Source organism: Cryptomeria japonica, chromosome 6 (genome assembly GCF_030272615.1).
Source record: "Cryptomeria japonica chromosome 6, Sugi_1.0, whole genome shotgun sequence".
Classification (NCBI taxonomy): domain Eukaryota; kingdom Viridiplantae; phylum Streptophyta; class Pinopsida; order Cupressales; family Cupressaceae; genus Cryptomeria; species Cryptomeria japonica.
The window spans coordinates 402,526,874-402,598,962 of NC_081410.1; positions in this window are offsets into that span (position 1 = coordinate 402,526,874).

The following is a 72,089-nucleotide window of genomic DNA, read 5'->3' on the forward strand; positions in this document are numbered from 1 at the left end:
TATTTAACACGAGTACTTGAGTATCCAGTTATGATTGTATCCTTCAAGATTTGTTTAAGATCACTTGATGCTTAAAGTTGGTCGACATCAAGTTGAGGAGGTTTGGAGCAGATGGTTAGTTGGATACCGGCTGCTCACGCGTGTGGGCATTTATTGAAAACGCAGAAGCAGGATCTCGTATTCTCGAGTTCGACTCCTTTCTATTTAATAAAGGAATAACCTTGCTTTCCACCACAATTTGCTTTCCTCTTGGCATCTCAGAATGGAGACTCCAATCCTCCTCGAAGCTACTTGTCGACAAATGGGTTTCCTGGGCGAAATCACAGACAAGCGTCTTCAAGAGGTCCTTTTCTCTCATCCTCTCATTCTCCACAGTGTAAAGGGGATCCTAGGAAAGGAATTTCTTATGGCTTACCACAGGTACAGAGCCAATGCTGATATTCCAGCCTTTTTTCTTGCAATGTTAATCTACATGGGGACTAGAAAGCAGCAAGCAAAATTACTAACCCAGATGATGTTTAAGCACCGCCTGTTGGGAGAAATAGTTGTTGTATTGGACAATATTGATGCCAATCTCATAATTATGCTTCCCCAAAACTACTACATGTCATTTAGCAACAGAGCGGAGGTAAAAAAAGCTCGTGATTATTAATTCTCTGGATTTTGCATCCTTCCAAGCAACTTGGCCCGTCATCTCCAGGAACATTGAGTTCCTTTTGAAAGCAGCTAGCATACAAAGCGGTTTCATGTCGAATCGGAGGGCAATTTTTCTCTGTGGTGAAGATTTAGTGGTGACTAATGACCTCGGGATCCTTGAGAACGGTCATCTGGTGGATGGAAACGACTAGGGATTTGGCGTGGGTGAAGAGTGGTATCCAAATGACTACCGACTCCCTATAGAGAAGGTAGAATCGACAGCTCATTTGAATTGTGGCCTTGAATATCCCATTGTCTTAGATGCGGCCAATGCGCTCGTGGAAGATGCTTCTGATGATTCTTTGTGACTTCAATTGACCCTAAGACCTCCGGTCTCTCTGCCTTTTGAGATTGTTTGTTTTTGTCTTATGACCTCTGCATCTTCAAGAGGCCTTTAAGATGACGACATTTTGTTGCCCTCATCTAGTCCTGTGTCAACTTCTCTTTTTCATGGATTAGGGCTATGGTAGGGGGTTTTCTTCTTGATTGTTTCCTCCTACCGCTCTTATTGAATCAGGCCTTGTATTCTCTTTCTTTTTTAATACAAGGGTGTCGCCCCTCTGCAGCTATTTACTTATTGTAAAAAAAAAATTAATAATAATATAAAATAGTATACTAATAACAATGCAATTTTAATTATTACAATAGAAAATTGTTTATTATATTATCTTCGGTGTTCCTAAGATTTAAATTGGGATTATAGGGTTAGGGTTTAATTAGTATTAAGGTTATGGTTAATATTATGATTAGAGTTAATGCAGCTAAGATGTAATTACATATTTTCTTGATCAACAAAACCTTCACATACCATAATTAAAATATAATTATTAATGTGTTATTCACAAAATATTTTATAATTATACATTTAAGACAACACAATTATAGAAAGATAAATAATATAAAACAAAATAAACTAAATTAAACAATATATTAGTTACAATTAATAAATTACTATTTCAACTACAAATTAACAAGAAAGATAAATAATCTAAAATAAATTAAATTAAATTAAATTAAACAATATATTAATTAAAATTAATAAATTACTATTTCAACTACAAATTAACAAGGCAAGTACTGGCCACTATGTGGCACCTATTATAATGGTATATATACTAATTTATTTATTTTTAAATTATGACATTTATGTATACACCCTTCATGAAATCATAGATACATATTTAATCAATATGAGAACGTACTTACACAAAATAGTCTAGCACAAAGTAACAATTATTTTATTTTTATAAAAATATTAATTTTAATTTTTAAAAATATTATTCATTATTTCTATAAAAAATAGTTTTAAAATTTTAGTAAATATTATACTTGCGTATTCTTTTTTAAATCTATATTTATTATTGAAAGTTAATTAATTGATATGCATATATATTAAATATATAATATTTGACATTTTTTCTTAATATTATTATTTGTATGATTGATTTATTTTAAATAAATATTATATTAACAACACTTTAATCAAAACATATGTGAAATGGCACTATTAGATCATTGCAAAATTTGTTTGGAAATTGGAGTGAGCTCGCAAGTTTAGGGAGGTGAAAGGAAACCTCCATTAGATGTCTGGTTCAAGCTTACTTTGGTTGGTTCTGCTTCATCCTTTTGACTACCATTGATCCCTTTTGTGTTGTCTTGGTAGTTTGGGGTTTGAATGGTTTGTAAGTTTTGTGTTTATCGATTGTCACATATTGTGTTTCCCACATTTGTTTTTGTGTTGGTGCTTTGGATACCTTTTGAATTGATATTATTTGGTGTTGTGGGGTCTAGGTAGGGCAATTGATGTGCGGGCAAGGTGATGCCTCAAGGAAATAGTCCAACGTAACCTCAAGATGAGAAAGATTGGAAATGAAGGCACTGGTATTGATCAGTGCAAGACATTCAAGAAGGCAGTGGCTTGTGACAACAGGGAGTGGATTCCAACATCTTCTAAATTCAATGTTAGTGAGGAAGGCACAAAGTTGGGAGTTGGTGATGCTAGAGGTAACCAAGGTAAGTTATCCCCCTCCAACCATAATACCCTAGTTGTGGTTCTTAAAAGTGACATGCTTGAAGCTCTGAATAAAGAGGGACAAAGGTTAAAAAATGTTGCAATGTTCTTTGTTTAAAATTTCTTGATGAATGGATTATTGGAGTTTGGGGAAAGAAACTAGGGATTCATGTTGCATTCTTAAGAATAATCCAAAAATAGCTTTTTGTGATGTTTTTTAAAACCCATGCTATGCAAGAACAGGTACTTCTCAAATAATTTTGGAATGTGGGTAACTCTATCTTTAAGGTAGTCAAATGGTCACCTGATACTCTAAATGAGGAACTATTTATTATTTTTGTTCCAAGATGGATTGTTGTCAAAGATGTACTAGTTCAATTGTGGACTTTTTTGCCCCAACTTCTTGTTGCAGTGGGCAAAGATCTCTAAGTTGAAGAGACGTGTAGCATTCTACCACATATGTATGCAAGATTACTTGTTGGTTTGTCTTCTAGGATTGATATGCCAAATCAAATTGGTATTAACCTTGGGGGAAACCTTCTAACTCACAAAATACATTTAATGGGGGAATTAAACTCCTGCTTTCTTTGCAAAAAATAGTGTCACCCAAAAAAGAACTGCCCTATTTTTAAACTAAGGCCTATGAGAAACCCTATTTTTAGTCCTAAGGACAATTTGGAAAATCATATAGAAGACTATTAGATTCCTATTCAAAAGGAATTCCCTCCCATCAATATGAGCAACATTAAGAATATGGGGGATAAAAACCCTAGTTTTGATATCCAAAAAGGGGTGATTGTTGCATAGACTTCAAAAGAAATCCCAAGAATGATACACCTTCCCCTAATAATTTACCCATTACCAATACTGGACAACCTAATATTGCCCAAGCTTTGGTATTAGACAAGACTAGGGCTATGGTGAATGAACCTAGGAACAAAAATCTTCAACAACTTCTTGATCGAGTAGAATCAGAGGGGTCTAAAACTGCTTTATCAAATAAGGGATGCAAAGATAGTTCAAACATTTCCCTTAATAACTTCCCTTGCTCAAGTGAAGATGAGATTATGGGAGAGGTTGATAAGAGGCTTCCTCCATGGAGAATAGAGAAGAAAAAAATAAGATAAAACACCTCAATAGAGGTGAAAATGAACAAAAAAGAAAAAAGAAAGGTAAGAAGGATAAAATTCGCAAGTGTTTTGATAAATTTAGAAGCAATAAAGAAGGGGAAACTAACCTAAATGAAGATGATATTGCATTGCATTAGTTGGAACATCAGGAGCTTGGAATCCCTTAATAGAAAATTCATCAAAATAATGTGCAAATAGTTTGGTAACATGGATATTCTCATGCTCCATGAGGTGAAATCAATTGGTTTTAACCTAGACACTAGTTTGAACTATATTTGGAAGGATTCACTTCATTTTTATACCCATAATGAAAAAGGTAGAGGGGGTACTACTATGTTGTTAAATAAGAGATGAGCACACTCCATTAAAGATTGTGGCTCTTCACCTTGTAACATAGCCACCTGGATTATTCTGAAAAATGGTAACAATTTTTTTTGGATTTTTTTAATTTATGCCCCTAATCAATATGATGAAAGAATCTAATTATAAAAATACTTGACCAAATTCCCCAATATTTCATGGATTCTTGGGGGGATTTTAACATGGTAGAATCTAAGGGTGACAGGGTAGGTGGGATCGACATCCACTGGAAAGAGAATGAAAAGTTTTTTTCATACTAAATGAAGAACAAACATAATCTATTTGATCCATTGGAAGGTCTTAAAAGAGAAAGAAAGGTATTTGGTATACTTGGTGCAATTTTCAAAAAGGCTCTAAGAGGATTTCTTGTAAACTTGATAGGTTCTATGCTAATAGTGATTTATTCTCAGTTGATCTAGTAGATGAAAATTGTAGAGTGAAGGTTCACCCTAGTTCCTTGTCTAACTACCATTCTATGGAGGTGAAGATCCTAACAAATAATGATAAATCTGATGGACACGAGAGAAGTAATATATATGCTAAATACGTCTTTACTCAACATAGAAGACTGCAATGATGTCATTTTCACCTTAAAGGAAATTAACAAATTTACCCTAAAAGAATATTCAACTATTGAGAAATGGAATAGGAATGTAAGTGGTTAGTCTACTATGTTCCAAACCATTGGTAAAAAGAAAGCCCTCGATGGTAGGAGATTAGAGTTGATTCTTCAAAACAAACTTTTCTCCCTTGAGCAATCCATACAAGAAGAACTCTATAATTAAATGATGACTAATGAGATGGCTTCCACTAAACATAGCCTCAGAGTGCTCCAAATTGAAAAGGTTAAAGGATTGAGGATCAAATCTAGAATGAACTAGGTACCTTAAGGTGACAAAGGATCCAATTTTTTCTTTAATTATATCAAGCAAAGAAATATGAAGGAGAGAATGGAGGGGATATGGCATGATGGTAAAATGGTAAAAGAACTAAAGGAAATAGTCTAGTAGATATTTCTCCTCTATAGAGATTTGTTTTCGTTTGAGGGTAATGGATGTGATTTCATAGTGGCTAGGAATTGTTGTAGGAGATCTATTCCCAAGAAGATCTCAAGTAAGGTTGCTAATCAACTAAATCGAGACATTATAAAAAATAAATTAGGCAATCTATTTTATCTCTTAAGAATGAAAAGTCACCTAGGGTTAATGGTCTCCCGACATAATTTTATAAAAATAACTACCAATGGATAAGTGATGAACTACTACAGGTCTACAAAGAGGCAATTAATGCATGATATTTTAGGTACAACATTAATAGAGGTATTATTAGACTACTTCCAAAATATGGTGACAAAACTGATAAAAATATGGCATCCCATTACACTACTTAATGTCTCTTACAACATTTTAGCTAAGGTGCTAGATTCTAAGCTTGTTTATATCCTCTCAAACTTCATAAGCAAGACTCGTACTAATTTTATCAGGGAGAGATACCTTCTTGAAAACTCAATCACAAGCTGGGAAGCAATGGAATGGAGCTAAAGTATCTGGCCAAGATGTGAGCATGTTGTTGCTTGATTTTGAAAAGGCTATAATAGCTCGTAGAATGGTTCTTTGTGATCATGACATTGGAAGCTTTTATATTTTCCCCTATTTTTTGTCAAATGGTGAACACACTTTTCCACGATGCAATGGCTCAAGTTAATGTCAATGGTACAGTCTCTAAGACTTTCATGCTTTAGAGGTCTATCAAACAGGGATGTCATTTAGCTCTTTCTCTCTTCATTGTTGCTTCTAATGTCATCCATTACCACCTGAGCAACCCTAGTTTGGGGCCTATTGTCTGAGGTATTACCCTTCCAAATTAAGAGAACTTGGTTCATGTTCAATTTGTAGATGTTTGTTGCACTGAATGAGGAAAACTTTGATAATTTGATGAACAAACTTGACATATTGTGTAAGCCCTCGAGAGTATAAATCACTTTGGCCAAATAAATGTTGTTAGGATGGAAAGACAAACCTCCTAATTGGTTTGAGAAACTCAACTTCCAACAAGGTGGCCCAAAAAAACAAGCTAGGTATTTGGGGATTCCATTTGTTGTCAATCCATGTCTCAAAAATATGTCAAACAATATTAAAGACAAAATTGAAGCTAAAATTGCGAAGTAAAATAGGCACTACCTCTCTCTAGTTAGGAGAGTACAAGTTTGTCAAAATTTCCTCTCATTCTATAGCTTATACTACTTTGTTTGGTTGTTTTGTAGCTATCAAGTGAATGAAATCCAAAAGAAAATTAGTTTTTTTGTATAATCTAATGGTAAAGGTAAGATGAAGAGGCACTTAGCGAAATGGGGATGGTGTGAAAGGAGGGCTTGGTCTCAAACATCTAAAAACTTGTGGCTAGGTCAGAGGAGCTCTATCTAGTAATGAGCCATGGAAATTCTTAATTAGGAACATCATAAACAAGATAGAAACTATAAGGGTTTGAATATATTTGAATCCCAATTTGGTAGACTATTTGTTGTCCCCTCTGGCTCTAGTGTTTTCAAGAGTATCCGAAGGAATGAGAACCACATGGGAATTGGTTAAAGACAAGATAAAGGGTTGTAATCATTTTTATGATGATGGTAATGAGATCTTTGATACTAGATCTATCTGGTGTAATTTGTATCACAGAGACAAGCCATTGGCTTTATTACATGGTTGTTCCTCTAAAACATGGCACAATAAAGGTATTAAATTTTTTGCTAATAATCTTAATAATTATTAGTTGAGATCTTAGTCTGATCTTACCACAAAGTTTGGTCTTCCATGGTCACATTGGAGGACTTATTATGTTATCAGAGAAGCTTGTAAAATTCTACCTTCCCCTATTCACCTTATCATTAACATTGAAATGGTTTGCAATGCTAGGTGGTGTGATGGTTCTCTACTATGTAAAGTGACTCCAAAAATGATATATATCTCCATGATGGAAAAGACGTGTCTAGACACCAATACTTGTTGGAATCTAAATCTCAATCTTTCCCAGTGGTCAAAAGCATTTACCCACTTGTGGTCTAGTGTCTTAGAGTCAAATAAATCCTCCTTTAAGTGGATTTTCCTATTAAATAAACACGCACTCTCTCTCTCTAACTCAAATGTTAATATATGCACTATATGTAGAACCCTTGAGAGTGTTGATCATATCTTTTCTAATTGCTTTTTTTGCAAAAGAAGTCTGATATATCTTCTTATTTGGGTTGAATGCATGGATTCCAAATAAGAGAGTGGATTTTTTATGTTATCATGGGTTGCATTAAAGGCTTTGGCAAGGCCTATAACCTTTTTGGTTAATTATTTCTATTGATATCCCAAGGGCGTTGTGGAAATCTAGAAATAATGAATGGTATTAAGGCCAGTTGAGGCTACTTATCGAGTCTTCTAGAAAACTCACTTTCACTATTGTTGCTATGTAGATCACTACCTCTCTTAAGGTTTACAAATATAAATTTGACTTTATGGGACAGCGGATCCACACCTTTGGACATGCATGTATTAAAAAATGTTAGTTTATGGGCTACTTATAAGAAAGGCAACGAAGTGTTCTTGAAGGCAGTCCTTGATTTTCAATTTCACTAAAATGATATGCACAAAGATTCTCCTTTTAAAGGCCTGAGAGCTAGTGAGAAAAAAAAAGTATTTTTTATGATGAAGACTTTGTTCCAAGTAATGGGTTGTATGAAGCAGTGAGTTACAGTGTTCGAGTAGATGAACTCGAGCAATAGTATTCTATAAGTCAGGGCTTGTTACAGATTCAAGGAGGGTGATAGGTTCAATAAATGAAATAGATGTAGGACATGATGCTAATTGCTAGTGGTATGATATAGGTGTAGGGCTTCTAGGAAAGGACATTACAACATATGGGTAGTGAGGCCATATTTTTGCAATAGAAATGTATCTTTCTATCAGTGGATTGCATGATCAGTAGTTTTTAGTCACTTGACTAGATTGGAAATAGCTAAGGAGCATCATTGTATTTGAGGATAACGGGACCACCATTTTTAAGAGATCATTACTTCAATTTGCTTATCATTGGCTTGGTTCTTGGAGATCTAATGATAAGATGATCTCAAAGACAATTGCCACATGGATGAGGATTTCATGTTAGAAGTTGAAAGATCTAATGAAGGAATCTTTGTCGGTGAACCACTTATAGAATGGTTTGGTTATGGTAAATACAATGAAATCTTGGGCTAACTTGTCTATGCAACTTTTTTCTTCCTTTGACACTAATGTGTTGATGTTGACAATGACAAAGGTTTACCCTTTCTACTATGTTGTTTGGCAGTGATGGAATGGCCTTTTCATGTGATGTGGCAACTATCACACTTGATCGCTTGAGGAGATCCAAGATGGCAGCTTAAGGTGAAATCTTTAAGAAGGACAGTCTGAGATTTGATGGAAGTAACTATGCTATATGGAAGGACCTAATGGAAGTGCACTTGAAATGTCTTGGTGAATATTATTGGAAGATTACAAAGAATGTCTATGTTGTTCCTTAGAATGGACCATCTACTCTTGATGAAGTTAAGGAAGCAGAACATAATATTTGAGCGAAGGAAGCATTGCTTAGTGCCCTGACTAACTCTGAAATGACAAATATAATGGGACTTCAGACCGCACATGAGATCTGGGTGAAGCTTGAGGTGTTGTATGAAGGTGATAAACAAGTGAAGGTTGCTAAGATGCAGAGTTTAAAAGGAAAGTATGAGACATTGAAGATGGGAGATGATGAGAACATACACTCTTTTATGGCTAAGGTGAATGACCTTGTCCTAGGTATTAGATGTGTCGGTGGAACAATTAAGGAAGATGAAATTGTTGCTAAGGTGTTGAGATCCTTGCCTCCTACATATAAACATAAGGTTGCTGCTATTGATGATATCTAGAGTGTGACTACTATGACAAAACATATGTTGGTTGGAAAGCTTGCTGCATTTGAGCTGAGTGAATTTGGAGAATCACGTGGAAAGTCTAAGACAACATTTAGAGCATCTGCATCTATATCCAGTAAGAAGAAATATGATCCTAATGAGTGTAGAATATCTAGATATGAAAGAGAGAGAAGATAGATGGAAGAGCAAGAGAGGGAGCTGGATGAACTTGAAGCATTGATTGACCAGAGATTGCCTAAAGGCGCTAGTAAGTATCATGGACAGTTGCCTTTGAAATTTTTCTCTTGTAACAAGATAGGACATTTTGCTTCTAGATGCCCGGAGAGAATGGATAAGTATGACATACATGATAAGTTTGATAAGCATGATAGGAATGATAGATATGACAAGCATGAGAAGTATGACAAGCCTTACAAGCCTAACCAAAAGTATAAGAATTAAAAGAATTGTTATTATGTTGTTGATGAAGGTATTATAGATGAAGAATATGAAGGAGATGAAGTTGTATTCCTTGCCATTAAGGAAGATGGACCTGTACCTGTTGATTCCATTAGTTGCACTATTGAGGAGAAAGCTTTAGCTACTAAAGTTGAAGAGAAAGATGAATGGGTGATTGACAGTGGTTGTTCACATCATATGACCGGTGATAAAAGAAAATTTGTAAGCATGGAAAGATATGATGGTGGAATAGTCACATTTGGAGATGACAAAGCCTGTGTGATCCTTGGGAGAGGTTCTATTTATTTTGATGGTAAGCATAGCACTGATGATCTCTTGTATGTTGAAGGTTTGAAGCATAAACTTTTGAGTGTTGGACAAATGGTTGATGAGGGTTATGATCTACAATTCAAGGATGGTAAATGCAAGATCTTAAATGCCTTTGGTATAGAGATTGCATCTGGAACTAAGACTGGAGGTAACATTTTTTATTTGAATGTTGGTGAGAAAAGTAGTTTGATTGCTCATATTGATGAGAGTTGGTTATGGCATAGGAGAATGTGTCAAGAAAATTTTGATTCAATGATTAAGATATGTTCTACACATGCTTTTAGAGATTTGCTTAAGATTGTTAAGCATGCTAATCTGGTATGTAAGGAATGCCAGTTGGGTAAGCAAACAAGATTTTCTTTCAAAGGCAAACAATATACATATGATGGATTGCTAGATCTTGTGCATACTGACCTATGTGGACCTACAAATGTCAGAAGTGTGCAGGGTGATAGATATTTTATGCTGCTAATTGATGGTTATTCTAGGATGATGCGGGTTGTATTTTTGAAGAAAAAATCATAAGCATTTGATAAATTCAAGATATTCAAAGCTAAGGTTGAGATTGAGTCTAGATTGAAGGTGAAGTGTATGATATCTGATAGAGGTGGAGAATTATGTTTCGATGAAGTTGTCAAAAATAAAGATAGACTGGTCTGCAAAGGGTATTCATAGAAAGAAGGGATTGATTATGAGGAGACTTTTGCTTCGGTTCCCAGACTTGAAGCTGTTAGACTGTTGCTTGCTTATGCTTCTTATAAAGATTTCAAGGTATATCAGATGGATGTCAAATCTGCTTTTTTGAATGGTGATCTTGAGGAAGAAGTGTACATTGAACAACCTGGTATATTTTCACTGTCAGATGATGGAGACATGGTATGTAAGTTGAAGAAAGCTCTTTATGGACTGAAACAAGCTCCTAGAGCCTGGCATGCTAGACTAGATAAATACTTGTTGAAATTGGGATTTAGTAAAGGTGTTGCTGACAACAATCTATACTTTAAGATAGAAAATGATAACATTCTGATTGTTGAAGTCTTTGTTGATGATATAATCTTTGGTAGTGATGATAACTTGAGCATGAAGCTTGTCAGTGATATGCAGAAGGAATTCGAGATGTCTATGATTGGTGAAATGAAACTTTTCTTAGGTTTGCAGATTGCACAGATTGGAAAAGGTATATTCATATCTCAAACTAAGTATATGAAGGAATTGCTGAAGAAGTTTGGATTAGATGACTCCAAACCGGTTGGAACTCCTATGTTGATTGGTTGTAAATTTTCTAAGAATGATGAATCTCCTAAAGCTAATCAGAGTTTGTATAGATCTATGGTTGGTGGACTGTTGTATCTTACTCGGACTAGGCCAAAAATTATGCATGTTGTGTGCATGGCTGCTAGATATCAAGCTGATCCAAAAGAGAGTCACGTCACTACTGTGAGATGATATTCATATACCTGAAGGGAACTATGGACTATGGATTATGGTATCCTAGGAATGATGATTTCATGTTATGTGCTTATATTGATGCTGATTGGGTTGGCGATGTTGATGACCAAAATAGCATTATCGATGGAGCATTATTTTTGGGTAAGAAGTTGGTTTCATGGGCTAGAAAGAAACAAGATTCATGTCCTTATCTACTACTAAAGATGAGTACACCGTTGCTACAAATAATTGCACTTAGGTAGTTTGGATGAAGCAGATGTTGAAGGATATCAAAATTATTTATGATGAGCCTACTATTATATACTGTGATAATTCCAATGCTATCAACATGTCAAAGAATCTTGTGAAACATTTAAAGACTAAACATGTGTCAATAAAATATCATTACTTGAGAGAGCAAGTCAATGAAGAGAAGGTGAAGCCGGAGTATGTATCTACAAAGGAACAAATAGCCGATATTTTCACTAAACCTTTTCCTGCAGATACATTTGTCTACCTGAGAGAAAAGTTAGGGGTATCCACCCCTCCTGATGAGAATTAGATGCATTAAGTTGCATCAATCCAGTGGATTTCAAAGCCTTATCTTCTTATCTAGATTAGTGAGTTGGTGTTGCTCCTCTAGTGGAGTAGTCTAGTTATATAGTTTTGGGAGAGAGATTCATGTTTTTGTTTTTGGGGAGAGAGTTTGGTTTTCTATTTTATGAGAATTGGCATTGTTGTCAAAGGGGGAGAGAGATCATGTGAAAAACTTCTTTCTAAGTCTTGATCTTAGGGGGAGTTTGCTGGAGATATCTTCTTTTCTTTGCATTGATTGTTTTTCACATTCATATGTTGCCATCAATGCAAAAGGGGGAGATTGTTGGATATTGTTGGTCATTTTTGCTGCTAGGATATGTTGTTGTCATTGATGTCAACACATTCCTATGATTTTCTCTAGTGATTGCAAATTGGGAAGATTTTCTAATCCAGTTTGTAGTGTTGGTTTGTTGATCACTGTTTTGCAGAATCCGGTATATCCTCTGATATATTTCGGTGTGATCAGATCTGGTGCAGAGCTTTTGGGATATTGCTTGGGATGGTCTTGTGTATCTTCATTTCAGTTGGATCGTGATTTGGTGCTCCGCAAGTTATCTTTCTTCGTGACAGTTTTTGATTGGTTGTGTTCTTGAGCTTTCAGACGTTGACCGATGAAGATTTGAAAAGTGGTGTTGGTGCAGTTGTTCTGGATGATTATAACATTCTTTCTAGTGTTTATTAGTCATGTCCTATTTCTTTTGGTGATATTAATTGATCATTGTGCTAGTTAATGGTGGTTTCTATCAATCGATGATGATTTGCGTGTTATGTGGTATTTCTGGTGGTGTAGCGTGTTGCAGTTGATCTTGGCGTGATTTCTGGTGGAGTTGTGCATTTGGGAATTTTATTTAGGAGCACTTTATGTTATGTAAACCATTATATTGGTATGGTGGTCAATCTTTGTATCATGTGATGTAATTTTGTAATTGAGGGTTGAGGGTTTAGCCGACCTTGTTATCAAGGTTGATGAATTGTATATATAGGTGATATAGTCATGTAGTTTGGGTGTCGATGTTGTGTCTACATTATGAGAGAGAGGTTTGTGTGCAAACAAGTGACTTATCCTTCGATGTTGAGTTTGTGGTGAGATTGGTGTTACGGGGCATACATTTGTGCTTAACCGGAACTGTAATCAGGCATTTGGAGATGCTATTCTTTCAGTTCATTTCTTTCGGATTATAGTTCAAATATTATTGTAAGTTAGTGAGACTTCCTTGAGGGTTGTAGCCTTCTGGGCCATTATATTTGAGTAGTGAGTTGTAGGCAGTGTGCTTGAATACATGTCCATTCCCCATTGTAACATTTTCACATACTACTACAGAGTATCATCTTATTGTGGGTAGGTTTCCACCATGGTTTTTCCCTTAACTGGGTTTTCCATGTCAAAATATTGGTGTTCTGTGTTGTGTTGTTAATTTGCTTATCTGTCGTATTATTCTAGTTTATCAGATTTGTGTTTTGTGGTTAAGTTTGTTATTCCGATGAAGACTAATTCACCTCCCTCTTAGTCTTCCCTCTTGGCTACTGCTAACAGAGGAAGAATGTCAAGTCTTCCATCATTTGGTGCCTCAAAGAGGTTTTCACCATTAGATGCATCCTTTATTTTTACTTTTTATAAATCTAATACTATCGCATCGCAGTTTTCACTATTAGATTTCTCTTTTAATTTCATACTTTTGCGACAGGAAGAATTGACATTTTCTCTAGAAGAAGTTGCGTTATTTTGTTCATAAGTAAATCTTATGTCATAACCTCCCACAAATAAAGAATCCTTTGGATTTAGGTAGTCAACTATAGCACTGTCATTATAAAAGGTTTTCAATTCAAGCGTGGTTTCTTGCCCCCAATCTACGAGCTCAAGATGTAAAAGAGGAAGGGGATCGTCTAGTTGGTCAATATCAAAAGATATAATGGTTACGACATAGAGGTTCTCAAGTTTGATGATAATATCTTCAAGGTCAAGATCGATAATCACCTTAATGTTATTTGTCAGGTCTGATATCCAACACTCCTCATAAGAGTCACTCTCGGTATGTTGTGGATCTTTCTCTAATGATTGAGACCCCAAAATTTGTCCCTCGTCGATTCATATCAATTTGCTTGTCTTCATAAAACACCTCAGAAAGTCCTTCCCGTTCATGAGAATCACTCTCACTACCCTCTTGCAATTCTTGAATTTTCTGGTATAAATTGTTGGTAGCTTCCTCGACATCTCTTATGTATCCCAATCCTTTTGTGTCTTTTGGGGAGACAAAATTAGGTTGCATGGGTTTAAGGATTCCCTCCTTTCTTAATCCTATGGGACTGTGACCATCGTATCCCATCTTTTGCACTATGGATAATCCCTTACCAAATTGTTCAAGAGGTAATTGTATTTTTAAATTTGATGTGTTTATTTTAACCTTGTCTTCTTTATATAGCCATTCTTTGATATCTTTTTCATTAGTTTCATCTAATAGAGTACCCCATTTAATAAAAGTATCTCTTGTTTGCTTCTTAGAAATCAAATATTGTTGTTTGCCTAAAGATTTTTTGTCATAAGACTTATGGGATGGAGGTAATTTGGAAATACAAAAAGTTTTCTCAATAGAATATTCTCCCATACCTTCGTCTTTGAGCTCAATCTTTGGTTCTCCTGCTTTTGATGTTGATGGTGCTAAATTTGGATCAATTTGTGAAGTAGGAGGTGATGTTGTGTGGTTATTTGGGACAAATACTTCATATTTTGGTTTAATGGTATCTCTGGACCATTATGTGGAAAGTTCAGACATTGATGGTACGTAGATGGGACTGCTTACATTGCATGTATCCAAGGTTGCCCAAGGAGTATTTTATAAGCTAGACCTAGGTCAAGCATGTGGCAAACCACATCTTTTTCTATTGGTCCCACTCTAATGGGCAAAACAACTGATCCCTTGTATGATCTCTCTTCTTCATCATAATCTTTAATAGTGATTTTTTTCATTGGATCCATGGCATCTGCAGAAAACCCCAAGGTAAGGAATAATTTAAAATAACATATATTTAAGCCACCCCCTCCATCTATTAGGACACATTTGATTATATGTTTATGTACAAGTACTTATATATGAAGGGGCACACTATGAGGTTGATTTATGGCAAGATCATCATGTTCGGTAAAAGACAAGAAATGAGGAGTGGTAAGGTGTCCCACAATGGCATGAAACTGTGCAGGATCAAGGTCTGGGGATATATTGGTTTCTTGTAGAGCGATCTCCAAAATCTCTTTATGGTCCGATGATAAACGTAGAAGCTCTAAGATTGATATATGGGCCAATGTCTTTTTAAGTTGATCTAGTACATTGCATTGATTAGTCATGGAAGATGGCTTCAATGGTGGTCCTTTGAGAGTGACTTTTCCTTCACACATAGTCACATTACAATCAGGTTTGTTGTTAATGGTAATAACATTTGCATATGAATCACTTTCAAATATGTGATTGATAACATAGTCATAAGCTAAATTTGTGTAATTGACGTTGTTTTTACCTAGCTTTGGGGGATCTCCCTTTTCATAGTTAGGAAGGGGATTCTTGAATGCAACATGTTATTCATTGGATTTATGTCCATCAACTGATATATCACCTTTGTCAATCAAATCTCAAAGGGTATTCTTTAACCTTTAACCTTTAACAATCATTAGTTGTATGCCCTTTGTTCCTATGAAACTCACAATAATCTTGATCATTCCACCATGCGGGTTTAACCTTTGGTTCATAATCTCTCACTTTAGATAATTATATGGTTATTTGAAATGAGCTTCCTCAAAACAGTTTTGAGTGGTTCACCCTAAACTTTTTGTGAGGAGCATATGGAGCTCTAGATTTAGGTGCATTATTGTTGTTGTTGTTTTGATTATTTGTGTCGTTTTGTGGTCCTAACAAGTTAAAGACAAGTTTTTTTTGTTTTAGATTTTGTGTGTCAACAACCCCATCATTCACAATATTTTTGTTCTTGGTCCAAAATCTAGATTTATCATTGTTGTTGCTTGGACCAATGGTATCCTTGTAAATATTGATTAATCCTTTCCCTATCAATGCTTTCTCTATGATAAGTCCCTTGTCAATGACCTTTGCAAAAGTTGGTGGACATTGGAGTTGCAATCAACAACTTAATTTAGTGTTTAAGTTATGGATAAATATTTCAATCTTTTGTTGCTCTAGTATGTCATATGGACACTTGCTGACGAGTTGTCTCCACCTTTGTAATAAACTACTAGAAGATTCTCCATTTTGTCATTTGTTATTCCAAAGGTCTAACATAAAGACCTCATGCTCAATATTATAGGAGAAATGAGTGATAAATTGTTCAACTAGTTCATCAAATGATTTAATTCCTGGTGGTAAATGATATAACCACTCTATAGATTGGCCACCCGGACTTTTAGAAAAAGATCGCATTAGGTATGTCTCATTATGTGCGATTTACATGCATGCGACATAAAGCTCTCTAATATGATCACATGGATCACCTTTCCCCTTCCATTTGTCAAATTTTGGAACTTCAAAATGAGGAGGAGAGGGTAAGCTTTGTCGAATTTTTAAGGAGATATATCCTCAAGTGAGTATTATTTTGTTGAAGATCTTGATTATAACTTGGTAAGTTGTGTTTGTAAATCTTGAATTTGTTGCACAAGTATATTTAAAGGATTCTTCTCCTTTTTGTTCTTAGTTCTTGTATTTGCATCAACATGGGTTGTACCATCATTTGTATTATCATTGGTGGTTTCATTTGTGTTGGCATTTGTTTCAGTTTCAATTGTAGCTTTCAACTTTGATAGGTCAAAATTAGATGGGAGTTTCACACCTTGATGTGCAAGTTGAAGAAAACATTTCTCCCTATCCTTTTTCATGACCTTCTCCATAACTTTATGAAATTTAGGATCCTATGTTGCCTCAAGAACATGCACCTCATCTATGTCACTAGAGGTTTCGTCATCACTATCATTGTCATATAATGGATTTGAACTCTCACCAAAGAAATCTGTTGAATCAAATTTAGGACCTTTTCCTTTCCCTTGTGTATAGAAAGCCATAGTTTCTCTAATTTCTCTTTGTATTATTGTTTCAACCATACGAGATTCTTGCAATGTTAATGACGTGATTGTAAAGTTGATATTTGTATGTGTGTTGGATGATTACTTGTATATAGGTTGGATGAATGCTTGATGTTTTGATTTAACCAAGGTATCTAAAGTGCAATTTTGATCTTTTGTTTGAAAGATTAAATCTTAGACTATTGAGAAATAGTGATACAAGGCAAATCAAATTGGAGATGATAGATCTCTATGATGGCGACCACCTTACCAAGATTTGATACTAGTTTAGCTACAAAGTTGAAGGATGATAAAATCCTAATAAAGGAACTAACCAAGTTGAAATGATAATATTAAAAGCACTAAGGAATCTTGATTTTTTTTCTTTCTAAAGTTAAACTTGTATGTATAGAATATGTCTGAAAAATATGGAATGTTGACAAATATCTTTGATTTTGACAATGGACCGAGTATGTGTTATCTAAAATGTGATATTCACGATAAAGGGTATCCAAATCTAATTTTCATTTTCTCAGTGTATGTGCGGAAGTGCCCTCTATCATGAATGTGGTAAAGTAAAAGCATTAGAACGGACAATGTATGTGCTAAAAGAATGCTCAAATGCGCCGCAATTTTAATCAAATGTGCTACTATTCTTTTCAAATGTGCAACTTTGGTTGACAAAAGCGCTACAATTTATGTCAAATGTGCAACAAGAAGTTTTAAAAGTGTTGTACTAGTGAACAAAAGTGCTACTTTGGTGATTAAATGCGCTGCAAAAAAATGTCAAAAGCACTAATATGTTTTGCAAATGCGCTAAAATGTATGTCGAATGCGCTATTAGTAGTTGTAAATGCGCTACTCTAGGTTTCAAATGTGCTAAACTGTGTTGTCTTTCTGAGATGAGTTTTGTGTATGAGTTTTTCAATTTATTTATTTATTTTGTGTCAAGGTGTCAAGGATGAATTTCTCTATTTTGATAAGATAACAAAGACACAACAAACACAATGTTTGTTTGAAAATGAAATAAAGAAGCATATACTATCCTAAACAAATGGTTTGGCCAGGACTATACTTGTCAAATCCTCTGCAACAATAGAATACTCCACTCAATAGGATAGATAGAAGCTTGGTAGCACTGGCTCCACTCCAAGACACACACACTTCTCGGACATACTGTAAACACCTAAAATTTGATTAATTTAGTTAATTGAATTTAGTTATCCCAAACACCTTTAATTAAGTAATAACACATTATTTAGTTAAGTAGTGTTCCTTCCCTCTAGCTAATTAATTTTATTGATTATGATATAGTCCCCCTTTAAATAAATAATTGATAATTATAAATTATTTAATTAATTGAATTTGCCCCTTTCTTCTATTAAATACATCAAATACACAATTTGATTATTTAATTTATGTTGTCTTTTTCCCTCTTAAATTCTCTCATAGAACTAATTAATTCTATTTTCCCACATATCTCCTAAGTTTAACCCCTATCTAACCCTTCCTCTAGACTAACCCACCTAGCTAACCATGGGTTTTAGTCAAGCTTATCCCTAGCCCTCACCATATGTATGCAGATTTCTAAAAATATCTCAAAATTCCCTAAATATCCCAAATTTTTGTTGAATTTGTGGAAAATTCCCTAAAATTTAGGAAAATATCCCAAATTTCCTCAAACATGGGAATTGCATGATTTTTCAATCTCTTTTGGAATAGAACCTTCCAATTTGGGTGGCATACTCCCAAGCGGGCATGTGTCCTCAGGGACACATGTCAAACTTTCCAATGACAAATGTCCTTCTTAAGGACACATGCCATTCTCATCCATGACACTTTCCCTTCTTAGGGACACACGTCTCATTCTCATGCCCTTCCATCTTCCCTTCAAGCCTATTTAAACCCCTCATTTTCCTTCACAAATCATCCACTTTCATTTTTGTAAACTCATAATGCAGAAATGCTCACCCATCCTTTTGCATAAACTCATCCATTTAGCAAAGAATTTTGTATCACATCATGCTTCAATTTTCATCTCGCATTCGTTATCATGGAGCACAATCAAGTATCTACCATATAGAAAGCACACATCAAACCAAGGGACAATCAAATCGAAGGAGGAAAATAGAGTTTGCATTTTATTTACTTTTTTATCTTATTTATTTACTTTTCTTTCTTCTTAAACTTCCTATTTTTGAGTGTGGTTGAAATATGTGTTTGTTATTTGCTTAGTTTATCTTTTCAATAGTTTACATACACATTTTTTTGCATACATTTTTGGAATGCCTAGTGGAACCTCACTTCATGGGTCCAATCTAACATTTTTGTTGTTGTTTCATTGTGTTTTTCGACATATTTTTAGTACTTGCAAGCAAAAACATAATAACTAAGGTGAATTTCTGCCTCGACGAAAGTTTATTTTTTTGAAAATATGATTTTATTAAACAACGAGATTGATTGGATAAATGATGGGAATGCTTGGAGAAATAGTGGGAACGCATTCCCACCATCCTATGCAGGCATAAATTTATGGGTTATATATTTTGTGTTTCATTCCTAGGTTTAGTAAAAAAAATTGTTTATTAGAAATAATAGGATTGCAGGGTAAAATAGTGGGATTGACTTAGGAAATAGCGAGATTGATCGGCTAGGTTTTGCGTGTTTTAACATTTTTTGTCAAAATAGTTATTTACCAGCAGAATAGCAGGATTGCAAGGTAGGATAACGAGATTTCTAGAAGAAACAACAAGATTTCTTTGTGTTTAATTCTCTGTCATTTTCCAGAATTGAATTTTTCTTAGTTTATTTCTAATCCGCTAATTCATTTATGTTTTTGGGTTTTAGCTGATATTTGGTGTAGGTTTGAAGATAAGAGGACCCCAAGTGTTTAAAAGTCAAACTTGTGTGTTGAAAGACCATCAAAGAGGGGTTCAAATTGCCAAAAATGTTTTCAGATAAAATGAATCTTGTGTCTTCTTGTAGTTAGAAAATATTTCAATTTCATAAAGGATCAAACCTTTGTCTTTTGTGTTTGGCACAACTATGCATTTAGAGTGGTCCTACCGTTAACACACACTATCCTCTCCCCTGGATTTCATGGACTTGGGTACAAGAGAAAAGTGTTAACACTCGCTTTTACTATTTTAGGTAGAGGGTTTGTCTCCCAAGAAGCCAATAAGGTTGGTGAGAGAGAATGGCCTAAGTGGTAATGGGATTTAAGCCAAGTCACTTCTTAACTGCTATATAAAATATGTGGGATGAAAGTCTTCACAATAGGTGCTAATTGCCTACCTATACCAACTTCCCTAGTACCTGTGTTTTATAGGAAGGAAGCCTCCCGAGGGAGAGAGTGTACATGGCCACTCGAAAGAGAATCCTATATTAAAAGTCTCTTTGTACTAGATTGGCCAAAACCTTCTACTTGTTGACTCGGGTGTTGTGATACACATATTGAAGAAACCCCTCATGTACCCTTCAACTTAAGATAGTAAATTTCTTGGGATTTTCGAATCCTTTCGAAGCTTGGTATGCCTAAGAAGTATTTATCGTTGAGTGGAGCCAGTGCTACCAAGCTTCTATCTATCCAACTGAATGAGGTATTCTAGGCAAGAGGATTCAACAAGTGTTGTCACTTTACTATCCTAGGAAGTACATGACTATTAATGCATTTATCTTACTTGTGTGATTGTTGTGTTTGATGTCACTTGTATCTTTTATCAAATAATCACCAAAAGTCTTAGAAATATAAAAAATTCAGTCCAAAATCTATCATTTTAATCACATTATCAATATAAAATAGCGAGAACGCTCTGTTTTTGCTAGTCTAGAAATAGCGGGATCACTCTTTTTGTATACCCTGTTTATCTTTGTTGAAATAGTGGGAACCCTCTGTTTTTGCCAGTCTAGAAATAGAAGGATCTCTCTTTCTGTATACCCTATTTATCTTTGTTTAAATGGTGAGAATGCTCCATTTTTGCCAGTCTACAAATAGTGGGACCGCTTTGATTGTGTCCTCATTTTATCTTTGTTAAAAACAATGGGAATGCTTTGTTTTTGCCTGTCAAGAAATAGTGGGATCTCTCTATCAGTATTCCCTGTTAGTCACTCTGAAACAATGGGAACACTTCATTTTTTCCAATTAAGAAATAGTAGGATCACTTTATCAGTATTCTCTATTAGATGATCTGAAACGATGAGAACACTTTGTTTTTACCAGTCAAGAAATGGCAGGATCACTCTGTCGGTATTCCCTGTTATGCTTTTCAAAAATTGTGGGAATGCTTTTTTTGCCACTTTAGAAATAGCGAGATTGCTTGTGTTAGATTTATCAATGAATTGAAATAGCAGGATTGCTTTGTTTACAGTTTGTCAGTCTTAGTAACCCCGGGATCGCTTGTTGAAACGACAGGATTGACCTGATGACTAGCGAGATTGCTTATTGTCTCATTGTTCTGCCCAAATTTTCTCAAAATCTAGTCTTTGGTTCAATGATCACAAGTCTACCAATTACCCAAACTTGATTTATATCTTTTTACATCGTTACTATCGCCTATCAAGGTCTTGACTTATTTCATCATCTTGATTATCTTAGTTTTTAAGTCATTATCTTGGTCATCACTTCGATCTTGCATTGTTACTATCGTCAATTTTTATCCTTTGTCAGTTAGTCTTATCACCATTTTGTCATTATCACACTTTGTTCCTAGAGTCGGGGATTGATCTTTTCATCATAATTAAATATTTAATCCGATCATCAAATCACATCACATCAAATCATATAAAGTCAAATCAACTAAATCCTTTCATCATCTTTGGTCTCATATCCAAAATTGCAAATCCAAATCTTATTTTAGCAACTATCATCACTAGCTCTTTTGACTATATCAAGTTTAGAGCTTGGTCTACATCATTGTGGTCTTGTTACTTCGAGCCAGAGGTCTAGTCCACAAATCATCTCATTGCTTGAGTGTATCCTCTTAAGTGACCCTTTGAAAGTTGTGTCGTTTAAAATAGATTATCTCTTTGTAATTTGAGTACCAAATCATCATAATCCGTCATCTTGTCCATCCTTTTGTCAATCAATTAGTTAATCTGTATTTTTTGACGTCAAGTTTACTTTATGCCCGTCACTAGTCAATCTTGGTCTAGACAAGCAATGAAACAACAATCCTCTCATTTAGGAGTAGGGACATCAGATCCACAACTAAATCCTGATTTAGGTACCAATCCTACTTTACCAGAAAGTGTCCTTATCAGTTTTGATCCACTTAATCCAATCGTCATTGAAGAAACCATGGTTAATCAACCAGATGAAATTGATGTTCCAACTAATCTTGTTGATCAATTTATTTCAAATCCAGACAACACTCAAATGGTAGATGAAATCATTGAAAAACATAAATATCTAATCTTTGCTAATATGGTTGCTCAAGGCTTGACCATTGTGTCACCTAACACACCTATTGAAGAGGAAAAAAAATGTAGCAAGGCAGGATTAGATGGTTAGTGTAGTCACACAAATCTATCCAGCTTAATTAAATAAATATTCGCTATTTATTTGATTAAAAATCCACTAGCCACTAGTTAATTAAATTAATATTTAATTAATTCATCCCCAAACATTCTTCTATTAATTAAATAAATTATTCAATTTATTTTAATTAATTCATTAAATCAAATTCAAATCAATTAAATAAATAAAATCTATTTATTTAATAAAATCTCCTTTTCCTCTTTTAAATAAATTAAATTAAACATTTATTTAAATCATTATCCCCCCCACTTGCATTTTCCTACAAATGCAACTTGCACACATTTATTGAAATAAATGAATTTTTATTTTTAATAAAATCCTATTTTCCCTCACCCACCAAATCCACTTGCAAAATCTAATCCTCTTCTAGATTCTTCTAACCCCTTCCTAATTAGCCTAATCCATCCCCTAATTATTGTCACATTCCTAAGCAAAATGGAGTCACTTCTCAAAGACTCCAAAGTCTTTAAAAAACATTTAATGCTTTGTGTGTTCAACAAATTAACCCCCAAAGTCTTCCAAGACCACTAATGGCTCTTACATGACCATTTATGTCTCTTACATAACCATTTATGGTTATTTCAAACTTGTCTCCCCAAACATTTATTGTTTTGACCATATTCCTCCATTTCACATTTGCACAAGAGTTTATCCATTGGATAAAAGCTTTATTCTTTGAATAAAGAGTTTATTCATTCAACCAACCTTGACTTTAACTCCCAAGGTCATATCAAGCATTTAATGCTTATTCCCTCCCCTCTCAACCTATCTCACATTGACACTTGTCATCTTGGGATTGGGTTGAAAGCCCTCACATGGATTTGAAATCATTCAATCCTGACCCTTGTTGAGATTACTCAATCTCAACCATCCATTGCTCCATTTTTCCTATAAATAGAGCCCATTTCTTCATAATCCAGATCCTGAAAACTTGTATGCATTTAAGCTATAGGCATTTTAAGAGAGCATTTTAGCATAATTAACTCATATATTGTCATTTTGGATAAAATCAATCATTTTAGTATCAATAGCTTAATATTTGCTTCTTTATTTACATTTAGAGCAACATTTCAATCTCAATCCTCCATAAGCATCCATAGTGCAAAAAGCTGCTGAGAGCTACACTATTTTGGAACTTGGAGAGGAGAGGAACAAGGGAGAAGGAGCTAAGAACATGCTAAGAGGCATTTGGAGATGCCTCATTATCTTTGTTTCATTAGTTAGATATATTAGCATGATTTTAGTGTCTCTCTTGATATGCCTATTTAGATTAGTTTTTGATTGAATAACACTAACGGTTTCTTGTGTGTTTTGTGTTGTTTCTCTTAGACTAACCTTGTCCATTTTGCAGAGCATCAGTTAGTATTCAAATAAAGCATTCAAACACATAAAACACAAAAAGACTATTTATACCTTGCCAATCTTTACCCTCTCCTTTGGATTGGACCTTCGGTGAAGTGAAGAATGCTTCCCTTCCTCACTTGAGTGGATTGGTCCTTGATGGGTGTGTGGAATGCTCTCCACGTGCTCAATGAGAGGGATTGAATTGATAGGATTTGATAGGATTTTGGATGGATTTTGGATTGGAAGATTGAAGGAAGAAGAGAGAGGAAAAATGGGCAGCATGAGAATGTTGTGAGAAGAAGTGGATCATTTATGAGGAAATGATCATCCAACTTATAGATTGGAGGAGGCCAATGAAGGGCCAGGATTGATTTCCTTACAAAGCCTTGAGATTGATTTGAGATAGAAGGCATGGATCAAGGGTGCCTTGGGAAAATAAATAGGAATATAAAATTCCTTGAGAAGAGGGGGGAAAGGGAATTTGAATTCAAAATGAGGAATTAAAAATTTCAAAATAAGGATGCATTGAGGGATTCAGATAAATTTGAATTTATTTGAGAGACTCAATGTGGATGTGACATGAGTGGGAATATAAAATTCAAGGATAATGATAAGCATGATTATGAGAGATTCTAGAAGGATTAATTAGGTTAAGTGGGATTAGGAAAAAGTGATTTGTATGAATCACATGAATAGGTTAATTAATTAAAATTAATTAACTGAGTGGGTTTAGAGGAAATAATTATTGAAGCGGACTTTAGAAGAATAGGGAAATAATCAATTTGTTTGATAAATTAATTATTGGACAATAGTGATAGGGTTAATTAAATTATCTATTTAATTAACACTGAGAAGAATAAGGATAACACAATTAAGTCAATTAATTATGTTGACAGGCTTAAATTAATTAAATATTAATTTTAGGTGTCTACACCTGTAACTAATAATCCTCAAGTGTCATCTCAACAACATATATCTTTACCACAACCCTTGTCAGAATGATTTCCAGTTCAAGCTTTGGTAACACTACCACAACAAAATATCCTACTCGCGTCTATAGAATTGCCACCTTTGGATGCAATGATAAGACATTATCAACATTTTAATGGTACTTCGCTAGGTTTTATGCCATCTCCAGCCTTAGGAGGAGTCATCTACAATGCACCCACCAATGTATCATCTACACAACTCGTCACTTCAATTCCTATGGTTGCTCAAATGCCCATTACCTCTAGCGTAGTGCATATGACTCCTTTTGTTAATCCAGTCACAATACCATTGAATTTATCTTCCACACAAATACCACCTTAGACCATAGGTATGCCACATTTTTTAGGATAACCGGTGAACAACTGGGGGGGGGGGGGGTGAATCAGTTGTTAATAGATTATGAAACTTTAAGCACACAAAACCTTTTACCAAAATGCATAAACCAAATACTGGTATAACAAATATATCAATTAAGCACAGACATAAACCATAAACCAATTACCATGCATCCACAACACATAACACCAAGATTTGTACGTGGAAAACCCAGTAAAGGGAAAACCACGGTGGAAAGCCTACCCACAGTCAGATAATATTTCTCCAGTAAGTATGTGATTACAATAAGGGGCCTGTACATGCAAGAAGGCCAACAACCTAAAGCGCACTGCTCATCACAAAGGAGCCTCACTAACTACAAAAGAAATCCAGACTATAATTCAGAAATAAGAATGAACTGCAAGAATAGCATCTCCTATGCCTGAGTATAGTTTCTGTTAAGCTAAATGCTGGAGGTCTAAAACCTCTTACACAAACCCAATTCGATCACCTATGATCGACCAAACTTTCTACATATTATTACAACTTTATTCACACACAGATAATCCCTAATCCCATACCACGATATACAAGGAGATCTTACATCATATTTATACCAACTCGAGACCTAAATAATCAGGTCGGCCACCTAAAAGATAATACAATAAATCCATTACATAAAACCGCAAACCAATGATAATCCAAGTCGACCTAAGACTGAAACAACATTAACCAAATAATAAATCCAACTGGTAACGCATCGGGAGCATCCACCAACACGTTACATAAACTGGTCTATAACCTAGCAAAATAAGACCAGACCTAAAATAGGTCGCCATAAGCCAAATGAAATACCACCAATCAACTGGAACATGAACACGATAACTATCAACATCCTGAAAACCTTCTAGAAGCCGCACCAACACCACTTATCGAATTCATCAAAAGATCTTCAACGAAGGTCTGTCGATAGAACCCTTACCGATAACCAAAAGGCTTACTAGAACATATGATAGCTTCTGGATCACCATATAACAAACCAACTGAATGTGACAAGCATCTGAACCATATGAATGACCGAACCAAACCGATTCCGCCAATCGAAATATACTGGAGACAAATCTCTCGATCATCATCAAAGTCCAACCACTCTACCAGAATTCAGTAGACAGCCAAATAAGCTAGTGTTGACATCAATGACAAACATCAATGCAACACAATCAATTCCTCCAAATTGCCAACAACATTATCCTCCACCACTTGGTACATAGTTTATGACTAGAAGCATGAGTTATGTAGCACCAACATTGTCTGCACCCTTGTTTGTACAATCTATGCTACAAACTAATAGTGCACCTTAGCATCAACCTCAAGTAACTGCATCACCTATCATTTCACAACCACAATTTAGTTACTTGCAACCACCATCATCATCATATACTATTCCAAATGTTCAACAATTATTGGGTGGTATTTCTCAGAATCCTCCATCATATAGTATGCCACAATCAAGTGCATCTCATCCAAGATATGTTGGAGGTAGTTATCCGCAAGGTAGTATTCTTCAAGTTCAACAACCTCAAAATGTGTAGTATCAATAGCTTCCAGCACAACATAATGTGGTTACTTTTTCACAACCACCTCAAATCTAACAACAAAAACCATTTCAATATTAACAACAAAAAATGCCTTTTGCTCAACAAAATGTTCTAGTTTATTAGAACATGGTAGGCTATCAATATCCACAACAATAGTCAAGCTATGTTTGTCTATCATAAATGACATATTAAGCATCACTTTATCAACCAGTAACAACATCTCTAGAAACTTTCCCAGTTAATACTAAATTGGAAGAAATTAAGGTAGCACTTAAAGCTCTCCAAGACAATAGTTTTGAGAAAGTTTTAAAATTTGATGAGCTTTGTCCTTATCCATTTGATAAATAAATAACATCAATGCCATTTCCCAAGCATTTTGAAACACCAAATTCCCCTAAATACCAGGGGAAGGGTGATCCACATTATCACATTAAGGAATTTTACATGGCTTGCCAAGAAGTTGCATATTGTGATAATTATCTCCTATGACTCTTTCCTAAAAGTCTTAGTGGTTCATCCTTGGAATGGTTTTCCAAGTCACCATTTGGTGTCATCACTACATTTGTAGATTTATCAGAATGATTTATAGCCCATTATCATTACAACATGGAAAAGGACATCTTTATGCTTGATCTTTGTCAAGCTAAACAAAAAGGTGGTGAGAGTCTTTTAGACTGTATCCAAAGATGGAGAGCCCTCACTAGTTGTCTCCCTTGTATAGTTGAATACTCCCCTTTAGTAGTAGCACCATCACATCAATTTGAAATGAATAATAATAATGATAAATGCATACCGGACAGATGCCAATCAACATCACTCAAGTTTTTACCGGAGGGGTAGAGACTTCCAATCTGTCTCTAAAATACTCAAATGATTCCTTAAGCAAAGGTTTAGTGAAGATATCTGCAATCTTCTCTTTAGTGTTCACATAAACCAATCTGACTTCATTTGCTTCCACCTTTTCCTTCAAAAAGTTATACTTGATTGATATGTGCTTTGTCTTAGAGTGAAATACTATATTCTTCGATATGTCAATAGCAGCAGAGTTATCACAGTGAATAACTACCGATTCATTGCAATCTACCCTTCTATCCTTCAACATTTGCTTCATCCATAGAACTTGTGTACAGTTAGTAGCAGCAACAACATACTCAACTTCAGTAGTATATAAAGAAGTACATGACTGTTTCTTGTTGATCCATGAAACAAGTTTCTTTCCAAGAAAGAAAGCTCCACCAGATGTGCTCTTCCAGTCATCAACATCTCCAACCCAATCTACATTTGTATATGCACATAGTGTAAAGTCATCATTTTTAGGATACCATAAACCATAACCAGTTGTTCCCTGTAAATATATGAAAATCCTTTTCACTGCACTCTTATGATTCTCTCTAGGATCTACTGATATCTTGATACAATACAAACAACATTCATTATATCCGGTCTAGTCTTAGTCAAATATAACAAAACTCCAATCATAGACTTATACCTTGTAGGATTTATTGGAGTTGATTCATCTTTCTTTGTCGATTTCTCACTAGTAACCATAGGGGTACCAACCGGTTTGGAATTTTCCATACCAAATTTCTTCAACAACTCTCTAGCATACTTAGTTTGATAGATGAAAATACCTTTATTAGTCTAAGTAATCTAAAAACCTAATAAAAATCTCATTTCACCAATCATAGACATCTCAAATTCATTCTTTATATTATCAGAGAATTCCATACATAACTTATCCTAACCTCCAAAAATGATATCATCAACAAAGACCTCAACAATCAATATGTCATCATCAGTGATCTTATAATACAAGTTATTGTCAGCATTACCTTTAGTGAAGCCAAGCTTTAAAAGATATTTGCCCAATCTAGCATACCAAGCTCTTGGGCTTGCTTCAATCCATATAAAGATTTCCTTAACCTGCAAATCCTGTTTTTGTCATCTAAAAGAGAAAATCCATTTGGTTGGTCAATATAAACTTCCTCTTCAAGATCTCCATTAAAAAATGCACACTTAAGATCCATCTGATAAACCTTGTTGTTCTTATGGGCATCATAAGCAAGAAATAATCTCACAGCTTCAATCCTAGCTACCTTCCTTTGGATAATATCCTTTACAGACCAATCTAGCCTTATTCCTCACAACTTGTCTATCTTCATTCAATTTATTCCTAAAAACCCATTTAGTTCCAATACATTCTTATTTTTAGGATGGGGAACTAAAGTCCATGTGTTGTTCTTTTCTATCTTATCCAATTCCTCTTCCATAGCTTTCATCCAACATTCATCCTTGCATGATTCATCTACTAATGCTAGTTCAATTTGAGAGATTAAACATACCTCTTCAATTGCCAACCTTCTTCTTTTCATTACTCCTTTGCTCTTGTCTCCAATGATCTGATCTTCTGAATGATTCAACCTTACATACCGAGGAGTCTTTTGACTTTCTATTTCCCTCCTCTGATCTTCATTTATTGTTGAATTTTCTAATACTGTCGGAGTAACTAGTTCAACATTTTGTTTTGGTATAGGTGCTACCGGTTCAGTTATAACCATTTCCACTTCCGGTTCTCTCTCATAAGTTCTGATTTGATCCATGTTCTGCTCATCCACCTTGACATTAACACTCTCCACAATTCTCTGCAATCTATTGTTATAACATCTATATGCTTTGCTTTGATTTGAATAGCCAATAAATATTCCTTCATCACATCTAGGATCAAACTTTCCATGGAGTCATCTCTTTTGATATAGCATTTACTACCAAAGATTCTAAAATACCTAACTGTAGGTGTATGACCAAACCACAACTCATAAGGTGGCTTACTAGTATCTCCTTTGATATGAACTATGTTGGATGTGTATATCGCCGTGCTCACAACTTATCTCCAATAGATATGTGGCAAATTAGCTTCCATCATCATAGATGTAGCTGCATCCAAGATAGTTCTGTTCTTTCTTTCCACAACACCATTCTATTGAGGTGTCCAGGGTGCAGACAACTGTCTCCTTATCCCATGTTTCTCATAATAACTGTTAAATTCACCGGATGTGAATTCACCACCCTGATATGATCTTAAGCATTTTATCTTCAATCTCGTCTCTATCTCAACCATAGATTTAAATATCTTTAACTTTTCAAAGGCTTCATATTTCTCCCTTAGAAAAGTAACCCACATCATTCTAGAATAGTCATCAATGATTAGCATGAAATATCTATCACCCTGAAAACTTCTTATTCTAGCAGGACCACATAAATTAGTATGAATAAGATCAAGAACATAATTAGATTTGTCTTGTATACTCTTAAAAGAAGTTCTGACTTGCTTTCCCATTTGACATTCCTTACATACTAGATTAAGAGGCTTCACAATCTTAGGTATATCTCTAACTGCTTTAGTTGAACTGATCTTTACAATGCAATCAAAATTCACATGACACAACCTCTTATGTCATAGCCAACTCTCATCAATATGTGCAATCAAACATGTCTTCTCACTGGAGTTCAAATGAAATATGTTATCTTTAGTTTGAGTACTGGTTTCAATCTCTAAACCAGATCTGTTAATGATTTTGCATTTTCCATCCTTGAACTGTAATTGAAATCCCTTATCCACCAACTGTCCTACACTCAAAAGATTATGCCTTAAACCTTCAACATAATAAACATTATCAATGTTATGCTTACCATCTAATGATATAGTTCCTCTTCCTCTGATCATGCATGCTTTGTCATCTTCAAATTTGATAAGACCACCATCAAATTCTTGCAAAGATAGAAACTTCCTTTTATCTCCAGTCATATGATGTGAACATCCATTGTCTATCACCCATTCATCCTTGTCTTCAACTTTAGCAGCAAGTGCCTTCCCTTCATTATGAATGATAGGTTTCATCTCTTCATTATGAATGATAGGTTTCTAGAGTATCTTCCTTCATAGCCAAGAATACTTATTCCTTTCCATTGCCCGATCCACTAGTTGAATCTTTCGTCGGTTCATCATCATAATCATCAGTTACACCTTCCTCATCATCATAGTAGCGTTATTTATCTTTGTTCCTCCTATACTTATGCTTGTTCTGATAATCATGGTTAGGCCTAAAAGATCTTCTATCTTTCTCTTCAATTCTTGAATTCCTTTCAGGACATCTAGATGCAAAATGACCTATCTTATTACATGCAAAACATTTGAAAGGTGATTTTACTTCATACTTACTTTTTGTCGAACCTTTAGGTACTCTTCTAGCAAATAGGGCTTCAAGTTCTTCAAGCTCTTCATCCTCTTTCTTTATATCCTCTAGTTCCCTTGCATATAATGCTTTCCAATCACTCTTGTCGGTTGATGATGTAGATACCTTAAATGCAGAATTTTTCTTTGCAGCTCCCCGAGGACCAAATTCTTCAAGCTCAAAAGTAGATAACTTTCCAACCAAAGTATCCATGTTAACAGAAGTGTTAGACATAGTTCTCAACTCATTAATTGCAGCATTCTTCATCTTTTAAGCCGGAGGCAAAGCTCTTAATACTTTAGAAACAATCTCATTTTTGCTCAGAGATCGACCACAACATTGAATTCCCAAGATAATTTCATTGACTCTTTCCATAAAATTTGTAGTCTTTTCATCTTCCTCCATTCTCAGGTTCTCATACCTTACCCGGTAACCATCAAGTTTAGCAATTTTATCAGAAGGGTCACCTTCATTCAGAGTCTCCAACTTCTTCCATATAGCCTTTGTAGATGATCTGTCTGTTAATCCCATTACTTGCTGATCTAAAAGGGTACTTAAGAGGGCTTCTCTAGCTCTATAGTCATTTTCAATGTTCTTATCCAAGTCTGTCGGAGGAGGATTGCCAGATGCTGGATCATAAGGTGTATAGCCTTTCTCAGTAATCTCCCAAATCTCCTTGCTAAGACATCTTAAATGAGTCTCCATCCAAAGCTTCCATACCCTGTAATTTGTTCCTTCAAGCCTAGGGTTGTCCTTTCGGTAAGCAATTGAAGTTGAATGATTACTCACCATAGGATCTTCCTCAAGCGGTTAAGCTTTTTCAAAGAGGACCAAGCTCTGATACCAATTTTTAGGATAACTGACGAACAACTAAGAGGGGGGGGGGGGGGGGGGGGTAAATCAGTTGTTAACAAATTATGAAACTTTAAGCATACAAAACCTTTTACTGGAATGCATAAACTAAATATCAGAATAGTAGATATATCAATTAAGCACAAACATAAACCATAAACCAATTACCATGCATCCACAACACATAACACCAAGATTTGTACATGGAAAACTCGGTAAAGGGAAAAACCATGGTGGGAATCCTACCCACAGTCAGATAATACTTCTGCAATAAGTTTGTGATTACAATAAGGGGCCTGCACATGCAGGAAGGCCAACAACCTAGAGTGCACTGCTCATCACAAAGGAGACTCATTGACTACAAAAGAAATCTAGAAATAAGAATGAACTGCAAGATAACATCTCCTATGCCTGAGTACAGTTCCGGTTAAGCTCAATGCCGGAGGTCTAAAACCTCTTACACAAACCCAATTTGATCACCTATGATCGACCAAACCTTCTGCATATGACTACAACTTTATTCGCACACAGATAATCCCTAATCCCATACCACGATCTACAAGGAGAACTTGCATCACATTTATACCAACATGGGACCTAAACAATTAAGTCAGCCACCTAAAAGATAATACAATAAATCCATTACATAAACCCGCAAACCAATGATAGTCCAAGTCGGCCTAAGACCAAAACAACATTAACCAAATAATAAATCCAACTAGTAACGCATCGGGAGCATCCACCAACATGTTACATAAACCGGTCCATGACCTAGAAGAATAAGATCGGACCTAAAATAGGTATCCATAAGCCAAATGAAATACCACCGATCAACTGGAACATGAACATGATAACTATCAGCATCCTGAAAACCTTCTAGAAGCCGCACCAACACCACTTATCAAATTCATCAAAAGATCTTCAATGAACCTCTGTTGGTAGAACCCTTACCAGTAACCAAAAGGCTTACTAGAACATATGATAGCTTTCAGATCACCATATCGCAAACCAACTGAATGTGACAAGCATCTGAACCACATGAATGACCAAACCAAACCAATTCCACCAATCAAAATATACCAGAGACAAATCTCTTGATCATCATAAAAGTCCAACCACTCTACCAAATTTCGGTAAACAACCAAATAAGCTAGTGTTGACATCAATGACAAACATCAATGCAATACATAATCAATTCCTCCAAATTGCCAACAACGTTATCCTCCACCACTTGGTACACAGGTTATGACTGGAAGCATGAGTTATGTAGCACCAACATCATCTGCACCCTTGTTTGTATAATGTACACTACAGACTATTAGTGCACCTTAGCATCAACCTCGAGTAACTGCATCACCTATTGTTTCACAACCATGATTCATTTACTTGCAGCCACCATCTTCATCATATAATATTCCAAATGTTCAACAATTATCGGGTGGTATTTCTCAGAATCCTCCATCATATAGTATGACACAACCGAGTGCATCTCATCCAAGATATGTTGGAGGTAGTTATCTGCAAGGTAGTATTCCTCAAGTTCAACAACCTCAAAATGTGCAGTATCAATAGCTTCCAGCACAACATAATGTGGTTACTTTTTCACAACCACCTCAAATCCAACAATAAAAACCATTTTAATATGAACAACAAAAAATGTCTTTTTCTCAACAAAATGTTCTAGTTGACCAAAACATGGTAGGCTGTCAATATCCACAACAATAGTCAGGCTATGTTTGTCCATCACAAATGGCATATCAAACACCACTTTATCAACCAGTAACAACATCTCTTGAAACTTTTCCAATTAATACTAAATGGGAAGAAATTAAGGTAGCACTCAAAGCTCTCCAAGACAGTAGTTCTGAGAAAGTTTTTAAATTGTATGAGCTTTGTCCTTATCCATTTGATAAATTGATAACATCAATGTCATTTCCCAAGCATTTTGAAATGCCAAAATTCCCCTAGATACCAGGGGAAGGGTGATCCGCGTTATCACATTAAGGAATTTTACATGGCTTGCCAAGGAGTTGCATATTGTGGTAATTATCTCCTATGACTCTTTCCTAAAATTCTTAGTGGTTCATCCTTGGAATGGTTTTCCATGTCACTATTTGGTGTCATCACTACATTTTCAGATTTATTAGAATGATTTGTAGCTCATTATCATTACAACATGGAAAAGGACATCTTTATGCTCGATCTTTGTCAAGCTAACCAAAAAGGTGGTGAGAGTATTTTGGATTGTATCCAAAGATGGAGAGCCCTCACTGGTTGTCTCCCTTGTACAATACCTGATGTTTATGGTGAAAGTGGATAATAACAATGTTGAAAGACTAAATGAATTCAAACACAAAACCCAAGCCTAACAACAAGAAAGATCCACCATAACATATGAAGATTACCTAAGACAATGCAAATAAAATGAAATCACAAAGATTATACCATCACATGTCCAATAGGGTTTGAATCTTCACTCTTCCTATCTCAATTGATCATGCTTGATATATTTTCTCTTAGATTTTATATGTGCACAAGAGCTCAACAAACAATAGAAATGTGGTTGTAAGTAGGCTTGATCGCATATGAGAGTTCAAAAGCGTAGTGTAGTCGGGGAGTCAACTGATCAGGGTTGATAATGAAGGAAGCATCTCCTTATATAGAAGACAATATAAGAAATGGAGGGATAAGATTGAGAGGTGTAAAAGATAAACGATCGGCTATGATTAGAGGGTAGGTAGAGGAAATAATAAAATATTGAGAGGGTAGGTAGTGTAGGAATTAAGAGATGAATGACATGTGTCATGGGTAGAAAAGGATAAATGGATTAATTAAATAAATAAAGATTTATTTAATTAATAGAAGAAGTGGGATCAATTAAATAAATAAAAGTATTTATTTAATTTAGGAAAAGGATAATTTAAATAAATAAATGTATTTATTTAAATGAGAAATAAGGCTAGAAGAGGATAAATGAATTAATTAATTAATAAATATTTATTTAATTAATAGAAGAATTAGGTTAGAGTAATTAAATAAATAATTATATTTATTTAATTAGATAGGACAATTTTAGGTGTCTACACCTGACACTCAATTGGCTTTGATATTTATTAGAAATCTACATCCAAAACTTGCATATCACATTCACTTAAATTGTGCAACTACTTTCAAAGATATCATGACTAAGGGACCATCAATAGAACAAGCCTTGATTGATGAGGGAATTATTAAACTTTTCAAAGAATCTTCAGATAAACCAAGTGGTGATAGGCAAAGATATTGGAACAAAAATAAGAATGTTGTAGGTGATGGTGTTACTGATTCTAAAATAGTTCAAATGGTTGTGGTTGCCAAACCATTGTACAAACCAATCATTTCCAATACCATCACTATTTCTCAAGCTCCTCATTGATAAACTACTTATAATAATCTGCCATGTCAATTTACATCCATGGGGAACCCCTAGATGTGATCTTCAAATGTATGGAGAAACACAATATGGTCGTATATCCATAGACAATACCATTTGATGAGTCCAAACCCAAGCCTAATCGGTATAAGGAAAATGAATACTGTGCTTATCACCATGTCAAGGGTCATGCGACAAACAAGTGCATGCAACTCAAGCATCTAGTCCAAGATCCAATTGATCAAGGAAAGATTGATGTTGACCCTACCATAGGAAAGTCACCTAATGCAAATTTAGGTACGTATAAGGATGCTCTTCCCAAGCATCAAGGAGAAGTAAGAACGTCTAATGCTAGTCAGAGTCGTACCACCAATAATATCAATTATAACAAGGTTCCATTCAATTATGGTCCCACAATAGGTTGTATTACTCAAGGAGAAAAACATGTCAATATGATTCGTGTCAATGAAGTTGATAACCAGTGTGTTGTAACCACTAGAAGAGCTCGCATGAATGTTCTTGGAGCTTCACCTCCTACTCCACCTCAAGTGCCTGTGTCAACACAGTATAATATCCTTGAGAATTTAGGGAAGACCCTTGCATAGGTTTTTATTTTAGATTTATTGAAAGCTTCACCCACTCATCAAGAGATTATTAACTATGCATTGCAAGAAACTCATGTGCCCAAGAACATAGATCCAACACAATTCCAAGCGTTGGTAGCAAATTTATCTGCCACATACCATCTCGGTTTTACCCAATTTGATGTCATGGTTCCTGATCCCAATCATATCCATCTACTTAATATTGAAGTTGTTATCAAGCATTATAATGGTTCTACCCTAAGGCTTGATATTGAAACTTTTATTAAGCATTATAATGGTTCTACCCTAAGGCTAAATATTGACAATGGGTTCTACCCTAAATCTTTGTACATTAAAATTTGTTACACAAATAGGGTATATTGTCGTGGATATGCATAATCAGTGCACCACCATCAAAGCATATGATAATAAAGAGAGAAGCTCGGTGGGAATTACTAATCTTCCAATTCAAGTGGACCCAGTAACACAGGATACTCTTTGTCATGTTGTTGATCTTGATCTTCCATTCAATATCGTTCATGGTTGCCCATGGATTCATGTTATGTAGGCTGTGTCATCCACCTACCACCAATGTTTAAAATCCCTACCAAGGTAGTGGAATCACTACTCGTGGTGACACTCAACCATTTGAATATTGGCATTCTCTTGAAGAATCTTCCCCATATTCTCATCATTGCCTAGACATTAACGTTGGAATTACTCAAATGATTCCATCATCTTCATATGTTGACCCTAAATCTATACTCATTGTTTCGAAAGGAAAAGCCTCTGTTTCATCTGCCTTTTCCCAGCTCAAGATCAACAACACTATCTATGGTGAATATGCCTTACAAGGAACCCTTGCAGTAGGTGTATTTCCTCTAGATCCTCATACTCATGGGAAACCTAGTAGAGAGCAAAAGAAGAAAGAATTTGTAATTAGAATGTGTGGTTCTACCATATTTCAATCTCATGGTGAACTTAATCATGAAGTTATAGAGGGAGATATTAGTCATTGGCTTTTCAAAGGTGTTTTTGAAGACAAAGATACCCACCTTAATCACTTCAAAGAAAAATATCAAGTAGCACACAAATTGGCTACCAAGAAATGGGATTATCAAGGCAGAGGATTAGAACAAGAAGAACATGGAATCGGAAGACCTGTTGATCCAATTCCAAATGTTCATCATTAGGGGCTTGGTTTTGGACCTTCTTCTCATGAAGCCTCAACTTCGATAGGGACTTCTAGAAGCCACAAAAATGTTTCAATTAGTATCAAAGACATACCCGAGGAGTTTGTCAAATAAGTGTACGATGATATAGATGGCTCCTCATCCTTTGGCACATCCACCCTTTTTGACACATCCATTCTTGTAATTAATGTTTCCCTTTACCATCCTGAACTCATTGATTGAGGTCAAACTATTGCACACCTCGATACATTTCATAATGATGGTACACCCTTACAATTTTGGGGGGAAACTGAATGTGCACCATATTATCATCTAGTTTCAAATACAGTTTACCAATTGGACTCTCGAGGCTATTTTTGGGAAAAAGGAATCCTTAACCTCAAAAATGAAAAATAATTGAAAAATCAATTGTCTACAGGTGAAAACCTTTCTAACGCACCTATAGATTCTCAAAAAGTAAAAACATAGGGTGTATCTTCTAGTGAAAACGTTTTTGAGGTGCTCAAAGATGAGGTTTCCCCTCTTCCTCTCATAGATATATAGGTTCCTGACAAATCCCCAATTCTCATTGATGAAACAAAAGAAGTTAATTTGGGAACTACAAAAAAAATTCGGATTACTTATGTGGTTGCATCTTTGTCTGATGAAGAGTTCCAAGTTTTCCTATAGATCCTTCATAAATGACCTATTAACTTTGCATGGTCTTATGCAGACATGCAAGGGCTTGATCCAGAACTTTTTGTACATTATCTAGCTATTGATCCAAATGTTAAACTTGTCAAGCAAAAGCTTCAGAAGATGCATCCTTGTATTGCATTTTTAGTCAAAGAAGAATTGGAAAGTTGTTAGAGGTCAAATTTATTCAACCAATTGACTATTCAGAATGGATTTTTAAAATGGTGCTTGTTTCTAAACCTAATGGGGCTATCTGAGTTCGTACATATTTTAGAGACCTCAACAAAGCATGCCTTGAAGAGGATTTTACACTTCCTAACATTAATATCTTAGTAGATTTGATAGAAGGACGTGAAATGATTTCCCTTATGGATGGTTTTCCAAGTTATAATCAGATAAAAATTGCAGAGAATGATCAACATAAAACAACCTTTACTACTCCTTGGGGTACTTTTTGTTATCAACTTATGCCTTTTGACCTCAAGAATGTAGGTGCCACATATCAGCGGGCTATGACAGTAATATTTCATGATCTCATGCATAGGATATTGGAGGATTATGTAGATGATATGTTAGGGAAATAAAAGACCAGGGCCGAACATTCAACTATTCTTGAATAGATTTTTGAATGTTTGGCCAGGTATAAGTTGTGTCTCAATCCTAAAAAGTGTGTATTTGGAGTTACATCAGGTAAACGTCTGGGTTTAATAGTCTGCAGGCGTGGAATTGAAGTTGACCCTAAGAAAGTCAAGGCAATTCTTAAAATGCCTCCTCCTAAAACACTAAAGAATTTATGTAGCCTTCAGGGAAAGCTATAATTTGTCAGGTGTTTCATCGCCTAGTTGGCAAATAAATGTCAGTCGTTCACACATCTACTTACGGGTACATAATTCAAATGGGATTCTCTATGTCAACAAGCATTTGATAAGATAAATGAATATCTAGCTCATTCTCCAGTATTGATGCCACCGATTCCAGGAAGGCCATTTCTTCTATACATTTCAATTATTCTAGTGGCAATGGGGGCACTCCTTTCCCAACCTGATGATAAGGGGAACGAGTGTGCTATTTATTACATTAGTAGAACCCTAGTGAGATATGAGCTTAATTATTCACCCATGAAAAAAAACATGTTTAGCTATGGTTTTCTATTCACAAAAAATTAGACATTTCATGCTTAGTCATACAATTAAGCTCATATGTAAAATTGATCCTCTAAAATACCTATTATCCAAAACAACTTTGACTGGTCATATGGCTAAATGGGTCATGATGCTTAGTGAGTTTGATATCCAATATGTAGATACAAAGGCTATTAAAGGACATGTAATTGCAGATCAATTAGCAGAAATGCCCCTAATAGATACTCATCCTTTAATTTTAGAATTTCCAAATGAGGATGTTTGTGTAGTTGCAACACAGACCCCATGGAAAATTTATTTTGATGGATCACATACACAGAATGGGTCAAGGGTAGGTTTCTTATTTGTCACACCACAAGGGGATTTTATTCCTAAATCTTCCAAATTGTTCTTTCCATGTACAAATAATATTGCCGAGTATGAAGGTCTCATTGCAGGACTTAAAATGGCTATGCAATGGAGCATTGCGGGCATCCTCATGTATGGGGATTCACAATTAGTTGCTAAATAAGTAAACGATGAATATAAAACCAAGGATGATAAGTTATTGCCATACAAAAGAATGGTAGATGACCTCAAGAAGAGATTTCAGAACATTGTCTTTGAACAAATCCCTAGAGTTCAGAATAAAGCAACTGATGCAATGGCCACTATTGGTTCACTAATTACCATGGAGTTAGATAGTTTAAAATACAAGTTCTTAGTTGAGAAGCTTCTTCAGCCAACTTTTGAGACATCACATACAAATATGGTGTGCAATATTGTTAATCCCCAATCACCCTGGTATCATGCCATTTATGCCTACCTTAAAGATAACACCCTTCCACCCAACATATCCCAAAATGATCGTCACAATATTATTCACCAATGTGCTCGATTTATAATTATAGGAGATAATCTATATCATTGGAGCTATCATGACATCCTCACTAGATGTCTAGATTCAAATGAAGCTAATCTGGCGATGAAAGAACTGCATGTCGACATTTGTGGTGCTCATACAAGCAGATATGTCCTTGCCAAACAACTTCTGAGAGTGGGCTATTATTGGCAGACAATGGAACATGATTGTTATGAATTTGTAAAGAAATGCTTACCATGTTAGTAGTATGGTGACCTAATTCATGTTCCAACCCAGGATTTGCAGCCAATCACAACACCATAGCCTTTTTCTACATGCCATTCCCCTTACTCTTATCACTAGTGTTCAAATTTCAAATTTTATCTTGTACCATATCCTTTGCCACTATGGATTTCCTTCTACCATCATTACTGATAATGGAACCCCCTTTAAAAATCAACACATGCATGATCTTTGTTGTACATTCCATGTCCAGCATCGTTGGTCTACCCTATACTATGCGCAAGGTAATGGCCAGGTTGAGGCAACTAGTAAAACCCTATTGTGTATCCTTAAGAAAGCTATCAATGAAACTGGTATAATCGACACCTCCATTTTAACCCTACCTTGTGGGCATACCGCACCAGCATCAAAACTTCCCCTAGAGCTACGCTCTACTCCCTAGTTTATGGTGCAGTGACAATTTTTCCAATTGAAGTTGAGTTACCATGTTTACACGTATCCTTGAAGGATTTTGTGTCTAACGAAGATTATAGGGTTGTAAGGTTGGCTCAATTAGATCTTCTTGATGAACAACACTAAAAAGAATATGAACATTTGCAAGTATATCAAACTAGACTAAAAAGACAATATCATATTAAAGTTCATCATCATGATTTTGACGTTCGTAATCTAGTGCTTAGGCAAAATCCAAGAAACCGATAAGACAAAGAAAAGAAAGGAAAAATTGAAGCTAATTGGTTAGGCCCATATGTAATCATGGCAAAATATGGTTCAGGAGCCTATCAGTTGTCTACTCCAGAAGGGAAGCCTCTCAAAGGCCCCCTAAATATCCTGCATTTAAAGAAATTATATGCATAATCCATGATAGAGTACATTTAAAAAAAAAAAAAAAACTATATTTTTTTTTAAATACAAATTTAAAAAATAAATAAAATCGTCCTATGGTGAAAACTACCTTTGGTAGCACCTTGGGCATGCATATATGGTGAAAACTCGGGAGTAGGTGCTATATGTAAGGGTAGTTCAGTTATCCTTTTGTTACTCCTTTGGGCCTTATCCTAATATAGTATCCTTCATTACTGGCCTCAAATAAATGCATTTGTGCCCATTTCCTTACTTATTCTCTTCTGGGCTTCTGTGCAGATGCTTCCTGATTATAGTTGCATGTACATAAGAGTTGTATAAATCTCTATGGTGTAGTGTAAACTTTGTCCTATAACTTTTTTGTTGGTCGTGTAAAATGTGCCTTGTGTATAGGCTTGTTTCGTTGTTCATATGTGCGTGTTGGTTGTGTTCCCAAGATCAGACCTCATTTGCTAATTCTTTAACAAATATCAATGAGCGTCTTTGGTATCATGATCGTATTAGGTCTCTTTTTTTTCAAAAAACTTTCATTAGTCTCTCATGCAATCATCAGTTTGCGTAGGATGTATCCTTCCTCTAGTCAGACATCATCAAATCTTTATCCATCAGTCCTTTCTTGACAAAAGATATCTGAGACAGTTGTGTTAACTTTGATTTTTTTTATTTTTATTTTTATCTTTGTTTATATCTTTAAGCACCTATGTTTTGTGTCTTCTTAGTCGCCATGACCTTTCATATTATGGTGTGCTAGGAATAACAAATCTAGGGGTTTGATCTTGTGGATTTTTGTTTCTTCTTGGTGCGTTCCATGTTGTTCCCTCATGAGGTCTTGGTTATCTCATGTTACACTAGGGCATATCTCTTTGCTTGTGGTTCTTCTAGCACCATTTCCCACAATATTTTCAGCAATTTTGTGTGGTGCTAGATCAACCTTTTGTGTGTTTATTTGAGTCAGTTCATGTGTTGTTTGTGAAAAACACCCTGGTTTTTTGTACCTTGGTGTGTCACATATTATGCTAAATCAAAATAAGTGCTTTATAAAATGATAATAGGGGCCAAAGATACTTGTGCTCCATGGTTCATTTATATTTTCATATGCATTGCATTCACATGGTTCTTTTCCTTTCGTGATTTCACTTGGGAATGTGCACACGTCCTTCGTCTTCTTGGCCATCATCCCTAATGAATGTCCTTGAGAATTTTGTACCTTTCATCATGATAAATTGCATTCATTCATCCTGCATTGCCCATAGGTTAGTAGGTATCACAAAACTCATTTATTTCATTGTATGGTTCATATTACATAAACATATCACATCCATGCATCATATAGTATAAACATTACATACATCTCATCAAACATCATGATAAAATAATGTGTCATCAATATCAATATCGTATTTCATTATTAGGACACGTACATATCATATGATGCAAATCATATGTGGATATGCTATTAGTAAAAACAACATCATGTAGGTCATTTCATCATGTCATTATCATATTTTGCATTAGAAACATTCGTCCATTCATAATATCATCATGTATAGCATCCATGTCATCAAATTACACATACATCACATATAAGATCACATCAGTGTACTATCTTGCATCACCAAGATGGTAAATACATGTCATATCACATCATATCATATAGTACATCACATCCTACATCATAGACATGTTAGAATATCATATCATAGTCATACATCCATACATCATCATACATCCATCATACATGCATCAAAAACATAAAAAGTGCCATACATAGGGAGGAAAAACATCATCATCATATGTATATGTCAAAATATCACAATAACTATCAAAAGAGTGTATATGTACAACTGTATCTGTATATGGTGAAAATGGAAACAACAATATTGAAAGGCTAAATGAATTCAACCACAAAACCCTAGCCTAACAATCAATAAAGATCCACCATAACATATGAAGATTACCTAAGACAATGCAAATCAAATGAAATCACAAAGATTACACCATCACATGTCCAATAGGGTTTGGATCTCCATTCTTCCTATCTCTATTGATCTTGCTTGATATATTTGCTCTCAGATTTTATATGTATTTGCTCTAAGATTTTATATGTGCACAAGAGCTCAACAAAGAATGAAAATGTGGTTGATAGCTAGATCGCATATGAAAGTTAGAATGCTAGTGTAGTCGAGTAGTCATTGAGGGGTTGATAATGAAGGAAACATCTCCTTATATAGAAGACATTATAAGAAATGGAGGGATAAGATTGAGAGGTGTAAAAGATAAATGGTCGGCTATGATTAGAGGGTAGGTAGAGAAAATAAAAAAATAATGAGAGGGTAGGTAGTGTAGGAATTAAGAGATGAATGACATGTGTCATAGATAGAAAAGGTTAATGCATTAATTAAAGAAATAAAGATTTAATTAATTAATAGAAGAAGTGGGATCAATTAAATAAATAAAGTATTTATTTAATTTAGAAAAAGGGGAATTTAAATAAATAAATGTATTTATTTAAATGAGAAATAAGGCTAGAAGAGGATAAATGAATGAATTAAATAAATAAAGATTTATTTAATTAATAGAAGAATTAGGATATAATAATTAAATAAATAAAAATATTTATTTAATTAGACATGACAATTTTAGGTGTCTACATTTTGCCCCTCTTTGAGACAATGCAACTTGTCGCGTTGTTTCAAAGAAGATAAGATAAACTGATACAAAGTTGCCCCAAGATGGGAATGATATGCCCCCTTGAGAGATTGGATGAAAATGTCTGAAAAGATCACAGACAATCTCTCGATATGAAGGAAAGGCTAGAATGGACTGACCAGATAGGATAAAGTGACAGAGTCATGGGATAAAGAAGACTGACTTAGGAGACTAGGGCTAGGGTAGTCTATAAGATAGACTACGAGGGAAAACATCCTCATTGTCATCCACACACCTAAGAGATCAGAGTGCAGAGAAAGCAGAGAGCAGTCAACAGGGATGGCATTGGTGTACAGATTCGATCACGTTCACCGATTTCAGAGGCTAGCAGATGCAGGAGAGCCGGTAAGTACCACAAAACCTCCTTATACTTTGTTGTATTAATTATTGTCATAAATGCATGCCAAGTAATGCAATAAATGCACTCTAGGTAGGTCTAGAAAATGTCAAGCGGGGGGGAAATTTTTAAGGCGCGTTTGTGTCATGAATGCGCGTTTGTGTCTTCTAGGCCAAATCGACAGTTCTTGTGATGAACATACACTGTCGATTGGATAAGCTGCTGAGAGGATACACTCAAACAGGTCCTCTAGGGAAGACTACGATAGCATATAGGGCTAGGATTGACAATTCTATGATAGAACATACATTGCCAATTAGGAAACTACTCAAGAGGATACACTCAAGAAGAGCCCTAGGATAGGATAGATCGGGGCACTTTGTGATGAACAAGGAGTGCCACTAGGATAGAATATCATAAGCACTAGGATAAAAAGCAACATTTTGTGATGAACAGAGAATGCCACTATGATTGATACAGTTTATTTTCTTGATTACAGGAGGACCTATCGATGCTGGAGTCACGAGAGAGATTCCCGTCGACTCAGAGTTTACGACTAGAGCTGACACTCGAGGATAGAGCAGCAGTTCAGGCTATGAGCTTGCGATATATTATGTATGTGCTTGAGTTTCAGGCAAACATGGGACTTTTGACTGCACTAGTTGAGAGATGGCTCTCAGAGACATGTACTTTTCATTTGCCGATGGGTGAGATGGCAGTCACCTTAGAGGATGCATATAGGATACTGAGGATATCGATCGATGGGGAGTTAGTTCCTTACGACTGAGATGAAGACAGGGATGCACTGAGACGAGTGTTCCAAGACCTAGGTCTGGAGATGAGGACAAGACACGTGGCTTGGGACACCATGACATGGACAGGATTAGCGCTACCAGCGGTGTTGGCAGGAGTGATCAGCGGATTCCTCTATCTGGATAGGGTGACATGAGGGTTGGCTGTGGGATTGGGGAGGAGAGGAAGAGGATGAGTTACTATCCTTGAGGGAGATCTACTAGGGACAGGCATATGAGATCCATGATCTGGAGAGGGAGACAACTAGACTCAGGAGACAACTGAGGGACATTGAGTGGGAGAGGGATCAAGCTATTCAACACTATATAGAGGCTGAGACATAACTGAGGGTAGGGAGACAGGCAACAGAGGACACAGGGGTCAGATACTCCTATGTTCTGCAGATAGGGGAGGAGATAGCCTACTGGAGAGACCTATACTATGGAGCGATGCTGCCAGATTAGTGGGCTAGGAGGTTCCGGAGACCATCGCGGATGACGACGACCATTGGAGGGTGAGACAGGAGACAGGCATCTAGCAGTGGGGTCATGGGTCCTCCACCAGCACCAAATAGAGGGGGAAAGAGAAATGATCCTGGGGCAGGGACTTCCAGGGCTCAGACTCTGTCGAGGCTATCCGACTCCGAGGGAGGGAGTTCATCATAGCCTTAGAGGTCTCCCTATGTATCATTTTTGTACCATTTTGTATGATGATGTAGACACCTTTAGGTGATTGTAGCCATATGATTTTGAAATCATTGTATCATGACACTTATGATTTTTAAGATATATATATATATATATGAGATGATTCCTCCTTGCAGCAACTATATGCATGTGTACCTATGTGATGTATGTTTCTATGTGATGCTTATGATATGGATGCAAATATGTACATGATGGAATGCAATATATTTTGTTCTTTTGTGGGTTTAATATGTTATGCAAATGCAAATGTGAATGTATGTATAAAATGCAAATGAATATGATAATGCAAATAACTATTTACATGATGAAAATGTAAAATGTGCTAACATGTGTTGTGTGCAAGATGTGATGCAATTGTGATATCTATATGTATGTATGAAATGGTTAATATGTGGTAATGCAGGTGCAAACTATATGAAATACAAATGTTTTTGGTGTGTCATTATACTCAGTCATGTGATAGCAGGCTACACAGACTCAATAAGGATGATGGAGGTCAATCAAGAAAGGGGGATGGAAGATAGAAGATATGAAAGTGAAAGAGCCTCTTGTGCGTTATCATCATTGAGCTTTATTATGGCAAGTAGGTTATGACAATCCAGATATAGGTTCGATCCAGAAAGTCATTGTACCCGTTTGCATGGAGATCAGACAGTCCTAATCAAGGAATGCCCCAGTTCATACTAGACTCCCAATGTCCTCATATCCTTGGACAAGTCATAGCATTACTAAGAGACAATCCACAGATAGCAAAGAAAATAGGTGACGATACCCCATCCTCGCCTTTCTAATCAAAGACATCTTGGAGATAGAATCTCTAGTCAAAGACATCCTGGAAAAGCTAAAAGACATGTCACCAAAAGATAAAATCAAAAGAAAACCAAGACTCGACACCAACATCCACTGTAGTCCTCAAGTTTAGTGTCTCTTGTCACTTGTATAAGTCTTATTCGATTGTGGTCACAATGTTTACTTTCACAAAAGGATAGATAGCATTGAACCATAATGTTGTCTAAATCTGTTGAAAGATTTGATTTGTTGAAGCCCATTGCTGCTTGTGTCTCATCTGAAACTGACTAAATCCATGAAACTGATACTTTATTATGGAGAAGACAAAACTTTATTGTGGATTGGTGATGCAAATGTTGCTTTATTGTGGATTGTGCATGGATAGACTGAAGAAAAATGGAAGAAATTGAACTCCTCAAAACATGTAATGTTCTCAGTTCCACACCCATTACTAGACATAGGATTTGCCTTAGCCACAGATAGGAGCTGATTTATTATGGATGGAAAGGGGTGAAAAGGGAGGTTTATTATGAATGACTAACCAATCTTGGGTAGATCAATAACAAGCCATGATGGGAATGGGTAAGTTTATTATGAATGAATAGGTTGTGAGTGTGTGCAAGGTGAAAGGATAAATAAAATCCTGAAGGAGGGAGGATCAATATCTCTACACATGGTGTCGGTGACCCGGTTTTCACCATGGTACTTTCCCAGGGCGCCAGCGATGTGGTTTTCACCATTGGACGAAATGTTTTTCTGTTTTCCAATTTTTTTTTGTATCACAAGGCGCTTGTTTGCCAGGTTTTCACCAAGTAACAATTTTTTATGTTTTATGATTTTTTTTTAATTTTTTAATTTTTAATTTTTATTTATTTATTTATTTTTTGTATTTTTGAATTAGGATATTCTAAAGAGCTATGTGTAAAACCTGCGAAGGTGCATGCTATTGATAGGATCCTCCAAAGGTTCGCCATCTAGAGTTGAAAGCTGATAAGCACCAGATCCATATGCTGCTGTGATGATGTAAGGCCCAAGCCAATTTGGTTCAAACTTGCCCTTCTTCTCTCTGTCTTGCTGATTCTTAGGATTTTCTTTGAGAACTAGGTCACCTACCTCAAATGTGCGAGGCTTGACCTTATGATTGCAATTGCGACTCATTCGTTGTTGATAAGCCTTGAGATGATTAAAAGCAGTTTGTCTTCGTTCATCCAATAGTTCAAGTTCCTGTAAGCGAGAGACTTTGTCATCTTCATTAGTGATAATGTTTTGCAAAGAGACTCGTAAAGAGGGTAACTCGACCTCAATAGGCAAGATAGCTTCAACACTGTAGACAAGTGAATAAGGTGTAGCTCCAGTAGGTGTGCAGACGCTTGTGCGGTAAGCCCAAAGTGCGGGATTAAGTTGAATATGCCAATTGCGGCCAGCATCATCGACTATCTTTTTTAGAATTTTAAGTGGTTTTATTAGATGCCTCAGCTTGGCCATTACCTTGGGGGTAATAAGGTGTGGAGAAATGATGGGTAATATGGAAGCGATCACAAAGTTCACGAACATCTTGATTTTTGAAGGGACGCCCATTATCAGTGATGATGGAAATAGGAATACCGTATCGACAAATGATGTAGTTGAGAATGAATGTAGCAATCTGTTTTCCAGTGACTTGTATAAGAGGCACGACTTCGATCCATTTTGTGAAGTACTCTGTGGCAGTGATGATGAATTTGTGGCCATTGGAAGAAGGAGGGTGAATCTTGCCTATGAGATCGAGTCTGCATTGGCAAAAGGGCCAAGGAGTCGCAATTGGTTGAAGTTCTTGTACTGGTGCATGAATGAGGTCTCCATGTAGTTGACGTTGCTTACATTTTTTGACAAACTGATATGAGTATTTTTCCATATTAGGCCAGTAATATCCAGTCCTGATGAGTTTCTTGGCTAAGGTAGGACCACTAGAATGTGGACCACATATCCCTTTATGAACTTCACGTAACGCAATTTGAGCTTCATCCCTTTCTAAACATCTAAGAAGGGTGCCATCTAGACCTTGACGGTATAGAATATCGGCTAAAATGACGTATCAAGAAGATTGACGAATGAAAGTGCGACGTTGATTGTTGGATAAGTCAGGAGGAAGGGTATTATTACGAAGGTATGTGAAAATGGAACCATATAATTGGGAATCAGGACCAATGACACATATCATCTCAGTAGGAGTGATCTCATATGAGGGAACCAAAAGGTTATCCACCAAGAACTCATAGCGGGTTTCATTCTGTGGTAGGTCGATTAGTGAAGCAATGGTAGCCATGGCGTCCGCGACTCGATTTTGATCCCTTGGTATTTGCTCAAAGTTTAACTTCACAAAATGTTGTTTTAGGTCATCCACCATTTGTTTGTAAGGCATTAATTTTTCATCTTTTGTTTGGTAGTCATCAATTGCTTGACGAATTACAAGTTGAGAGTCCCCAAAAACATGAAGTTCTTGGATCTTCCACTGAACTGCAATCCGTAATCCAGTTGTTAATGCCTCATATTCTGCTATGTTATTAGTGCAAGGAAATGATAATCGATATGATTTTGGTATGGAATCCCCTTGAGGTGTGATGAAGAGGATGCCAACTCTGCACCATGCTGTGTGTATGAGTCGTCAAAGTATAGTTGCCAAGGATTTGTGCGTGATACTGTCAAGATGGATTCATCTGGAAATTCTAAAGTTAGAGGAGCATCATCTATCATGGGAGAATCTGCTAATTGATCTGCGATAGCTTGTCCTTTTATTGCTTTTCTGTCCACATATTCAATGTCGAATTCACTTAGGAGCATCACCCATTTGGCTAGTCGACCAGTAAGCGTTGCTTTATTGAGAAGGTATTTCAATGGATCTATTCTTGCGACCAACTTAGTTTTATGAGTTAGCATGTAATGTCATAATTTCTGCAAAGCAAAGACCACAGTGAGACATGCACGCTCAATTGGTGTGTAATTTAGCTCATATCCCACCAAAGTATGACTGATGTAGTAGACTGCCTTTTCTTTGCCCTTAGCATCTTGTTGAGCTAAGAGTGCCCCCAGTGCTGTTGAAGTAGCGGATATGTATAGTAATAGAGGTTGTTTTGGAACTGGTGGCATCAATACTGGCGGATTCAGAAGATAATATTTGAGTATCTGGAAAGCTTGTTGGCAGTTATCATCCCATTTGAATTTGATGTTTTTGTGTAGTAGATGTTGAAAAGGATGACACTTATCTGCAAGTCGTGCTATGAATCTTCGTATGGACTGGAGTCTCCCTTGCAAAGATTGAAGGTGACTGATATTTCTTGGTGGTTGCATCTCTAGGATTGCCTTGACTTTTGCTGGATCGGCTTCAATCCCTCTTTTTGAGACAATGAATCCCGGGAGCTTCCCAGAGGTTACTCCAAAGACACATTTCTTGGGGTTTAATCTTACTTTGTATTTTTCCAACCAATAAAAAACGACTGAAATGTCCAAATGTGTATCTCTGTCTATTGATTTGCCCAAGAGGTCATCAACATAATCTTCGACAGTAACGTGCATGAGATCATGAAAGATAGTAGTCATGGCTCTTTGATATGTAGCGCCTGCATTCTTTAGCCCAAAGGGCATGACATTCCAGCAGAAAGTTCCCCAAGGACAAGTAAATGTTGTTTTGTGCTGATCCTCAGATGCGATCTTTATTTGATTATAGCCAGAGAATCCATCCATCAAAGATAACATCGCATGACCTGCTGTGAGATCTACGATCAGGTCAATATTTGGTAATGGAAAATCATCCTTAGGACAAGCTTTGTTGATGTCTTTGAAATATGTGCATATTCTGATGCTACGATCTGGAATACTGACATACACTAAGTTGGAGATCCATTTAGGATAGTTAATTGGACGTATGAATCCGACATCCAATAATTTTTCAAGCTCCGCTTTGACTAATAATGCCACTTGTGGATGCATCTTTCTTAATTTTTGTTTCATTGGTTTTGCCCCCGAATTGACTGTCAAATGATGCATTACTAAATCTGGATCCAGTCCAGGCATATCAGTGTATGACCATGCAAAATTGATTTGTCACTCTATGAAGAAACTTATGAACTTTGATCTTTCTATCTCTGTCAAAGAATGTGCTAGGAATATGTTATGTGGAATGTCTTCTGTACCAATGTTTGTTTTGACGGTCTCCTCTACTAACATAGATGATTTTTCTTCATATGATGCTAGGAGAATGTCAAGCCTTCCACCTTTGGGTGCTTTAGAGAGGTTTTTCGCCCTCCAATACGTCCTTTCTTTTTACTTTTTTGGGGTCAGACAGTGCCACAATGTGGTTTTCACCATAAGACCCTTGATTTGTTTTTATTTTTATATTTTTGTGACTGGAAGGCCCAACACCCTCATTAAAATATGCCATGCTGTTGAGCTCTATAGTGTATCCCGCCTTATGGTCCCCAGGGGGAAGATTATCTCGTATGCCTAAATAGTCAATAAAGGCTTCATCATTTTGGAATGTGTCAAACTGTACAGGTCCTTCATGGTCCCAGTCAATAAGTTGGTGCTGGACAAGGGGAAGGCCTTCAATTTTTTCAAAGTCAGCGGGACTAAGGGTGAAGATGCAGTTATATTTAGGTATGTCGAGGTCATTGTTGGCACTCTCCTCATCTGTCTCGATCGTGAACAAATCCAAATTGTCATCACTAGTAGCGCATTCCGAGACAGGTGTTCTCATTTTTCATGATTTCGACCTAGAACCTAGAGGCAAGGATTGTGTGGGATCCTCAAGGGTTGCCTCTTGACCAGCTTTGAATTTTCTATAAAATTCCTCTTCTTCTATGGGTTCACCTGGTTCTCTGAATGTTTTGATGAGTTCATAGTCACTGGAGGATTTGTCTGAACCCCATTCCCATTCATTGGAGTCTGTGGAATAACGGTTCTCTTGTTGGTTTTTGGCAGCTTTGATTTGTAATGCTTCTTCTATCTTTCGAGTATTGACCTTGGAAGACATGAAACCAAGTCCTTTCGAGCGTTCCTTTTTGAATGTCAATTCTAGTTGCAAAGGTTGAATGATACCTTCCTTTCTTAAGCCAAGAGGACTTTTACCATCATACCCAAATTTTTGTAGGATCTTGAATCCTTTGCCATATTTTTCACATGGTATGCTGATATGATCCTGTGTATCATTTTCAGGGTCTTTGTAAAGCATTTTGTATAAATCTTCTTCTTCCATTTCACCCCACTTTTGGAAGATAGTAGGATCTCATTTTAGTGTAATGATGGATACCCATTTAAAAGGATGTGGTCGTCCATATTCTTTTGGTGAACTCATAACCTGTTGTAAGCACAGGGTTTGATTCAAAGTGTATTCACCCATGCCTTTGTCCTGATATTTCCCTTTAATCTCACCTTGTTATGATGTTGAAGGTTTTAATGATTCAGGATCAATGTATGCAGAAGAAGGAACAACTTCTCTATTACTTGGAATGATCGTCTCAATTTTTGGTCTCAAGTTATTGCAATATATGAATGGATTAGGATCATCATTTACTGTTATTTCAATGCCATTGTGGGGAAACTTAATGCATTGGTGGTATGTAGATGGGACTGCCCTCATCTCATGAATCCACAGACGTCCTAGCAATATGTTGTATGTGAGATCCAAGTCTAGGACTTGACAAACCACGTCCTTTGTAACTGGCCCAACTATGAGAGGTAAGGTGACTGTGCCTTTGGATGAACGCTCTTCATCATCATATGCTTTGATGGTAATTTTGTTTGTAGCATTCATGACTTTATCAGAATATCCCAATTGTATTATTGTGTTCAATGTACAAATGTTTAGACCTGCTCCTCCATCTATCAAGACTTGTTTTATTTGATGTTTGTATAGGAAAGCTTCGATGTGTAAAGGTGCATTATGTGGTTGGCTCACGAAGGCGTTGTCAACTTCTGTGAATGTAAGGGAGTGTGGAACAGAAAGGTATCCCACCATGGCTTGAAATTGGTCCACGTTCAGATCAGTAGGAACAACAGTGTCTCTCAAGATTTTGGCAAGAATGGCTTTATGTGCAGGGGATATGCGTAAGAGCTCGAGGATGGAGATAAGCGCGGGTGTCTTCCCTAACTGTTCTACAAGGTCATACTCAGGTTTGGTTGACGAGGAAGCGATGTTTTTAGCTGGAGCACCTTGCAAAGTGAATTTACCCCGATGGGTTGTAACATTACATTTAGAGGTAGGTTCAGAAGAAGATCCAATGCCTTTGAGGACAATTTTGGGTCTTTGGGTAGAATTATCAGGTGTTTTGTCCTTGATGATAATCGTAGAGACATAATTATCCATTGAAATGTGATTGATAGTTGAATCATAATTATAGGATGCTCTGGTATAGTTGGTTTGGTCATTTGTGGCTTTAGATTTTCCCTTGTCATGTTTAGGGAATGGTTCCTTAAACATTTCATGTTCTTCATTGGATGAGTGTCCCTTAATCTCAATGTCGCCTCTATTAATGAGATCTTGTATAATATTCTTCAAACGATGACAATTTCCTATCTTATGACCTTTGCTCTTATGAAATTCACAATACTCATCATCATTCCACCAATTTGGTTTGACCTTTGGCTCATATGGAGGCAAATCTGGAATTGTTATTATCTTGTTTGCCACTAGCTTTTTGAAAACTAACTCTAGTGGTTCTCCCAATGGGGTGTACTTCCTTTGTGACTTTGAAGTTGTTTGAGTATTCACCTGATTGTTTGTAGAGCTTGATCCAAAAATGATTTTGGGTTGTACTGTATTGGCATCAACAACACCATCATTGACTGTGTTCTTGTTTTTATTCCAAAATCTTGGCTTGTCTTTTCCTTTATAGTCCTCTTTGTTTTCTTTGAATTTTTTGACAATGCCTTGCTCAATTAGGACATTTTCTGTCGCTAAGCCTTTTTCAATGATGTCCTTGAAGGTGGACAAACAAGATTTTCTTAGATCATAACCAATGTCTTTGTTAACATTTTGGGTGAACATCTCTACCATTTGTTTTTGTGGAATTTCACAAGAGCATTTGCTGGCTAGATTCCTCCATCTTTGTAAAAATGATGAAACAAATTCTCCATCCTTTTGTTTGGTGTTACACAAAGTAGTGACTGATATGTCTATCTCTATGTTGTATGAGAAATGTCAGATAAATGCCTCTGCTAAGTCACCCCATGACTTAATTCCAAGTGGAAGTTAGGAGAACCATTCCGCTTGATCACCTAAGCTCTGTGGGAATAATCTCATCAAATATGTCTCTTCTGCTGCTACCTCAATGCAAGTTGTGAAAAACTGTCTTATATGTGCCTTAGGATCCCCTTTGCCTCTGTACTTATTGAACTTAGGTGTCACGAAATGTGTAGGAAAAGGAGGCAATGGAATGATTTTGTCAAATGGATAAGGACATATGTCTCTCATTGTGTAAGCTGGCTTTGGTGTATTTATGTCCTCCATTTTATTTTGTAAGTCCTTTATTTGTTGTTCCAAATTGTTCTTAGGTGGAGACCAACTTCTTGGACCATACCCCATGCCTGAACCACCAGGTGGAGGACAAGCATGTTGCATATATGGATGGTATTGATCATACACATGTTCATATGGAGGAGGTCTATAGTGATGTTGCGTATAAGGACCACTTGGTATAGAGTCATGATGAGGAATGTAATATCTATTTTGTCCATGTATACCATACTCTACAGGCATGTCATGAGTTTGTTCCAATGCGTTGCCCCCAAATTTGATGCGGGGTTTCCTTGTGTCCAAATTTTGATCATGCCTTTGGATATCCAATTGCTTTGGTGGTTGGTCCTTAGAATTGGCATGTGATTGAGTATATTTTTCTGCATAAGACTTCCATAATGGTCTGCGAAGGTGAGTATCATATGCTTGACCATGTGTATGTAGGACCTCAAGTTTTTGAAACAAAGATGATGGTGATTCAGGCACAAAATGCAGTCCTCTATTGCCTGCACTATTAGGCCTCCTTTGATTCATGTTGAGTTGAAGTTCTTGCAAACGTCAATTTTCCATTATTTGAGACATGTCAAAATCATGAGGAATTTTGGCTCCACTTTGTGCCATCACTTGTAAGAAGTATTGTCTATCTCTCATTATTTCCTCAACCAATCGATTAAAATGGGGATCCATAATGTAGTCTTCCACTTCTGCTGAATGTACTAAAATATTGTCCATATTGTCATTGTGTGTATCATTGTTATTTGTAGTGTCCATGCTCTCAACATTTGGAATGTTTCTGTAGGCATCCATGTCAGGTAATGTGTTATGATCAGAATTGAAAAAGACATCATTGTCATACTCATAGACACTCATGTTTGCGGACTCTTGAGCCTCTTTATCTTCTCTCTTAGATTTTTGGGAACGGGTTTCAACCATGAACTAGGTATTGACCAAGATGTGTGAGACTAGATGAAAATGGAAAGGGTATGGAAGACTAAGAGTTGTATGGAATGTAAATGACTCTAAGGTGTACTTGCAATGTCCAAAGTGTAAGACCAAGTATGTGTGTAGTAGAGTAGGTGTGACTTCCAAAGAGATGATAGTTTCTCTTGATGAGGTAAGTTGACCTTGACTCTAAGTAAGACCAAATGAGACCCAAACGTGATAGACCTTGATGAGGGACCACTTAGCAAAATGTTGTTATATGTAGTGTGTTGACAAAGCAAGATGAGGACAAGCAAGTGACCTTTTGACTCAAGTTTAGACAAATGTGAATGTAATGCAAGGAGTAAAGCAATGACGAACTTTGTGAGAACCAGAAATAGGTTGAATGCTAGATGAAAAACCCGAAGAGATAACCTAAGAAGCTCAAGAATGCTGAAACCGATTGCTCTTATTTGCTGGATTGTGAGTTTTTCAATTCTGAACACAGACATAGTTTTTTCATACATAGACGCATTTATGAGGTTTTGTAAATGAAAGTTGCTCAAAAGAACATAGACGCAGTTCTGCCCTTCACAGATGCGATTCAATGACACAGACGCGTTTCTAAAAACTTAGTGCAATTTTTCTAATGTGTGAAGTTGTTTGTTGTGACCCAATCTGAAATTTTGACTATATTTCCATGACAAGAGGATACAATGTTGATGAAGACTCAATGTTTGCAAGTGTTTAGACTCAAAAATGATTCCAAGAAAAGTGTGTTGCTTGATGTAAAATTGTTTTGCATACACTTGAAGACACAAAAGACACAATGTTTTGATGTTTGGTCTTAAATGTTCAAAATAAGACAAACACAATTCTTATGGTTGGCCAGGACAATAGTTGTTGATCCCACATGAGGCTACGCTATTCAGAGCGGATACTTAGATGCTTGACCCCACTGGCTCCACCCTCGACACTCACTTCTTGGGGCAGCCAAGCATCAGTCCTCACGAAAACTCCCCTGTGGCAAACTTTGTATCTCTACTAAGAACCGTATGTGTGTGGGCCGCTCCAAAGGTCCGACCTCCTGCCCCAACAACTAGAAGGATTTTGGCTTCTAAAACAAAAAGGTGCTAGTAAGGGCATCCGCTTGTGTGGCCATACATGCGACACTTTCAGCTTTGTAAATACAGAAGGCTCCCAGCCAATAGGGGTTACGCCCTACAAATGATCAAATAAATTTGATCAAAGGGGTTTATGGGGAGACATAGTGTCGGTATGAACTAATCAGCACACATTATCCATAGTTTTCACCATGGATATAGTTGTTTATAGTGGTTCGAAAGAGGATGGCTTTTCCTCGCTACCACTTGGGTCGTTCTCTCCTCACTAGTAGTCCTAATGACCACACAGGGAGATAGGCCCTCTAAAGATGAAACAAAAAGAGCCTATTGCCCAAGACACAAAAGACACTGGTTCAATTTTAGTGCACCAATTGAAGTGTTTGATAATCTATGAAAACAAGGCACACAATAAAGATCAAAAGAAATTCCTTGTCACGATCCTGCAACAAAGATTTGTTAGTAGTTTGTATTGTTTCAAATGATCACCCCTTCCTGCAAGCACACAAGTTAGGTAAATTTTAGATCCAAAAGACTTTGTGAAATAGGGGCCTTCGACAAAATGATTTTGCTTTGAAGACAAGCTGCACCAATTTCATTAGCTAGATCTGAAGATGTTAGCTCAAAATAAACCAGACCTGAAACATTAAATGCAAGACAAAATGGCGAAAATGAAAACCCTACATTAGGAGATTTTTTTTTTAAAACATAGACGCGATTCTATAACACAGACGCGTTTTAACACCTCACATACGCATTTCTGCAAAAAATGCAAAACAAAAATCCTGCAGAACACAAACGCGATTAAAATGATCACAGACGCGACTAGATCTCATAGATGTGATTAAATCGCCCACAGACGCACCTATAATGAAAGCTTGCAATCTGGAAAATGAAAATACTATCGGAAACACAGACACGGTTCAGAGGTTCACAGACGCGATTCGGGAACATAGACGCGATCCTACAATCTGCAAAAAAAAGTGAAATAATGTTGAAGATGTAGACACGATTCCAGATGTCACAGACGTGGCAGAAAATAAAAAACGCGATCTCAAAATGAGCAAACACGAAAATGTCGAAATGTTGTTGGAAATGTCATATCTGCAACTTCAAAAACACAAAATCTACAACAAAAGATGTTAAATGCAAAAGGGACAAGAGTCCCACCGGGCGTGCGAAAATGTATATGGTGAAAATGGAAACAACAATATTGAAAGGCTAAATGAATTCAACCATAAAACCCTAGCCTAACAATCAATAAAGATCCACCATAACATATGAAGATTACCTAAGACAATGCAAATCAAATGAAATCACAAAGATTATACCATCACATGTCCAATAGGGTTTGGATCTCCATTCTTCCTATCTCCATTGATCTTGCTTGATATATTTGCTCTCATATTTTATATGTGCACAAGAGCTTAACAAAGAATGGAAATGTGGTTGATACCTAGATCGCATATGAAAGTTCGAATGCTAGTGTAGTCGAGTAGTCGTTGAGGGGTTGATAATGATGGAAGCATCTCCTTATATAGAAGACACTATAAGAAATGGAGGGATAAGATTGAGAGGTGTAAAAGATAAATGGTCGGCTATGATTAGAGGGTAGGTAGAGAAAATAAGAAAATAATGAGAGGGTAAGTAGTGTAGGAATTAAGAGATGAATGACATGTGTCATAGATAGAAAAGGTTAATGAATGAATTAAATAAATAAAGATTTAATTAATTAATAGAAGAAGTGGGATCAATTAAATAAATAAAAGTATTTATTTAATTTAGAAAAAGGGGAATTTAAATAAATAAATGTATTTATTTAAATGAGAAATAGGCTAGAAGAGGATAAATGAATTAATTAAATAAATAAAGATTTATTTAATTAATAAAAGAATTAGGCTAAAATAATTAAATAAATAAAAATATTTATTTAATTAGACATGACAATTTTAGGTGTCTACAATATCAATATATACATCATATGGTACATCATGAATAAAGAATAAGTACTTGTTTGATTGATAACAAATGAAAGAGTGATGATCACCTCTCATGCTAAAAAATCTACATGGGTTGCAAAGAATCAAATGGTACATCTATATATGGTACATAAAAAAAAACAATCCTCTGCATCTACATCAAGCTGTGACAATTTGCTCAAGGATGGTTAGACTTGTCCCTGTCTTGGAGGTCCCTGTCCCTGATCCTGTCCCAGGGATCCCTATGTGGATCTTGATGCTGACCCAGTACTCTACCCACTACTCTGTGATGAGTCCTCTTGCTAGACCCACCAGTGCTTTGACTAGATCTCCCTGATCCTCCACTAGATCCTTACTATGAGAAGAATTGGATCCTCTTGCTCTAGGTGGAGCTGTGTATACCTCACACTGATCCATAGGAACGACTCGCTCATACTGAGCCCTGTACCATCCGGCCTGGTGAGAAAGAGCCTATATCTCTACCCCTTGCCTCTCTACCATGGCAACCAAAAATGCCTCTCCCCCTCCTCCTCCATCGGCCTGGCGTCGCGCCTCATCCCTCTCTCTCTATTATACCTCTCAATCATCTCCTCAGTCCTTTGTTGAGCATGCTCAATGGAATCCCTCACCACTATAGCTACTTCCCTCTCCTACAATAGTCCATTCCTCTCTCTCTCTGGAGTTGCACCCTGGTTTGCTGTATCCCTTTCCCTATAGAAGCTATCTCTCTTAGTAGTAACGATTCACAACCTCTCCTTTGCTTGGGTCACCGCCTCCTCCAAGGAATTGATCCGTGCTACTGGATCAGGTGGTGCCAATGAGCCCTCTCCTCTCTCATCCATTTTATGTTTTCAAGGTCGTATCGGTCGCATGGAGGTCTTACCTTTGCTCTACTCCTATCCTTGTGTCTGTGATGGTGTGGATGTTGGGGAATTAACATCCATGACCTAAGCCTATATCCCTATCGTCTCTGTCCCTCCTCCTCCTATCCTCTCCCCTCCTTTTTCTCTCCTCTCCCTCCTAGCTGGCATCATTGGTGCCGCTAGAATCCCTCGTGCCCATCTCAAAATTGTGGTAGTTGCTACCTCTACTCTACCTCTAGCAGCTGGATAAGCGTCTAATCTAACACCTTGAGCTCTTACCTCCCTCCTCCTACTCCCCAATGGAGCTAATTCTACTCTCCCAACTTAACTGGGCCTGTGCTAAGCCCACAATGCTGTATATGCATCTATAACCCCTGGATCTACAACTCCTGCTTGAGAATCCCATACGGTAGGTGCTAACCATGTCCACTCATCAATTATAGCATGTCAAACTCCCAAGAGTGCTCCCCACTTTGTGGCTCACTCTACGATAATCCTCTTAAACCTATGGGGCGCCTCAAGGACATCTTGTTCAAAACCAAACTGGTGCTAGACCTTGTCAAGTCTGTACTACTCTATCACATGCTCTCTCTTGCCGATAATGTACATATAAGTAATGACATAAGGGATATGTCAGTGATCCTCGGGCCAACCAACTAGTGCCATATATGGTCACCATGTAACATGAGAAACATCTAACCTGTCAAAAATGACCCTCCATTAATCAAAATCCTCTATCTCCTCATAGTGTATCCCATCTTCATAGCCATATACAATAGGAAAGTATGTTTCCTTGTCTGCACATCCTACTGGACAAGTCACCATAAAATGTTCGCATGCCCACACCTGGAGTAGAGTCACATAGCCAAAACTACGACCTCCATGATAGCATATTTTATGGAGATTTCTATATAACAGTTAAAATGAGGGTCCCCAAGCCATCAAACAACCACCATCTATAACATCAATGCAAACCTATATCATACACAAAACAATTGATCGCCTTCCTCTGTCTGGCGAAATCCAGTGCACATACAAAAAAGTAGATATGTTGATCAAGAGGTGCCTTTTGTAAAGCCTGATCTAATTTATCCATGATGTAGTTGCACCCCTACTCCAATAAACCTCTGTATAGCATCATCTCGGGGTGCCTGATCTGCAATCACCCTAACTCCTTGAATCGATAGTTTTAGGATGCGATATACATCCTCGCCAGTGACGGTAATCTCCCTAGTTGACATGTGAAAGGTGATTGTGTCGCTCCTCCATCACTCTACTAGTGCGGTTAGCATAAGACATATGGGATCGAATGTGTGGCATACATGCTAGATGACCTAACTTGATCGCATCAATGTGAGCCCAATCTACAGGCCTGAATCCATCAGGTACTCTCAGGATGATTGAACGCCTCTCCCTTTTAGTGATCTCGCTATCCCTTTTAGCAAACCTGTCATTGTGGGATCGCATTTGTGATTCCCTCCTAATCTACCTGAACCCACCTATGTGCGTAAGCGGCGGGAACACATTTTTGCCACTTTAGCACACAATCGTGCGGTTCACGAACCAGCGGGATCACTTATTCTACAATATTAAATGCTTAAAAATGCTAAAAATTAAAAGAAAAGCTGGAGTTTTTTGAGACATACCTCTCAATTAGGTCGCCTTCTCCACCTGACACTCGCCATGACATCCGCATGATGCTTCGAAATCTCCCTAGCCGCAATCTCGTCTAATATGCTCAAAGCTCTCAACTGTGCAAAGGAAATCTAAAAGGATTATGATTTAATCTTAAATCTCTCCCATGCATAGTCAAAATGAATGGTAAATTTCCAAATTTGTTAATATAAGGCTTCCCAAATCCCTATTTTCATTGTCCCAGTCCCTTTGGGACCATTTTGCTTCCCATTTCTTCATGCGATCATCTTTATGAGTGTCATTCTCGCTTGCTAAACCTATTTCTTGTCCTTCTTTTGCTTAGTCTTTCAGGTTGCTAGCGTCTTTGGTCTGTGCACTAATGCTATTTTAGCGTCATCGCAAAGAGGGGCAAAATGTAGACACCGAAAATTTGATTAATTTAATTAATTGAATTTAGTTATCATGAACACCTTTAATTAAGTAATTATGCATTATTTAATTAATTAGTGTTCCTTCCCTCTAACTAATTAATTCTATTGATTATGCTATAGTCCCCCTTTAATTAAATAATTGATAATTATAAATCAATTAATAATTATAAATCAATTAATTAATTGAATTTGCCCCCTTTCTTCTATTAAATACATCAAATACACAATTTGATTATTTAATTCATGTTGCCATTTTTCCTCTTAAATTTCCTCATAGAATTAATTAATTAATTTAATTAATTCTATTTCTCCACATGTCTCCTAACTTTATCCCCTATCTAACCCTTCCTCTAGGCTAACCCACCTAGCTAACCATGGGTTTTAGTCAACCTTATCCCCAACCCTCACCATATGTGTGCATATTCCTAAAAATATCTCAAAATTCCCTAAATATCCCAAATTCCCTAAAATTTGGGGAATGTTGTCGAATTTGTGGAAAATTCCCTAAAATTTACAAAAATATCCCAAATTTCCTCAAACATGGGAATTACATGATTTTTCAATCTCTTTTCGAATAGAACCTTCTAATTTGGGTGGCATACTCCCAAGTGGGCATGTGTCCTCAGGGGCACATGCCATTCCTTTCAATGACACATGTCTTTCTTAAGGACACATGTCATTCTTATCCATGACACTTTCCCTTCTTAGGGACATAGACCTCATTCTTGTACCCTTCCATCTTCCATTCAAGCCTATTTAAACCCCTCATTTTTCTTCAAAAATCATCCACTTTCATTTTCGTAAACTCATAATGCAGAAATGCTCACCCATTCTTTTGCGTAAACTCATCCATTTAGCATAGAATTTTGTATCACATCTTGCTTATATTTTCATCTTGAATTCATTATCATGAAGCACAATCAAGTATCTACCATATAGCAAGCACACATCAAACTAGGGGACACTCAAATCGAAGAAGGAAAATGGAGTTTGCATTTTAATTACTTTTTATCTTGTTTATCTACTTTTATTTCTTCTTAAATGTCCTAGTCTTGAGTGTGGTTGAAATATGTGTTTGTTATTTGCTCAGTGTATCTTTTTAATAGTTTACATACACATACCAAGCTTCAAATTTCTAAAATTCCTAAGATTTTAAGAAATTTTCTATCTCAAATTAAGGAGTACATGAGAGGTATTTGCATATCACAACTCCTGAGACAACAAGTAGAAAAGGTGGGCTTCTAATAATAAAAGCTTTTAGTAAGTGCATCTGTTCGAGTGGCCATACATGTGATGTTTCACTCTTATAAAAGAGGCCTCCCCACCCTTGCGGGTTTCATGCACCACTATGGGTACTTGAAGAGACAAACATCGATATGACACATTGACACCTGTCACTTATGAGTTTCCTCACAAGTACATTTATTTATAGTGGTTTGGAAGGACTTGTCCTTAGCCTCATTACCACTTGGGTCGTTCCCTCTCACTTGGCCTTATGGTATACTTGGGAGGCAGGCCTGCTAATTAGGTAATAACAAATCTAATAAACATGAAAGTGAGTTTGGATTTTGGATCACCCAGTTAAGGGGAGAGCATAATACCTATCACCTTTTACAGTCATAGTAAACACTTTGTTTGTTAACCACCTAGATTAAGTTATGCGCAGCTATTTTAAGAAGACAAAAAATGCAGATTTGCATGTTGTTAATTAACTGGCTAATTAAACTATGAGAGACAAGAATGATTAATTTTCTAAGCCCTTAATTAAACTAGATGCCTAAATGCAGCTAAACACCCTGCAAAACTAGAGTTAGTAGTTTTCAATCTCCAGTCTTCGACATACGAAAGTACCTGCAAACTGTTAGAGACCTAGGCATAGAATAGTGACTAAATGCGCTACAGAAAATAACAAAAATGCTAAAAAAGTGACTAAAAGTGCTACACTATTAAATGTGTTATTTTAACCTCTAAATGTGCTACTTTAATATTTAAATGTGCTATGTTAACTGGCAAATGTGCTAAGATAAATGATGAATGCACTAATCTATATGAGCAGTGCGCTAAAATTTATTGTAAATGCGCTAATCTATATTATAAATGCGCTAAAATTGAATATGAATGCGCTAAACTTTGTGGTAAATGCATTGAACCAAAAGTTAAATGCGCTACTCTGTGGACTTGTACCTGCACGTATTGAAATAGAAGAAAAATGATTAAAAATGAGGCAAGAGCCCCACGGTGGGTGTCAAACTGTGATGAGGAAATTTAACTAACTGTAAGATTACTGATTAAGCTACCACAAACTCTAAGATCCTACAATATTAAACATATCACCAATGAAACTAAATAAATGAGTAAACTACAAAGTAAAACTCCTTGTAAGCTCCATTGTGTTTTATCAACTTCTGATCTTGTTGTGATATTTTCTCTCAGATTGTACTGCTGTTTGTTGCTCCAAGATAACAAAAGATGAATGAAATTTGTGGTATGAGAGATGCAATGAGTTATGATATAACTAGATGAGGATGGTATGCAAATATATGGTGGATGAATGATATGTTGTTGATACAATGATACTAATGCTTAAGCCAAATGCACACTTTTGATTGCTTGATTGCTCTAAAATGCTATGGAATGCTTGATTGCTTGATTTCTTGAAAGCAACTTGTTTCAAATGTAGGAGAATGGTTTACTTATATAGATTTTGCAAGAGCAAAGTCCTATGTGGCAAAGATCAATAGTTGAGAGTGAATCTTGATAAGATGAATGGCTATGACGAATTGGTTAGAACGTGAGAGTGAAAGGCGGACAATTTTCCTCCTACATTGACAAGATGGAGAACAAGGTGGAAGGAGAAGCCACATGGAAGGATTCTCACCTTGACCAAGGATGAAGACTCTTAGGATGTAGGATGGTTGGAGATAATCTAGGCTTTCCAAGGCAAGTGTAATCACCAATCTAGGGATGTTGGAGAGAATTTAGGCACTGTAGGACAAGTGAACCTTGACCAGGTTGATGTGGAAAAAACCTCCACCTAGGATATAGGGGTGATGGAGAGAATATAGGAAGTAGGAGGACACCTAAGTTTCCTCCTCCTTTTGACTAGGAATGGATGTTGAGGATAATTAAAGATTTAAATATTAAAAATATTTAATTTACTTAGCCACTTGGTTGTTGAGATGGCGTGATGACTTGAAATATGATGTGGAATTAGAATTTGAAGGCATTTGGTAAATGGTTAATTAAATAATTAGAATTATTTAATGAAGATGAACTTTTTAGAAGAAACGATAAAATGTAATTAAATTGTTGGTATTATGGATGTTTTGTATTGCTTTGGAATTTGATGTCAAAGGAGGAGAGATATCTATGGAAAAAAACATTATCTTTTGGGGAGATTATTCATTGGGGGAAAGATATTCTGTATTTTGATTTCTGGTAATTGATCTATCCTGGAGATTGATTGGTTTTCTATTTTTAGCATTTCTGCTTTGGCACTTAGATGGTTTTTCCATCTTGTGTTGCCATCAATGCCAAAGGGGGAGATTGTTGGTATTATGGATGTGTTGCATTTGTTTTTTCATTGATGTCAACACTTTCAACACTTATCTTTCTATGAGATCTTTGGTTATGTTCACCGACATGTTCAGTGACTTATGCACAGTCACTAGTATTTGGTTCACCGACAGGTTATATTGTTCACTTGCATAGAGGATGACTTGTTATCATCTAGAGATTACTTGGTTATGTCGAAAACATGGTTTGGACACTTGGTTTTGGTGATTTGGTTATTGGTCTAATCGAGTTGGCATATTTGTTGTTACTGACAAATTGGTCTAGGTTATGGACCCGCAAGCATTATCTATTCCAAATCAATACGACATGTTATGGAGATGATTTATTGATTGGTTATTATTGTAAATGCATTGAGCCGACATGATGCATTGCATATTGATTCATTTGTAATTGATTTAATTGTAATATTCTTAGTGAGCCAACCTACACATTTGGTCTTAGGTTTTTGTATATATGTAAGATCTCATTTGTGAGATTATGTGGTAGAGGAATGTAATAAGGTATATGTGAATATAAGAAGAGATACTCACACAGACATCATTTGAAGATTCAAGGAAGGTATGCAGAAGATAATCAGAGCTTAACCAGTACTGAATCCAACATATGAAGATGCTACTTTGAGCAGTACATTGTCATTGGATTTAACCATCCAATTGTAGTAAGTGTGACTCTCATTTTGTGATTGAGCAATGAGCTCTAGGCAGTTGGCCTTTTTGCATGTGCAGACCCCATTTGTACACACATACTATTTGCAGTAGTATCATCTGATTGTGGGTAAGGTTTCCCATCGTGGTTTTTCCCCTTACAGGGTTTCCACATACAAATATCTATGTTATGTGTTGTGGATGCTATTTGTCTTTTTGTTTCATGCATTTAGTTTCACCGGTATTGTTATTAACTGTTAAACTGTCAACCAACATTAAGTTTGGTTTACCGGTATTATGCATCAAGTTTGATTAAGTTATATTTGGGTTGAAATTAATAGACAACTGATTCACCCCCCCCTCTCAGTTACCTCTGGGTCCTAACATAAAAAAAAAAATTTAATTAATAATAAAAAAAAGAGGACTATGAAACACAAATTAAATAAATAAATTATTTAATTAATTTATTAATAAAATAATAAAAGTATTAAATAAATAATAAATATTTATTCAATTATGTCTAGCCATTTTTAGGTGTATACAGGTAGGTTTTTTGAATGTCTACAACCCATGCATCTAGTCCATGCACCTATTCAATCATAAGCAACTTTCATAGAGATCTTAGCCACATTAGATACAATGATGAGAACTCTTCAAAGTCTATCACAAATCAATTTGTAGCATAAAAGACCTAAAACACAGTTCAAAAGGATTATTATCAAGAGTTACAAAGACATATCTAAAACAGAGCATCACTCTCAAAAGAAGAGGAAATAGTGAGTAGGGTTTTTGAAGCCAAAGGATAACAAAAGGGCATTTCACATAATCAAAATCTTGTTTATGAAGGATGAAGATAGGACAGTCCTCAAGAGAGGCCATTCAACAAAGTCTCCACTCAAAGTCACAACTAAAAATAGAGGATGGTGGCATAAATCAACAAAGACAGTGATATTGAGAAAGTAATGAAGTTATATTTGTTTCCAATGATTTTCAAGTTTGGTTGATGTGTTTTCCTCAATAATAAGGCTTACAATGGATCCTTTTCCACGTTCCATCAAACTTAAAAGTATTTGACAATGACTGTCACATCATGGCTATAAGGGATTGCATTTCAAAATGGCAAGATACCTACAAGGAGTATTGTCATAAACAAAAAAAAGATCAATAATAAGTCCTAGCCACAAAGGCTATCATCAGTAGAAAAAGCTTGAGGTAAAAATATGAGCAGTCTTGACAAAGATTTAACAAATCATCTATGATGAGATCTATAGCAAGGGTATATAGAGAAAAGAGCTTCAAAATGATAGTCCAAGACTAGAGCGAGACAAAGTGCTTAGCTCTAGAGTAGTCCTTTGATTGTTTAAAGAAAAAGATATGCTCAATGACAATCTCAAATTGAAGAGAGACAAAGCTTTCCCAAGGAGAATGATAGTGAACATTTGGGGTTCTTGCTGGAAGAACAAAACCTTTCAAAATTATCAACATAGTGAAGGTAAACTGTCAAACTATCAAACATAACACCGAAAGGACAATATAAAAGGTTGTGAAAATCTTCATTCGTGATAAGAGCAGTGAATAGAATGAAGGAGAGTTTTGTCAAAGGTTAGAGTACTCTTCAAGCCACCACAAGAATAGTGATTGGCAGTCTACAAACTCATAGAAGTACATTGAGAGTGCATCACAATAACACTCCAAGAAGGACAATTCCTTTTTTCAAAGGAATATTTAAAGCTTTTGACAACTCTAGGATGTAAAAAGAGTTCAAATACACATGACAAAGGACTATAATTAATAATAGTGAAAACATTGAAAAGACAATCACAAAAATAGCAAGGATACTGTGTGATGAAAATGTGGGTGCAAAATATAAATGATTAAAAGATAAACTAATAATTGAACAACCAAAAATAAATCAAATACCTCAAGATAAAAACATTAAAATGGAAACAAAATTGGAAATAACAAATAAATGCAAACCAAATCCACTTTGATTTGAGAGTTCCTTGATTTGATGTGTGCTCATGACGTTACTGATGCTTGATTTTAATCCATGATTGACAATGTGAAGATGAGATTGGTGAATTTGATATGCAAAATGAGTGACGATTTCAGCATTACGATGGTATGATTTAAAAAAAAATGGATAATTTTAGCATTACGATGATATGGATGTGAAAAAGTGAATAATATTGGCATTACGATGATATGGATGTGAAAAAGTGGATAATTTTCTAAGAAATGGGAGGGTTGAAATAGAAATGGATGGGAGATGGAAGGTGGTTGAAAATGAGACACAGTGGCAAGCCTCAAAGTGCCATGTGGAATGAGATTCCACACTTGTCCTCAAAGAGGACAAGTGGATTAACCAAGAAAGACAAGTGTCCTCAAGGAGAACACATGTCTTGGAGAGGAAGGAAACATGTCTATTTGGGAAATAACCACCCAAATAAGGATTTTTTATAAATAATGAAAAATAAAGGAATGTGCACATACATGTGAGGGGGAAGGTTAGAAGGATAAGGTTAGTTAGAACCCATGGGTTAGGCAACAGGCTAGGGGTTGGGTTAGAAGAAGGGTTTAAGTTAGGAGGCATGTGGAGGAATTAATTAATTAATTCAAGAATTAGAAGAAAAGTGGGGGACATGAATAAAATAAAATAAATGTGAATTATTTTATATAATAGAGGAAAGGCTTAAATGGGGATGTTAATTAATTGGGAGATTAATTAATTAATAGGCTACAAGACATGGCGTCATTAATTAAATTAATTTAGCCAAAGGGGATGGGATGTCACATATAATTAAATAACATGAATTATTTTAATTAATATGAGTGACTAAGGGAACATAAATTTGATTAAATTAATTAGTCAAATTTAAGTGTCTACATTTTGTCCTTCTTCGTGGTGACGCTAAAATAGTGTCGGTGCGAAGAAAATAAGACACCAGTGACTTGAAGAACAAGCACAAAAAGAAGTGAAAAGATGCCCTAGACTGAACTGACGATGGATAGAGGATGAGGAAAGGGATGCCCCCTCGAGAGGGTGCACGAGAAATGAAGGTTTGAGCGGCATCTCAAAAGACAAATTGCCCCAACAGACAAGGTGGAAGGCAACACAAAATGAATCCTAGGGGTGACAAGCATCATATGGGAAATAGAGGAGTGAATGTAAATGCGATGAATTATATGGACGAAATGATCATGGAGCATGAGCACCATTGGAAAAGGGTTGCCATGCAACAAGATCTTATTTTGATTTAGCATTGTATGTGATGTACTAGGGTATAAGGAACCAAGGTGAATTTCACAGCCAATGCATGGACTGATGCAACAAACAAACACAAAAAAGGTTAGTCTAGCACAACACAAAGTTATAGAGAACTTTGTGGGAAAAGATGCTAGAAAAACCACAAGTAGAGGATATGCTCCAATGTAACATGAGATAGTTGAGACCTCATGAGGATACATCAAGGGACACATAAAGTTAACACACCAATCAAAACCAACACCAATAATATCACATCCTTAGTAGTTGCCATATACTCTGCTTCAATAATGGACAAAGCAACCACAACTTGTCACTTACTCATCCAGCTAATTGCACCACCAAATAAAGTAAACACATATGCATTGGTGGATCTTCTTCTATCAATATCACCTGCCCAGTCTGAATCCACATAACCATGAATATGAAGGTATGTCATGTATTCAACCAAATTACTATGATAACACAAAGAATAATATGAGGTACCCTTCAAATATCTGAAGACTCTTTTGACTGCATCCCAATGAACTCTACCAGGATTAGACATATATCTGGAAAGAACTTCCACTGATTGGGAAATGCATGGTCTAGTATAGACCATAGCATACGTCAAACTTCCAAAGTTGTAAGACACTCTTCTCATGTCTTACATCTCCGATGGGGATGTAGGACAATCTGAAGCAGATAATTTCGCTCCAACTGCAAAAGGAACACATAATGCTCTACAACCCTACATGTTAAACCTTCATAAAATTGAATTCACATACTTACTCTAGCCTAGCCATAGATTTCTATTCACTCTATCTCTTCTAATTTCCATCCCAAGAATGTGCTTTGCTACACCAAGATCTTTCATTTCAAATTTAGCAGCGAGGTGAGACTTTAGTTCTGAAATCATACCTTTCCCTTTACCAATGAATAACATATCATCAACATACAATGCAATGTACAAGAAATGATCACCATCAGATTTATAATTGTAGACACCTAAAAATGGTCAACGCTTGCGGAATCATACTTTAACATTTACGCATTGCCTTATTTTAGGGTTTTTGCGTCGCATTAACATTTCTCCTATGTCACGCACTTGGTTTTTATCATTTGCGAGCATCGAGTCATTCTTCTACATTCTTCATTCATCTCGCCTTTGAATTTGGTCTTGTCGACAACAATCTTCAATCATGATTTTGGTCGATCTTATCCTATCGCATCAATGTACGTGCTCATTTGTCATCATTTTGGACATTGTCAATCCTAATTAGGGTTTTGTCCTCTTATCAATCTTGTCATCTGGCGATCGATTTATCATCAATCCTGATCATTTTCAATCTTGTCGTTTTAACGATCGATTTGTCATCGATCGTTGTCATGTTCGATCTTGTCATGTTCGATCTTGTCATTTTGCGATCGATTTGTCATCGATCGTGGTCATTTTCAATATTGTCATTTTGCAATCTATTTTGTCATCAATCGTCGTTCTTTTCAATCATGTCAATTTGGATCAATTAGTCATTGTTCTTCGTCAATTGGCGCCTATCAATTTGGTCTCTTTATCAATCTCGGTTAGTTGTCAATCAATCAAATCATTTATCACATTGATCAATTTGCCATCAGAATCATGATCGAGTCAATTATCTTCAATCAAGACCTAATTGTCATTCTCGCATTGCTAATTCATCTTCTAGGGTTTCATGATTTAATCATTTAACCTTGTGTGTCATTTATTCCTCTAGGATTAATAAATTATTTATTTATCCTAAGTCTTCGTGTCACAATTAAATGTTTATTTAATTGGCTAATTATTCCTCTTTTGTGAATTAATTAATAAATGACAAATTATTAATTAATTTACCTAATCCTTAATTCCTAATTTTCCTCTTTTTCTAATTTTCTAATTTCTAATTCATCTAATTTCTATTCCCTCCTATTTCATCTCCTAATTCCATGGGAATGACATTTCAATTTGTCATAATTTGTCATAATTGACAATCAATCAATTTTGACATAGAAGTTTGTCATAATTTGTCATAAATTATCAATCAACAAATTTTGCATAGAAAGTGCATAATTTGTCATAATTTGTCATAATTGACATAATTGATTTGCAATTTCTATTTGAATTGAATCATGCTAATCTTGTCTTTTCTCCAATTTTTCTATAAATTGGATGAATTTCTTCAATCTAATCCCTAATCAGATTATCGAATTTCTAATCACTTTGTCAAATCATGCTTCGAGTACTCTTGTGCCAATGTCAATCTTGCTTTCACATTAGGTTTATGCACTTGAAGGTGAGATCCACAACAAAACTATTTGGAGAAGAAAGAAGGACAATGGAGCCGCATGAAGGAAGCATTTGGATTTACATCTGGTTTGCATAATCTTTTTGAATGTTTCAATTTTCATGTCTCTATTGAGTGTGTTTAGGATAGATCATTACATTTAAGTTTTCGTGATTGAGCTAATGATTAATGTTGATAATGTTTGTGATGATTTCCAAATTCCTACCTCACATTAATTGGTGAACCCGATGTGAACACTAACCATCTAACCCCTTTACTGTGTTTTTGAGTGCTTTTGAGTTGATTTACAGGCCAAAAAACCCAAAAACAGGGTAATGCAGGGCTTTCTGGGGACTTCTGCGCCTGTGTGAGACAACCTGCACCTGTGTCAAGCAACTTGCGCCTATGTTGAAGACATTCTGTGCCTGTGTCATGACTTTTGCGCCTGTGTCATGACTTCTGCGCCTGTGTAAAGTCCAGAATAGAGGTAAAAATGCAGTGTTTTACTTGAAATTTGTTTTGTTTTTGCATTCTGTTTTCTATTTTTTGGTCTTTGGTACTAATTATCTATGCAGCATCTTGGCATACACATGGAAAAGACAACAAATGAAACTACTAACATGTTTTATGCATAATCGATAGTCAAAGAATAAACACCTCAAACTTCTAACTTGGGTTTTGCAGGTTGCCTTGGAGAAACAACTAAACTTGGTGTTTGCAATTAATTTTTAGGCACCTAGTGATTTCTAAATAGGTTGGAATGAACATGTTTTTGCTTTGATTGTTGAGTGTGACATTGGAGTAGGAGAGTATGCTCTCATCCTTCTTAGGGTGATCAGAAATCCAGATCTTCGATACCATGCTCATGTCTTTGATTGTTTGTCACCTTTAGAGGGTCTGCCTTCCCGACCATTTGCTTTTGCAAGCAAGTGATAATCGTGAGAAGGGAACGACCCAAAGTGAGTATGGCTAGAATACCTTGGCATTCTAACTCACTATAAACAAATACCTGATGGGCGAAAGCTTTGAAGGAAGGGTTACGTGGGAATTGCAGTTACTTGGGAAGTGATGACCCTTGAACTCTTTCTCATATCAACATCTAAGTAGGACCTCAGGGTCTAAATCATGCTTGCGCGACTACATTTGTTTGGTATCTTGATGGGCTTAATGTCTCAATCACGCTTGAGTGACATCAAGGAGTAACGCTTAACAGAAATCCTTACTAAACACCTTGTTTTTAGAGGCCAAAAACCCTTCTAGTTGCTTGAAAAGGACAAGTTCGGATACTTGGAAGAGATACTAAGTTTGCCATGGGGAGATTTCCATGGGGACTGATGCTTGGCTGCCCTGAGAAGTGAGTGCCGTGGAGGGGAGCCCGTGGGGTCAAGCATCTATGTATTCTCCTTGAATCCCATAATGAGTCTACCTCTCAAGTACCTAATGTCCTTGCCTACCATAAGAAATGTGTGAATGAGCATGATTGTCTTGAGTCCATGAGTTGAATTGCATCTCATTTAAAAAACAAGACAAATTGATTCAAAACAAGGTTAAACATAAGAGCATTTCATCCAATAAACTTCAAAACACCTTCAAACATGGTTGTCAAACATTTTCCAAAATCTTGTCTCAACATTCATGTCACTTAGATCTAGGTTCATCCTAGGTGTCCATTTTGCAAATTCATTGTCAACTACCAAGGTTAGGTTTCACCTAAGTCATACTCCTTTGCATATCAATAAGGGTCAT